This window comes from Procambarus clarkii, chromosome 2 (genome assembly GCF_040958095.1).
Source record: "Procambarus clarkii isolate CNS0578487 chromosome 2, FALCON_Pclarkii_2.0, whole genome shotgun sequence".
NCBI lineage: Eukaryota > Metazoa > Arthropoda > Malacostraca > Decapoda > Cambaridae > Procambarus > Procambarus clarkii.
Window position 1 is genome coordinate 57,277,486 of NC_091151.1, and position 72,089 is coordinate 57,349,574.

Consider the following 72,089-nt stretch of genomic DNA (forward strand, 5'->3'; position numbering starts at 1 on the left):
TTCTTTCACCCTGAATGCCCCTGTTACCTAGCAGTAAATAGGTACCTGGGAGTTAGTCAGCTGTCACGGGCTGCTTCCTGGGGTGTGTGTGTGTGGTGTGGAGAAAAAAGAAAAAAGAAAAAAAAAAGAAAAAAAGAAAAAAGTAGTTAGTAAACAGTTGATTGACAGTTGAGAGGCGGGCCGAAAGAGCAAAGCTCAACCCCCGTAAAAACACAACTAGTAAACACACACACACACACACACACAATCAGGAAGGGGTGGAGGCGGAGAGGCTCTATTGATGAGAAAAGAATGGAGTTTCAAGGAGATGGTTATTTCTGGGTGCGATGGGTTCAGAGACTTCATAACAGTCACCATGACAATAAGAGGACCAAAAGTGGTAGTAGCAGTGATATATAACCCTCCACCAAATGACAGAAGACCCAGGCAAGAGTACAACACGTTCTCGCAAATTTAATAAGTCAATATTGACTTATTAGTTGCGTGCATAGGTGACATACTAAACATAATAGTTTCCCTTGAAAAGCTTCATAGAAAACACCGACCTTACCTAACCTACTTAGTATGTTAAAATAAGCATCTTATAGCTTCGTAATTACAATTGTTACTTAACCTATTATAGGTATAGGTTAGGTAATAATTGTAATTACAAAGCAATAAGATGCCTATCTTAACTTACTAAGTAGGTTAGGTAAGGTCGGTGTTTTCTATGAAGCTTTTCAAGGGAAACTGTTATGTTAAGTATGTCACCTATGCACATATTTAATAAGTCAATATTGACTTATTAAATTTGCGAGAACGGGTTGAAGAGTATGACAGAAACAACTTGGCAGTTAACATTATCATTGAGAGAGCAGCCGCTGCTGCCTGTAGAAATCGATCCCATCTGCTAATCATGGGAAACAGAGCTCAGAGGAAAGACGGTTCAAGACATGATGGACTCCATCATACAAAAGTGTAAGGAGGCAGCAGACAACTTCTTCCCAGTTCAAAATGAAAAAAATGAAATGGAGATGAGAACCCCATGGTTTAATCAGAGTTGCAAGCTAGCAAAGCAGCTAAGTAAAAGGGCATGGAGAAACTATAGAAACAACAGAACACTAGAGAGCAGAGAAAGATACCAGAGCACCAGGAATGAATATGTCAGGGTGAGAAGAGAGGTAGAGAGACAATATGAAAATGACATAGCGAGCAAAGCAAAGACTCAACCCAAACTGCTGCATTGCTACATCAGGAGGAAAACAACAGTGAAGGAACAGGTAATGAAACTGAGGGTAGGGGCAGAAAGATTCACTACAAACGACAAGGAAGTGTGCGAGGAACTCAATAAGAAATTCCAGGAAGTCTTCACACCAGAGCAAGGAGAAGTCCCAGAGATAAGGGAGGGAACATCAAACCAGACACACTAGAGGAGTTTGTGATTACCAGTGGGGAGGTGAGGAAGCATCTGCTAGATTTGGAAGTGACAAAGGCTATAGACCCGGATGAAATATCACCATGGATTCTAAAGGAAGGAGCAGAAGCTCTGTGCCTGCCACTCTTCATGGTGTACAATAAGTCACTGGTAACATTGGAACTGCCAAAAATTTGGAAGACGGCCAATGTAGTCCCAGTATACAAGACGGGTGATAGGCAGGAGGCACTGAACTACAGGCCAGTGTCCCTAACATGCATTCCATGCAAGATGATGGGAAATATTGTGCGAAGAAAGTTAGTGGAACATCTGGAGCAAAGGAACTTTGTGACACAACATCAGCATGGGTTCTGTGACGGTAAAGCGTTGGTGTTCGGCTGTTTTCAAAAGCTGGGGGCAGGGCCTCGTCACATAAAAAAAAAAAAAGAGAAGTTTGTCCTTTCGTCTGTGGTAAGGTAATGGGAAGACACTCAAAACACAAAGTATATAAACAATGAAATCTTTAATTACTCTAGAAAACAAGACATGAATAAAGACAATCTCATAAAATTCAACACAGGTCAACAAACAAAACAACATGAATAATTACTGGTAATGAAAAGTTACTCTAAGACAAGAATGCAAGTTAAAATAAATCAAATAAGTGAGGTGCTGGAATACTGGCTTCAAGCTGCCACCTCCCTTAGTACGCGACAGCCAAGGCTTAGTCTACTAGCGAGAGATGTCAACTCCAAGGAGCACAGAGATATTCTGAGGAGTACGGCGTGCTGCTGGCCCAGACGTCGACTCTTGGTGGTGGCGTGAGTGCAGGTGCGGCGAGACACCAGCCAATCAGCAACAGGCAGGCGGAGAATGAGCAGTTTGCTGGTTTACGGCGGGCTGTAGCCGGTGTGTCGGGGTGTGCATGGTATGATTTGCTTCCTGGGCAAAACGTTTGGCGATACTGGTGGACGTATCTTCAATATAGTATCTTGTGCTTGAACGACGTAAATATGTAGGGAAGAGCAGGCTCAATCTCTCTTGAAAGAGATTATCGTCACAGTTCAGAGATGGCAAATCATGCCTAACAAGATTAATTGAGTTCAATGACCAGGCAACAAAAATCAGGCAAGAGAGAAACCAGGCAATCTAACATCAATGCATTAGGCAGTGATATGGTGGAGGCTGACTCCATACACAGTTTCAAATGTAGATATGACAGAGCCAGTAGGCTCAGGAATCTGTACATCAGTTGATTGATGGTTGAGAGGCGGGACCAAAGAGCCAGAGCTCAACCCCCCGCAAGCACAGTTAGGTGAGTACAATTAGGTGAGTACACACTGTCCAGTGTTGACAACACTAGATGGAACTAAAGCGGTTGGACCAGACAAAGTATCACCATGGATACTAAAAGAGGCAGCGCAAGCCCTCAGCATTCCTCTGGCAAGGATCTTTAATGAATCACTTATGTCGGGAGAAATGCCCAATTGCTGGAAGAGGGCAAATGTCGTACCGATTTTCAAGAAAAGGGATAAGGAGGAGGCACTTAACTATAGACCTGTATCACTGACAAGCATCCCCTGTAAGATATTTGAAAGAATAATTAGGCTAAGAGTGCTTGCACACCTGGAGAACATTAGGTTTGTAAACAAACATCAACATGAGTTCTGGAAAAGGAAATCTTGCCTAACAAACCTTATGGTATTCTATGATAAAATAACGAAGATAAGGAAGAACAGAGAAGGTTGGGCAGACTGCATATTTCTGGACTGTCAAAAGGCCTTTGATACACTACCGCACATGAGACTGCTATTCAGACTTGAGAGGCAGGCGGGAGTAAGCGGAAAGGCGCTAGCATGTGTAAGGAACTACCTAACAGGAAGAAGCCTAAGAGTTACGTTAAGGGGCAAAAAGTCGGACTGGCGAACAGTAACGAGTGGAGTACCTCAAGGATCAGTGCTGGGACCAATTCTATTTCTGATATAAGTTAATGACGTGTTTACAGGAGTAGAGTCCTACATGTCCATGTTCGCGGATGATCCGAAGTTGATGAGAAGAGTTGTGACAGATGAGGATTGCAGGATCCTCCAAGAGGACCTGAACAGGTTAAAGAGATGGTCAGAGAAATGGCTATTGGAGTTCAACACGAGCAAATGTAAAGTTATGGAAATGGGATTAAGTGACAGGAGACCAAAGGGACAGTACGTAATGAAAGGGAACTGTCTACCTGTGACGACTCAAGAAAGAGACCTGGGCGTTGACGTAACATGTAATCTAACTCCTGTGGCACATATAAATAGGATATCGATAGTACTCCACACTGGCAAAATTTAGAACATCATTCTAAAACCTAAGTAAGGAGGCATTTAGGATGCTTTACACTGCCTACGTGAGGCCAGTCTTGGAGTATGCCGCTCAATCATGGAGTCTCCATCTGAAGAAACACATGAAAAAAACTGGAAAGGTGCAGAAGTTTGCAACAAGACTCGTCCCTAGGTTACGAGGGATGGGCTATGAAGAGCGCCTGAAGGAGCTGAGCCTTACGGTACTAGAAAAAAGAAGGGAGAGGGGGATATATCATTAACATATAAAATACTTAGGGGTGATTGACAGAGCGGAAATAAACGAAATGTTCACACGGAATAGTAACAGAACGAGGGGATATGGGAGGAAGCTTGAAATTCAGATGAGTCACAGAGATGTTAGGAAGTTTTCCTTAATTGGGAGAGTAGTGGAAAAATGGAATGCAGTTAAGGAGCAGGTTGTAGAAACAAACTTTATTCATATTTTTAAAACTAGGTATGATAAGAAAATGGGACAGGAGTCATTGCCGTAAATAACCGATGGTTCGAAAGGTGGGATCCAAGAATCAATGCTCGATCCTGCAAGCACAAATAGGTGAGTACACACACACACACACACACACACACACACACACACACACACACACACACACACACACACACACACACACACACACACACACACACACACACACACACACACACACACACAAATGGTTGACAAATGGAATGCATTAGAATGTGATGCGGTGGAGGCTGACTCCATACACAGTTTCAAGTGTAGATATGATAGAGCCCAATAGGCTCAGGAACCTGTACACCTGTTGATTGACGGTTGAGAGGCTGGACCAAAGAGACAGAACTCAACCCCCCAAGCACATTAGGTAAGTACAATTAGGTGAGTACACACATCACTTTGAATGATTCAGAAATAAGGAAAGACAAATTTGAAGCCCCCATAGGAATGAGTGACCACAGAGTATTGACATTTGAGTATCTGGTAGAGGTAGGGATAACCTATCCAATGATGAGATTGGAAGGGAAAATACTAAATTACCGAAGAGGAAATTATGACGAGATGAGGAACTTCCTAATGGGAATACCATGGGAAACAGAACTCAGAGAAAAAACTGTACATGATATGATGGCTTATGTCATCCAGAAGTGCCAGGAAGTTGCAGGCCGGTTTATCCCAGCCCAAAAAGAGAAAAGTGAAAAGCAACAGAAGAATCCGTGGTTCAGCCAGTAATGTGTGGAAGCAAAGCAATTGAGTAAAAGAACATGGAGAAACTACAGGAACAACAGAACACCAGAGAGCAGGGAGAGATACCAGAGGGCCAGAATGAGTACCTCAGAGTGAGGAGAGAAGCAGAGAGACAGTATGAAAATGACATCGCGAGTAAAGCTAAGACCCAACCAAAACTGCTCCATAGCCACATCAAGAGGAAAAACAGCAGCGAAGGAACAAGTGATGAAATTGTGAAAAGGGGAGAACGGATACACAGAGATATCAGGAGGTGTTTGTAGAACTCAACAAAAGACAACAGGAGGTCTTCGCAAAAAAACAAGGAGAGGTCCCTGCTCTAAATGAGGAGGAAAACCAAGCTGCCTTGGAGGAATTTTACCTCACCAAAGATGAGGTCACAGGGACTCTGTTGGAGCTGAATGTGACAAAAGCTATTGGGCCTGATAGAATCTCACCATGGATACTAAAAGAAGGTGCAGAGGCACTATGTGTGCCACTCTATGGTGAACAGGTCACTGGAAACAGGTGACCTACCGGAAAGCTGGAAGACAGCTAATGTAGTCCCAAAATACTTAAAGGGTGACTGGCAAGAGGCACTGAACTACAGGCCAGTTTCCCTAACTTGTATACCATGCAAGGTAATGGAGAAGATCGTGAGGAAAATGCTCATAAACCTTTTCTGGAAGGAAATAGCTTTGTAACACACCACCAGCATGGGTTCAGAGATGGTAAATCGTGCCTCGTGATTTACGGCGACTGAGCGGACAGAACACTGGACGCGTGATCCTGTGGTCCCGGGTTCGATCCCGGGCGCCGGCGAGAAACAATTGGCAGAGTTTCTTTCACCCTGATGCCCCTGTTACCTAGCAGTAAATAGGTTCCTGGGAGTTAGCCAGCTGTCACAGGCTGATTCTTGGGGGTGGAGGCCTGGTCGAGGACAGGGCCGCGGGGACACTAAAGCCCCGAAATTATCTCAAGATAACCTCAAGATAACCTCACAGGTTTAATAGAATTCTATGACCAAGCAACACAATTTAGGCAAGAAAGAGAAGGGTGGGCAGACAGCATTTTCTTGGACTGTCAAAAATCCTTTGACACAGTACCTCACAAAAAGCTGTTACAAAAGTTGGAGCAATAGGCAGGAGTAAAAGGTAAGGTGCACTAGTGGATAAGGGAGTATCTAAGCAACAGGAAACAGCGAGTAACTGTGAGGGGAAGGCATCAGAGTGGCGAGATGTCACCAGCGGAGTCCCACAGGGCTCTGCCCTTGGACCCATCCTGTTTCTAATATATGTAAACGACCTTCCAGAGGGTATAGACTCAATTCCTCTCAATGTTTGCTGATGATGCAAAAAATTAGGAGAATAACCTAGATAGTTGAAGATAGACAGAGACTCCAGGACGACCTGGACAAACTGGTGGAATGGTCTAGAAAATGGCTACTAAAGTTGAACTCAAGAAAGTGTAAAGTAATGAAATTAGGTGAAGGGAACAGAAGGCTGAACACAATGTACCATCTGGGAGGGGATATCCTGCAAGAGTCAAATAGAGAGAAAGATCTGGAGGTTGATATCACACCGAACCTGTGCCCAGAAGCCCACATCAAAAGGATATCATTAGCGGCATATGCTAGACTGGCCAATATAAGGTCTTTAGAAACTTGTGTAAGGAATCATTCAGGACCCTGTATACCACTTATGTCAGACCAATCCTGGAGAATGCAGCTCCAGCCTGGAGTCCATACCTAGTTAAACACAAGACAAAGTTAGAGAAGATTTAGAGGTATACCACCAGACTAGTCCCGGAACTGAGAGATATGTGCTACGAGGAAAGGCTAAGGGAGCTAAACCTCACGTCCCTGGAAAATAAAAGAGTAAGGGGAGACATGATAACCACCTACAAAGTTCTCTGGAAATTGAGAAGGTGGACAAAGACAAACTCTTTAGCATGGGTGGGACACGAACAAGGGGACACAAGTGGAAACTTAGTACCCAGATGAGCCACAGAGACATTAGAATCTTTTTTTTCAGTGTCAGAGTAGTTAACAAATGGAATGTATTATGCAGTGATGTGGTGGAGGTTGACTCCATACACAGATTCAAATAAAGATATGATAGAGCCCTGTAGGCTCAGGAATCTGTACACCAGTTGAATACCAGTTGTGAGGCGGGATCAAAGAGCCAGAGCTCAACCCCCGCGAGCACAACTAGGTAAGTACAACTAGGTGAGTACACACAGACACACAACAACGCTCTATGGCCGCTGAAGCGTCCATGGCTCTCCCAGTTAATCAGCTTCTAATTAATGTTCCATTCATAATGTTCCATGGTATTGACCTTCTAACTAACGACAAAATAACAGGCATGATTTACCTATGATATAAGATGACACATTTCTCCTCCAGCATCTCTTAACCTTCACGGCTATGATGAACCTACCCGAAGACGGGAGGCTGAGTTAATGAGGAGACTCACACACACTGGGCCACGCACGGTGCCCCGGGAGTGGTACTCACGGTACCCGGGAGTGGTACTCACAGTACCCGCTCGAGTAATATATACATACCCACGGTATATATATTACTACCAACTTTCTGTCGCAGGAGGTGGTCGTGTGCTGTGTCCGCTCCTTCTATCCCAAGTGGAAGTCTGGGAAATTGCCTGCCAATTCCCACTGTCCCAAGAGGCCGACTTGTATCGTCTCTCTCAGCTTCCCCTGTCTAAAAAGTTCGTCTGAAACAGTGTCTGTCATTGTATAAGTCCACAAAGACCGACATATACAGTGACTTTCAGCACCGACTGTCTCAAGAACCCCACTGACTGTATAGTGTCTGTCAGCGCCCACTGTCCCAAGAACCTCACTGACGGCACAGTATCTGTCAGCGCCCACTGTCCCAAGAACCCCACTGACGGCACAGTGTCTGTCAGCGCCCACTGTCCCAAGAACCGCACTGACGGCACAGTGTCTGTCAGCGCCCACTGTCCCAAGAACCGCACTGACGGCACAGTATCTGTCAGCGCCCACTGTCCCAAGAACCGCACTGACGGCACAGTATCTGTCAGCGCCCACTGTCCCAAGAACCGCACTGACGGCACAGTATCTGTCAGCGCCCACTGTCCCAAGAACCCCACTGACGGCACAGTATCTGTCAGCGCCCACTGTCCCAAAAGGCCGACACATCTCGCCGCTATTCCCCCAAGATAAACACCAACTTTGTCTCCAGCACAAGTCAGCAGTTCCTCTGGACGTGCACTGCCTCTCGCCTCTCCCTCTACAGACGCTCGTTATTGTACATAACTGCTTAAAACAAGTAAAACAATTGGTCGAAAACACAGAACTTTTCAGTCCAGATATTATCATTTTGTAATCTTCTGAGTGCGAGATTATTTATTCTGTTTCCTTATTGTACACTCGGGCACAACAGTTTTCGAATATCCAACATGGATATCTGGCTGTTGCTCCATTAGCTAATTGCTACTGTGAATGAGCCTTAGTTTTCATGTAGGGTTGGTAAATATTCTTTGGTTGCCAGTATTCCTTAGATCTTGTTTGATAAAGATTTAAAATGCTTTTGTCACACCTACTGTGTCACAACGTAAGTCACACCTACTGTGTCACAACGTAAGTCACACCTACTGTGTCACAACGTAAGTCACACCTACTGTGTCACAACGTAAGTCACACGTACTGTGTCACAACGTAAGTCACACGTACTGTGTCACAACGTAAGTCACACCTACTGTGTCACAACGTAAGTCACACGTACTGTGTCACAACGTAAGTCACACGTACTGTGTCACAACGTAAGTCACACCTACTGTGTCACAACGTAAGTCACACCTACTGTGTCACAACGTAAGTCACACCTACTGTGTCACAACGTAAGTCACGCCTACTGTGTCACAACGTAAGTCACACCTACTGTGTCACAACGTAAGTCACACCTACTGTGTCACAACGTAAGTCACACCTACTGTGTCACAACGTAAGTCACACCTACTGTGTCGCAACGTAAGTCACACCTACTGTGTCGCAACGTAAGTCACACCTACTGTGTCGCAACGTAAGTCACACCTACTGTGTCGCAACGTAAGTCACACCTACTGTGTCACAACTTTAGTCACACTCTTGGTGATTTTCTGTTATTCAGTGCATGTAACAGTTCTCGTTACTTTAAGTTTCTTTTACAACCACGACCACAGCTCTTGTTACTCCAACTGCCACAGCTTGTGTGACACTTATAGGCACGGCCTCTGTCACACACACTGTCACATCCACTGTCAGCTACTGTCACATCCACTGTCAGCTACTGTCACATCCACTGTCAGCTACTGTCACATCCTCTGTCAGATACTGCCACATCCACTGTCAGCTACTGTCACATCCACTGTCAGCTACTGTCACACCCACTGTCACATCCACTGTCAGCTACTGTCACATCCTCTGTCAGATACTGCCACATCCACTGTCAGCTACTGTCACATCCACTGTCAGCTGCTGTCACATCCACTGTCAGCTACTGTCACATCCACTGTCAGCTACTGTCACATCCACTGTCAGCTACTGTCACATCCACTGTCAGCTACTGTCACATCCTCTGTCAGATACTGCCACATCCACTGTCAACTACTGTCACATCCACTGTCAGCTACTATCACACCCACTGTCAGCTACTGTCACATCCACTGTCAGCTACTGTCACACCCACTGTCAGCTGCTGTCACACCCACTGTCAGCTACTGCCACATCCACTGTCAGCTACTGTCACATCCACTGTCAGCTACTGTCACATCCACTGTTAGCTACTGTCACATCCACTGTCAGCTACTGTCACATCCACTGTCAGCTACTGTCACATCCTCTGTCAGATACTGCCACATCCACTGTCAGCTACTGTCACATCCTCTGTCAGATACTGCCACATCCACTGTCAGCTACTGTCACATCCACTGTCAGCTACTGTCACATCCTCTGTCAGATACTGCCACATCCACTGTCAGCTACTGTCACATCCTCTGTCAGATACTGCCACATCCACTGTCAGCTACTGTCACATCCACTGTCAGCTACTGTCACATCATCTGTCAGATACTGCCACATCCACTGTCAGCTACTGTCACATCCACTGTCAGCTACTGTCACATCCTCTGTCAGCTGCTGTCACATCCACTGTCAGCTACTGTCACACCCACTGTCAGCTACTGTCACATCCTCTGTCAGATACTGCCACATCCACTGTCAGCTACTGTCACACCCACTGTCAGCTACTGTCACATCCACTGTCAGCTATAATAATAATAATATAATAATAATAATAGTAATAATAATAATAATTTTTATTTAGGTAAGGTACATACATAAAGAGATTTTACAAAGTTTGTTGGCTTTATAGATAGAGCTAGTACATACAATGCCTAAAGCCACTATTACGCAAAGCGTTTCGGGCAGCTACTGTCACATCCACTGTCAGCTACTGTCATATCCACTGTTAGCTACTGTCACATCCACTGTCAGCTACTGTCATATCCACTGTTAGCTACTGTCATATCCACTGTCAGCTTCTGTCACATCCACTGTCAGTTACTGTCAAATCCACTGTCAGCTGCTGTCACATCCACTGTCAGCTTCTGTCACATCCACTGTCAGCTTCTGTCACATCCACTGTCAGCTTCTGTCACATCCACTGTCAGCTTCTGTCACATCCACTGTCAGCTTCTGTCACATCCACTGTCAGCTACTGTCACATCCACTGCCAGCTTCTGTCACATTCAATGTCAGCTTCTGTCAAATCCACTGTCAGCTGCTGTCACATCCACTGTCAGCTTCTGTCACATCCACTGTCAGCTTCTGTCACATCCACTGTCAGCTGCTGTCACATTCAATGTCAGCTTCTGTCACATCCACTGTCAGCTTCTGTCACATCCACTGTCAGCTTCTGTCACATCCACTGTCAGCTACTGTCACATCCACTGTCAGCTTCTGTCACATTCAATGTCAGCTTCTGTCACATCCACTGTCAGCTACTGTCACATCCACTGTCAGCTGCTGTCACATCCACTGTCAGCTACTGCCACATCCACTGTCAGCTGCTGTCACATCCACTGTCAGCTGCTGTCACATAGACTGTCACTGCTTTCATTTCACTAGTTTGGTCATCTCTTGTTCAACTAACTTGTTCCTAACCTAACTTTTTCGGCTACCTAACCTAACCTAACCTAAAAAGATAGGTTAGGTTAGGTTAGGTAGGGTTGGTTAGGTTCGGTCATATATCTACGTTAATTTTAACTCCAATAAAAAAAATTGACCTCATGCATAATGAAATGGGTAGCTTTATCATTTCATAAGAAAAAAATTTGAGAAAATATATTAATTCAGGAAAACTTGGCTTATTAGGCAAATCGGGCCTTGCATAGTAGGCCGAGTACGACGTTCTGGCTACTAGTACAACACATATATATATATATATATAATTATATATATATATATATATATATATATATATATATATATATATATATATATATATATATATATATATATATATATATAACATGACAGTTTATGCCCAGATTTAGGAGAGTGACTTGGTCCTCAGTGAGGTTTATTCCTGCAAGGTTCAGGAAGCCATCTCTTGGTCGTGGAATTGCCATAGGTCCTCCATATAATGTTGTTAGTTTCTTGATAATCCTTGTTTCAGTGCTGAGAAACTAACAACATTATATGGAGGACCTATGGCAATTCCACGACCAAGAGATGGCTTCCTGAACCTTGCAGGAATAAACCTCACTGAGGACCAAGTCACTCTCCTAAATCTGGGCATAAACTGTCATGTTATTTCCAGACCGAGTGAGATGGCCCGGAAAGTAGAGTTGGAAATTCTGTTGGACGACATATTCGACCTCGAGACACAAAAGAAGGTCACCACCAAAGACACCTTACAAGCAGAACTTATTGCGGAAGGAGGAAAGAATCGAGGCAACTACAGAAGCACCATACTGTCCCCCGAGCTCAAAGCGGCAGCCAAAAGCCTTCGTGAGAATAAGGAGATAGTTGTCAGGAGAGGTGACAAGTCGCCAATATATGTCATTCTTAAAAAAGACGAATATCTGGCGAAATGAACATCATACTCTCTGACCAAATTAAGTTCCAAAGGGTAACGAGGGACACTACAGCCGAATTAAAAGCAAAGGTCAACAAACTGATCAAAACTGTGAACGCCAAGAAATCCGGACTCCACCTGTCAAAGATCATTGGGGAATATAAACCTGGATATGCGTATGGAAATGTCAAGACACACAAGCCTGGAAACCCACTTCGGCCAATCATTAGCCAGATACCCACACCCACGTACAGACTGGCGAAGCGACTCAACGGCCTGCTGACTCCTTATGTTCCCTGTGCCTTCAGCCTGAAGTCTCCAAAGGAATTTGTTGACTTACTGCGGGGCACACGGGCCACAGGGATAAGAGCCTCGTTGGACGTAGAATCGCTGTTTACCAACGTACCTGTGGACGAGACAATCGGGATGATAGCCGACAGAGTGTATCGTGATCCAGCTTGTACTCCTCTTGACATACCAGAAAATATTCTGAGGAAACTACTCCAAGCTTGTACTAAAGAGGCACCCTTCTTGAGCCCGGATGGGCACATGTATAAGCAAGTAGATTGGGTCGCCATGGGTTCTCCCCTAGGTGTCCTGTTTGCAAACTTCTACATGGGTACCATCGAGCAAAAAGTCTTAGTCGACATGAACTTGAAACCGGCCATATACTGCAGGTATGTTGACGACATTTTTACACAGGTACCTGATGTCAGACATCTGCAGGAGCTGAAGGAGGCATTTGAGCAGAGTTCCGTGCTGCGTTTCACTTACGAGATGGAAAAGGATGGGAAGCTGCCCTTTCTAGATGTAACAGTCATGGAAAAGAGCGAGGTTTCCACACTGCAGTCTACACTAAGGAAACGAGCATAGGAATGTGCCTAAATGCCAACAGCGACTGCCCAGACAGGTACAAGAGGAGTGTTGTTAACGCATATGTCGACCGTGCTCTCAGCCACAGCTCAGAATGGAAGCAAGTCGACGAAGAACTCTGTAGGGTAAGGCAGGTCCTAGTCAACAACGGCTTCTCCAATGGTTTCGTCGAAGACATCATAAGAAGGAAAGTGAAACGCCATGCAACCTCTGAAGAGACAACTAACACAACACCTATACCCCCTATTAGACTATTTTACAGGAACTTCTTTTCCACAGCTCATAAAACGGAGGAAAGGGTCCTGAAAGATATTGTTAATAGAAACGTTATCCCTACAGACAAAAATCAGAGAATACAACTGACGATTTACTATAAAACCAGAAAAACGGCCAGCCTACTCATGAGAAACTCTTCCGACACAAAACAGAGTGCTTTAAAAAGAGACTAACGTCGTCTATGCCTTCAAATGCCCTCTTGGGGACTGTAAGCTCCAAAATACCCAGTATATAGGCAAGACAACAACATCTCTTTCTAGGCGTTTAACGATGCATAAGCAACAGGGCTCCATTAAGGAACATATAATCTCTTCCCACAACCAAACCATCGCCAGAGAAATCCTAGTAAACAACAAAGAAATCATCCATAGATACAGCGATAGCAGGCGGCTTGACGTTTGCGAGGCACTACACATCAAGAAGTCAACACCAGCAATCAACAGCCAATTAATGCACAACTATATTTTACCCACCTCAAGACTCCGCTCCAATATAGAAGCATCAAGAAATATGGACCAATAGGCTTTCTACATACACTTCTATTCAATACCCATTGTTTCGTGTTCTGTCTTGTGTTGATGAAATTAATACCCTATTAATGCCACCTCTTGTTCTGTCTTGTGTTGATGAAATTAATACCCTATTAATGCCACCTCACTTCATCCACCTCACTAAAATGTAGATATAAAATCGGAGATGCGTAAGTTCTATTCTGTTGTGTATTTGTAAACTAAAGTCTTTGAAAATGTAATAAGTTTTACGAAACACGCTCGTGTCGCGTCAGACTAGAAATAAAAATGAATTTTGGAGAATTGATTTTTTATTTACCTCCAAGAGTGAAAAGAAATGTACGAAAGATTGAGAAAATTTGTGTTAGAATTATTAATCTTACTTTTTCGGTCATATTTAATAATATATGTCTACAGGAAAGACTGCTACCAAAATATACTAATATATATATATATATATATATATATATATATTAAATATGACCGAAAAAGTAAGATTAATAATATATGTCTACAGGAAAGACTGCTACCAAAATATACTAATATATATATATATATTATATATATATATATATATATATTATTAAATATGACCGAAAAAGTAAGATTAATAATTCTAATATGAATTTTCTCAATCTTTCGTACATTACGCTTCACTGTTGGAGTGAAGCGTAATGTGCAACAGGGCTCCATTAAGGAACATATAATCTCTTCCCATAACCAAACCATCGCCAGAGAAATCCTAGTAAACAACACAGAAATCATCGATAGATACAGCGATAGCAGGCGGCTTGACGTTTGCGAGGCACTACACATCAAGAAGTCAACACCAGCAATCAACAGCCAATTATTGCACAACTATATTCTACCCACCTCAAGACTCCGCTCCAATATAGAAGCATCAAGAAATATGGACCAATAGGCTTTCTACAAACACTTCTATTCAATACCCATTGTTTCTGTTCTGGTCTTGTGTTGATACTTTTAATACCCTATTAATATCCCCTCATGTTCTGTCTTGTGTTAATGCCACGTCACTATATGCCACATAATCCCTCCCACCTCACTCAAATGTAGATATAATAGCAGAGATACGTAAGTTCTAATCAGTTGTGTATTTGTGAAGTCTTTGAAAATGTAATAAGTTTTACGAAACGCGCCCGTGTCGCGTCAGACTAGAAATAAAAATGAATTTTGGAGAAGTGATTTTTGATTTACCTCCAAACAGTGAAGCGTAATGTACGAAAGATTGAGAAAATTCGTGTTAGAATTATTTATCTTACTTTTTCGGTCATATTTAATAATATATGTCTACAGGAAAGACTGCTACCAAAATATACTAATATATATATATATATATATATATATATATATATATATATATATATATATATATATATATATATATATGTCATACCTAGTAGCCAGAACGCACTTCTGAGCCTACTATTCAAGGCCGATTTGCCTAATAAGCCAAGTTTTCATGAATTAATTGTTTTTCGGCTACCTAACCTACCTAACCTAACCTAACCTAACTTTTTCGGCTACCTAACCTAACCTAACCTATAAAGATAGATTAGGTTAGGTTAGGTAGGGTTGGTTAGGTTCGGTCATATATCTTCGTTAATTTTAACTCTAATAAAAAAAAATTGACCTCATACATAATGAAAGGGTAGCTTTATCATTTCATAAGAAAGAAATTGAGAAAATATATGAATTCAGGAAAACTTGGCTTATTAGGCAAATCGGGCCTTGCATAGTAGGCTGAGAAGTGCGTTCTGGCTATTAGGTACGACATATATATATATATATATATATATATATAATATATATATATATATATATATATATATATATATATATATATATATATATATATATATATATGTCGTACCTAGTAGCCAGAACGCACTTCTCAGCCTACTATACAAGCCCCCGATTTGCCTAATAAGCCAAGTTTTCATGAATTATTTATTTCTCGACTACCTAAACTACCTTACCTAACCTAACCTACTTTTTCGGCTACCTAACTTAACCTAACCTAAAAAGATAGGTTAGGTTAGGTAAGGTTGGTTAGGTTCGGTCATATATCTACGTTAATTTTAACTCCAATAAAATAAAATTGACCTATACATAATGAAATGGGTAGCTTTATCATTTCATAAGAAAAAAATTAGAGAAACTATATTAATTTTGAAAAACTTGGCTTATTAGGCAAATCGGGCCTTGCATAGTTGGCCGAGAAGTGCATTCTGGCTACTAGGTACGACATATATATATATATATATATATATATATATATATATATATATATATATATATATATATATATATATAATATATATATATATATATATATATATATATATATATATATATATATATATATATATATATATATATATATATATATATGCAATTGACGATCACTAAACACTGATCATTTTTATGCGGAAAAACCACAAAGAAATGTGAAAAAGAGATGAACGTTTCGGCCTGTTTAAGCCGTTGTCAACATCAGACTGACTAGAGGAAGAGAGAGTGGATACAGGCCAGCACCAAGGAACCTGACCAACCCATCTCTAAGGAAAGGATTACCAGAAACAGGAGAGGTCAAAGAGGATTAAGCGGTCAGAGAATAAGGAATAAGATTAAAGAAAAGCCTCATGAACACACAATAAATGAATATAAAATTGTAATGAGACATTGTAAGCCTCCCTTTCAGAGTTTTTTGTTCAGCTGTTGTGCAATATTGTAACTTGACCCTGTTTTAAGTTTCAATATTGCACAACAGTTTAAGAAAAAGCTCTGAAAGGGAGGCTTACAATGTCTCATTACAATTTTATATTCATTTATTGTGTGTTCATGAGGCTTTTCTTTAATCTTATTCCTTATTCTCTGACCGCTTAATCCTCTTTGACCTCTCCTGTTTCTGGTAATCCTTTCCTTAGAGATGGGTTGGTCAGGTTCCTTGGTGCTGGCCTGCATCCACTCTCTCTTCCTCTAGTCAGTCTGATGTTGACAACGGCTTTAACAGGCCGAAACGTTCATCTCTTTTTCACATTTCTTTGTGGTTTTTCCGCATGTATATATTTATATATATTGGTAGCAGTCTTTCTAGTAAACATATGTTGTTGAATATGACCGAAAGGGTAAGATAATTCTAACACCAATGTTCTCAGTGTTTCTTACGTTCTTCACTATCGAGGGTAATTGATAAATTAACTCTCCAAAATTCATTCTTTATTTTTGGTCTGACGCCTGAACTCGTTTCGTAATGCTTCTTACATTTTCAAAGACTAGTTTACACATATTGTTGTTGTTATAGATTCAGCTACTGAGAAAAAAAAAGTTCCAAGTAGCACGGGCTATGGTGAGCCCGTACTGCACTTACCTGGCACAGGAGCGGGCGTGTAACTGTGACTTATTTTACACATAACATACATCATACTTATACTCGTTTTGGATGAGGTGATATGGCACAAAAGTTTTGGGTGAGGTGACAGAACTATGCAAGAACACGAATCAAAGGGTATGAAAACATAAGAATGGAAGTAACTGCACAAGGCCTATTGGTTCATATTTCCTCTTAATGCTTCTCTGTTGGTTCGGGATCTTGAAGTGTGTAGAATATAGTTGTGCATTAAGTGGCTGTTGATTGCTGGTGTTGAATTTGTGATGTGTTGTGCCTCGCTGATGTCGAGTGGCTGTTGATTGCTGGTGTTGAATTTGTGATGTGTTGTGCCTCGCTGATGTCGAGCCTCCTGCTATCGCTGTATTTATCGATGATTTCTGTGTTGCTTGTTAAGATTTCTCTGGTGATAGTCTGGTTGTGAGAAGAGATTATATGTTCCTTGATGGAGCCATGTCGTTTGTGCATTGTTAATTGCCTAGAAAGAGGCGTTGTTGCCTTGCCTATATACTGAGTTCTTTGGGGCTTACAGTCCCTAAGAGGGCATGTGAAGGCATAAACAACGTTGGTTTCCTTCAAAGCGTTCTGTTTGGTGTCTGGGGTGTCAATTGTATTTACTGATTTTTGTCGGTAGGGATAAAGTTCCTATTAGTAATATCTTTCAGGACCCTTTCCTCCATTTTATGAGCCGTCGAAAAGAAGTTCCTGTAAATCAGTCTAATAGGGGCAACAGGTGTTGTGTTAGTTGACTCTTCAGAGGTTGCATTTCGTTTCACTTCTTTTTATGACGTCTTCAACATAACCGTTTGAGAAGCCATTGTTGACTAAGACCTGCCTTACCCTATAGAGTTCTTCAGCGACTTGCTTCCATCCTGAGCTGTGACTGAGAGCCCAGTTGACGTAAGCATTGAAAACATTCCTTTTGTACCTGTCTGGGCAGTCACTATTGCTATTGAGGCACATTCCTCTGTTTGTTTCCTTAGTGTAGACTCGACCATCAGTGACCATACAAAAGATGACGGTAGCCGAGGCATATACGCCTGGGGACCATTCAGGCTTGTTCGCATTTGTGTTGCTCATGTGGCCCCACAAAATGAGGTGATTTGATAAAATAACTATGTCCAAGATTACCAACAAAGTGCCGTCGGGATGATGGGCAAATACCTTCGGCGGCCATCATTTTTTGTATGGTCACTGATGGTCGAGTGGTTAAGGCCTCCAGTACATCAGTTGCATAGTGCTCTTGGCAGTATGGGTTCGAGTCACTTCTGGGATGAAGAGTTTTCACTTGCATATATGCCTGGGGACCTTACAGACTTGTTTGCAAATATATATATAAATATATATATATATGACAGTGTCAGATCAAGAAACATTGAAACAAAATTGAAACAGGATTTTCCTTCAGTACTTTCGTATATTAATACATCTTCAGAAGGAGTCACGTGAAATAAACACGTGTTTATTTTCGTGATACACACACACACACACACACACACACACACACACACACACATATATATATATATATATATATATTGGTGTATACTGGCAGCAGGTTTTCTTTCAAACATGTTTCATTGAATATGACCGCATATTCTGTATTTATTATTTTCTGGTTTAGGGCTTCTATCCCTCTAACTATTTTCTTAGCATCAGGGCTTAATTGGAATAGGAGTTCTCCAAAACTCATTTTCGTAATTTTAAGGTGAAGAAAAGAAGTGATTTACTATAGAGTGTATTACACTTATGTGTATAATTTGCACGACGTTTCGAACCTCCATGGTTCATTCTCAAGTGAACAGATCTTACAATACTAGTTGATTTTATACCCGCATTAGGTCAGGTGATAATACAATGAAGGTGAAAAACATGGGGGGATACATAAGGGATAAACATAGGGGCTGCAGAAGGCTTATTGGCCCATACGAGGCATCTCCTATCTAAACACAAAGATTAATCCAGTGTAATTGGCCTGTTTTGTTGGACATTGTCTTCTGTGTTGGCATCGATATGTTCTTGTCTTGTCCTTACTCTCATGGTGGGTAGAGTACTCTATTATTAAATATATATTATTAGTACATATATTATTAAATATGACATATATATATATATATATATATATATATATATATATATATATATATATATATATATATATATATATATGTATATATATATATAATATATATATATATATATATATATATAAATATATATATATATATATATATATATAAATATATATATATATATTTATATATATATATATATATATATATATATATATATATATATATATATATATATATATATAATATATATATATATATATATATATATATATATATATATATATATATATATATATATATATATATATAACTGAAAACTCACACCCCAGAAGTGACTCGAACCCATACTCCCAGAAGCAACGCAACTGGTATGTACAAGACGCCTTAATCCACTTGACCATCACGACCGGACAAAATGAGGTGATAGCCGAGGCTATATGAACCACCCCACCGCCGGCACTCGGATAGTTATCTTGGGCATAGCATTTTACCAAATCACCTCATTCTTTGGGGCACACGTGAGGAACACAAATGCGAACAAGCCTGAATGGTCCCCAGGACATATGCAACTGAAAACTCACACCCCAGAAGTGACTCGAACCCATACTCCCAGAAGCAACGCAACTGGTATGTACAAGACGCCTTAATCCACTTGACCATCACGACCGGACAAAATGAGGTGATAGCCGAGGCTATATGAACCACCCCACCGCCGGCACTCGGATAGTTATCTTGGCATAGCATTTTACCAAATCACCTCATTCTTTGGGGCACACGTGAGGAACACAAATGCGAGCACAAATGAGTTTTCAGTTGCATATGTCGACGTTGGTCAGGCTTGTTCGCATTTGTGTTCCTCACGTGTGCCCAAAGAATGAGGTGATTTGGTAAAATGCTATGCCCAAGATAACTATCCGAGTGCCGGCGGTGGGGTGGTTCATACAGCCTCGGCTATCACCTCATTTTGTCCGGTCGTGATGGTCAAGTGGATTAAGGCGTCTTGTACATACCAGTTGCGTTGCTTCTGGGAGTATGGGTTCGAGTCACTTCTGGGGTGTGAGTTTTCAGTTGCATATGTCCTGGGGACCATTCAGGCTTGTTCGCATTTGTGTTCCTCACGTGTGCCCCAAAGAATGAGGTGATTTGGTAAAATGCTATGCCCAAGATAACTATCCGAGTGCCGGCGGTGGGGTGGTTCATATAGCCTCGGCTATCACCTCATTTTGTCCGGTCGTGATGGTCAAGTGGATTAAGGCGTCTTGTACATACCAGTTGCGTTGCTTCTGGGAGTATGGGTTCGAGTCACTTCTGGGGTGTGAGTTTTCAGTTGCATATGTCCTGGGGACCATTCAGGCTTGTTCGCATATATATATATATATACATATATTATTAAATATGACCGAAAAAGTTAGATTAATAATTCTAACACGAATTTTCTCGATCTTTCTTATGTTTCTTTTCACTGTTGATGGTAATTGAAAAATCAATTCTCCCAAATTCATTTTTATTTCTAGTCTGAAGCGACACTTGAACGCGTTTCATAATAACTTATTACATTTTCAAAGACTTTTAGTTTACACACACACAACTATTACCTGCAAACACTAAACAGAGTTCTTACTTATGCTACGATTTAAACAGCTTTCATTTTTCATTTTATACCCGCATTTAGGGTGAGGTGATATGTTACAACAGTTTTGGATGAGGTGAACAAAACTTTCAACACAGGACAGAACACGAAACAGTGGGTATTGAAGGTAAGAATGGAAGTAATTGCAGACGGCCTATTGGCCCATATTTCTTGATGTTTCTATATTGGAGCGGAGTCTTGAAGTGGGTAGAATATAGTTGTGCATTAATTGGCTGTTGATTGCTGGTGTTGACTTCTTGATGTGTAGTGCCTCGCAGATGTCAAGCCGCCTGCTATCGCTGAATCTATCGATGATTTCTGTGTTGTTTGCTAAGATTTATCTGGTGATGGTTTGGTTGTGGGAAGAGATTATATGTTCCTTAATGGAGCCCTGTTGCTTATGCATCGTTGATCGCCTGGAAAGAGATGTTGTTGTCTTGCCTATATACTGAGTTTTTTGAGGCTTACAGTCCCCAAGAAGGCATTGGAAGGCATAGACGACGTTGGCCTCTTTTTAAAGCGTTCTGCTCTGTGTCTGGAGAGTTTCAAATAAGTAGGCTGGCCGTTTTTTTGGTTTTATAGTAAATCGTCAGTTGTATCTTCTGATTTTTGTCTGTAGGGATAATGTTTTTATTAACAATATCGTTCAGGACCCTTTCCTCCGTTTTATGAGATGTGGAAAAGAAGTTCCTGTAAAATAGTCTAATATGGGCGTATAGGTGTTGTGTTAGTTGTCTCTTCAGTGGTTGCATTGCGTTTCACTTTCCTTCTTATGATGTCTTCAACGAAACCATTGGAGAAGCCGTTGTTGACTAGGACCTGCCTTACCCTACAGAGTTCTTCGTCGACTTGCTTCCATCCTGAGCTGTGGCTGAGAGCACGGTCGACATAAGCATTAACAACACTCCTCTTGTACCTGTCTGGGCAGTCACTGTTGGCATTTAGGCACATTCCTATGTTTGTTTCCTTAGTGTAGACTGCAGTGTGGAAACCTCCGCTCCTTTCCATGACTGTTACATCTAGAAAGGGCAGCTTCCCATCCTTCTCCATCTCGTAAGTGAAACGCAACACAGAATTCTGCTCAAATGCCTCTTTCAGCTCCTGCAGATGTCTGACATCAGGTACCTGTGTAAAAATGTCGTCAACATACCTGCAGTATATGGCCGGTTTCAAGTTCATGTCGACTAAGACTTTTTGCTCGATGGTACACATGTAGAAGTTCGCAGAACATGATTCGTGAGAAAGTTCGCAGACCATGATTCGTGAGAACAAGGAAATAGTTGTCAGGAGAGGTAACAAGTCGCCAATATATGTCATTCTTAAAAAAGACGGATGTCTGGCGAAAATGAACCTCATACTCTCTGACCAAACTAAATTCCAAAGGGTAACGAAGGACACTACAGCCGAATTGAAAGCAAAGGTCAACACATTGATCGAAACTGTGAACGCCAAGAAATCCGGACTCCACCTGCCAAAGATTATTGGGGAATATAAACCTGGATACGCGTATGGAAATGTCAAGACACATTAACCTGGAAACCCACTTCGGCCAATCATCAGCCAGATACCCACACCCACGTACAGACTGGCGAAAAGACTCAACAGCTTGCTGACTCCTTACGTCCCTTGCGCCTTCAGCCTGAAGTCTCCAAAGGAATTTTTTGACATACTGCGGGGAACACGGGCCACAGGGATAAGAGCCTCGTTGGACGTAGAATCACTGTTTATCAACGTACCTGTGGATGAAACAATCGGGATGATAGCGGACAGAGTGTATCGTGATACGGTCTGTACTCCTCTTGACATACCAGAAAACAGTCTAAGGAAACTACTCCAAGCTTGTACTAAAGAGGCACCCTTCTTGAGCCCGGATGGACACATGTATAAGCAAGTAGATGGGGTCGCCATGGGTTCTCCCCTAGGTGTCCTGTTTGCAAACTTCTACATGGGTACCATCGAGCAAAAAGTCTTAGTCGACATGAACTTGAAACCGGCTATATACTGCAGGTATATTGACGACATTTTTACACAGGTTCCTGATGTCAGACATCTGCAGGAGCTGAAAGAGGCATTTGAGCAGAATTCTGTGTTGCGTTTCACTTACGAGATGGAGAAGGATGGGAAGCTGCCCTTTCTAGATGTAACAGTCATGGAAAAGAGCGGAGGTTTCCACACTGCAGTCTACACTATGGAAACAAACATAGGAATGTGCCTAAATGCCAACAGTGACTGCCCAGACAGGTACAAGAGGAGTGTTGTTAATGCTTATGTCGGCCGTGCTCTCAGCCACAGCTCAGGATGGAAGCAAGTCGACAAAGAACTCTGTAGGGTAAGGCAGGTCCTAGTCAACAACGGCTTCTCCAATGGTTTCGTTGAAGACATCATAAGAAGGAAAGTGAAACGACATGCAACCTCTGAAGAGACAACTAACACAACACCTATACCCCCTATTAGACTATTTTACAAGGACTTCTTTTCCACAGCTCATAAAATGAAGGAAAGGGTCCTGAATGATATTGTTAATAGAAACGTTATCCCTACAGACAAAAATCAGAAGATACAACTGACGATTGTATAAAACCAAAAAAACGGCCAGCCTACTCATGAGAAACTCTCCAGACACATAGCAGAACGCTTTAAAAGAGACTAACGTCGTCTATGCCTTCAAATGCCCTCTTGGGGACTGTAAGCCTCAAAAAACTCAGTATATAGGCAAGACAACAACATCTCTTTCCAGGCGATTAATGATGCATAAGCAACAGGGCTCCATTAAGGAACATATAATCTCTTCCCACAACCAAACCATCACCAGAGAAATCTTAGCAAACAACACAGAAATCATCGATAGATACAGCGATAGCAGGCGGCTTGACATCTGCGAGGCACTACACATCAAGAAGTCAACACTAGCAATCAACAGCCAATTAATGCACAACTATATTTTACCCACTTCAAGACTCCGCTCCAATATAGAAACATCAAGAAATATGGGCCAATAGGCCCTCTGCAATTACTTCCATTCTTACCTTCAATATCCATTGTTTCGTGTTCTGTCCTGTGTTGAAAGTTTTGTTCACCTCATCCAAAACTGTTGTAACATATCACCTCACCCAAAATGCGGGTATAAAATGAAAAATGGAAGCTGTTTAAATCATAGCATAAGTAAGAACTCTGTTTAATGTTTACAGGTAATAGTTGTGTGTGTGTAAACTAAAAGTCTTTGAAAATGTAATAAGTTATTACGAAACGCGTTTAAGTGTCGCGTCAGACTACAATAAAAATGAATTTTGGAGAATTAATTTTTCAATTACCATCAACAGTGAAAAGAAACATAAGAAATATCGAGAAAATTCGTGTTAGAATTATTAATCTTACTTTTTCGGTCATATTTAATAATATATGTCTACAGGAAAGACTGCTACCAAAATATACTAATATATATATAATATATATATATATATTAGGGTTCAGTGAGAAACCACAAGGTCTCCTCTGAATACTTTTTATTTTCTTCTCCGAGGCTATGGGTCCCCACATTGGCACCAGAGGTGGTACCCTCACAAACTTTTATATATATATATATATATATATATATATATATATATATATATATATATATATATATATATATATATATATATATATATATATATATATGTTTATATTTATATATATATACAGTGAGTTTCCTTATATATTATGAACAATGGAAGGGAGTACCACCTCTGGCTGGAAGAAGGGAACCTTTAGCCTCGGAGGAAAGCACACATAACGCATACGAGAGATTGTTTAGGTCCCATCCGAAACAGTCTCTGTGTGCTTTTCTCTAACCACCCCCTTCCTTTTGTGTTTTGTTGTGCTTTATTAGCTATTTAAAGGTTACAAGATGTTCTTTGGTTATTATGATGAGTATTTAAAGGTTATGGATCTCATGGAGTTCCTCCGCTTCCGGATAGAAACGAGGACGCAGCAAGCGTTATTCTCTGGAGTGCCACATTGAGGCGGTGAAACAAGACGTTGAACTTTCTGATCAGTTTTCATCTCAACTACACAAGTGGATCAGTTTGAGAAATTCACTGCGAACATAAGAAGTAAGCGAGGCATTTGGCTAATGTTTTGCTGCTGGGCTGTCATGAAACAATTTGTCCTCTCGAATAATACATTGAATTTTGATGTTAAAATCCTCAACGGACAAAATATGATGTATTGCAAAACATATCTGCATTCAAAAGTTAACGTTTTCTGTGCGTGAGCCTTCGGTCAGGTTAGGCTCGAGCAATTTAGTAAATTTGTGTAACGTCAGTCTACGTTCATTCCACCCAGCGGTCGACCCAAAAGACGCATTCATCAATGTTAACATGCAGTTAATTCAAAATGGTAATTTTCTCAAATATAAATTAATATTAAATGTTAGCAAATTGTGCATATTTACGCATTGATTAAGTTAGGTTAGGTGATTAAGTTCTGTTGGCGATTATTTATAATTGTAGTACGTGGGTGAGGATTTTCAGCGTTGTAGTTCAAACAAAAGTCGTCAGCGAAGCATTGTTCAGGAAATATTCAAACGTCATCAGTTGAGAGTCGTGTGTAAACCGATTTTCATGCACAAACAGGGGGGTTGGCGGGTGCATGGAATCACTTATGGCTTTAGTTTATGAGGATGAGCTAGGTTATGAGGACAGGCTGAATTTTTGAGTCGTGGGAACTGGAGACGACGGGCTGTGAGGAAAGACAATGAGGCTTCGAGCGGGTTGGTGGTTGGGTTGGCTCGAGGCTCGAGGCTCGTGAAGCAGACCTTCTGAACCCTCTACTCGCGCGGGTCACTTCATTAGGTCGTTTGTTATACATAGTGACGGACGTGCGCCGGGACACATGTACACCAAGCAGTGTATACCATTTCTAGGGGTCTACACAGTGAGTTTCCTTTAGTCTTATGTTCAGTGCTGAGGTGTACTTGCTGGCTGGTCAGTAAACAGTTCTGGTGGCCTTAATAACTCCTCCAGAGCTGGATAGGCCATAAGCCCACCGCTAACCTAGTGAAGTGAGTGTTGTGTGTGACGGAATATTGTAAGTGTTATTGAAGAACAAAATAAACACGTGTTCGGGCAGAGGGAGTTAATAGGGACGGGATGATGACGTGTTATTCCTGAACAATTCTTGTGTTACAAGTGGCGCGTGAACTTTGATCCCTCATTCCTTGTCTTGCGTGATAATAAAGTGCTCAATGTGGTTATGACTGAACAAGACATTATATAAATATAATTGAATTACTTGTTTCTTGTCTTCCAAGATCCTGAAAGTTACATTTGTATTCTAAGTGAAAAGTTAAGACATCAAGGAAGACTTTCATTACTATTTGATGTTGATGACATGAAAGTGTTCAGTGTTGGGTACAAAATACCTGTCGTAAACTGGCCAATTTTCTCGTGGCAAAGTCACGCAGCTCCAGTTCGTCGTCCAGTGTTTAGTGTTTAAGACGTCGTGAAAGATTCGTGACTGTTACCTAAGATATCCTGAGTGAAACTATCAAGTTTGTGTATGTGCGAGTGTCGCGGGCAGTGTCTTGTCGACCACACCTGTCTGTCATCCCTATATCCCAGGGCCCATGACGTCACTAGACCCCAGGGCCCTCGTCTTACAGTCACTAGACCCCAGGGCCCTCGTCTGACGTCACTAGACCCCAGGTTCCATGACGTCACTAGACTCCAGGGCCCTCGACTGACGTCACTAGACCCCAGGGACCCTCGTCTGACGTCACTAGACCCCAGGGCCTTCGTCTGACGTCACTAGACCCCAGGGCCTTCGTCTGACGTCACTAGACCCCAGGGCCTTCGTCTGACGTCACTAGACCCCAGGGCCTTCGTCTGACGTCACTTGACCCCAGGGCCTTCGTCTGACGTCACTAGACCCCAGGGCCTTCGTCTGACGTCACTAGACCCCAGTGCCTTCGTCTGACGTCACTAGACCCCAGTGCCTTCGTCTGACGTCACTAGACCCCAGGGCCCTCGTCTGACGTCACTAGACCCCAGGGCCCTCGTCTGACGTCACTAGACCCCAGGGCCCTCGTCTGACGTCACTAGACCCCAGGGCCCTCGTCTGACGTCACTAGACCCCAGGGCCCTCGTCTGACGTCACTAGACCCCAGGGCCCTCGTCTGACGTCACTAGACCCCAGGGCCCTCGTCTGACGTCACTAGACCCCAGGGCCCTCGTCTGACGTCACTAGACCCCAGGGCCCTCGTCTGACGTCACTAGTCCCCAGGGCCCTCGTCTGACGTCACTAGACCCCAGGGCCTTCGCCTGACGTCACTAGACCCCAGGGCCCTCGTCTGACGTCACTAGACCCCAGGGCCCTCGTCTGACGTCACTAGACCCCAGGGCCCTCGTCTGACGTCACTAGACCCCAGGGCCCATGACGTCACTAGACCCCAGGGCCCATGACGTCACTAGACCCCAGGGCCCATGACGTCACTAGACCCCAGGGCCCATGACGTCACTAGACCCCAGGGCCCATGACGTCACTAGACCCCAGGACCCTCGTCCTTCAAGCAAGGTAGGCACAACCTCAAGCCTCAAGCGTCATCTTTACTTCAGCTGTTAATGTACATATGGATCAAAATGTGATCATTCATATTGGTGTTCAATTATAATTGTGAGTTAATGTTACGGAAGCTTTAAAACTGTGTTTACAACTAATTAACTTCCTTGTCATTACAGGTAAGTACACCCGAACAGCTCCTCGAGGGACAAAATTCTTCTGATTCTAAGGTACGTTCCCATTTCCTTGTTCCACAAATCTGTTTAAATTAAGACTAAATCCACAATAACACAATTTTGGTTAGGTTCCAAATTCCTTTATTGATTTACAGGTTCTAAAGTCCCCTACCTGGGTCTTGGAGGCCCTAGAATCCCATATCTAGGCTTTGGAGGCACAAGAGCATCCTAAGGCAGTCCTTGGAGGTACCCTACACCCCCTACTCAGACTTTGGAGGAACCCTTCTCCCTCTAATTCAGTCCCTAGACGCACTCGACACCCCCCTAACGCTGGCACTCGAGACCCCCTATTTCGGGCTTTGGAGGCATTCGAAACCCCTAATCCGGGCTTTGGAGGCATTCGAAACCCCTAATCCGGGCTTTGGAGGCATTCGAAACCCCTAATCCGGGCTTTGGAGGCATTCGAAACCCCTAATCCGGGCATTGGAGGTACTCGAGACCCCTAGCCAGTCCTTGGAGGCACTCGAGACCCCTAGCCAGTCCTTGGAGGCACTCGAGACCCCTAGCCAGTCCTTGGAGGCACTCGAGACCCCTAGCCAGTCCTTGGAGGCACTCGAGACCCCTAGCCAGTCCTTGGAGGCACTCGAGACCCCTAGCCAGTCCTTGGAGGCACTCAAGACCCCTAACCAGTTCTTGGAGGCATTCGAGACCCCTAGCCTGACATCGGGACCATTCGAGACCCCTAGCCTGACATTGGGGGGTATTCAAGACCCTTAGCCTGACATCGGGGGCATTCGTGACCCTAGCCAGTTATTTGGGGCATTCGAGACCTCCTAGCCTGTCATTGGAGACATTCGAGACCTCCTAGCCTGTCATTGGAGGCATTCGAGACCTCCTAGCCTGTCATTGAAGGCATTCGAGACCCCTAGCCTGTCAATGGAGGTATTCGAGACCCCTAGCCTGACATTTGAGGCATTCGAGACACCTAGCCTGTCATTGGAGACATTCGAGACCTCCTAGCCTGTCATTGGAGGCATTCGAGACCTCCTAGCCTGTCATTGAAGGCATTCGAGACCCCTAGCCTGTCATTGGAGGTATTCGAGACCCCTAGCCTGTCAATGGAGGTATTCGAGACCCCTAGCCTGACATTGGAGGTATTCGAGACTCCTATCCCTACCCTTGGAGTCATTAGAACTTTGTTCTAATTAGTTATACTCTGGAGAAAGAATAATTTTGTACTTGGAATGTAAAAATGTGTTAATTTGCATATCTCTGACCTAGGTATTATCATTTATATCTTTGCATTTGTACCTACTTTTATAAGCGGTTGTATGTATTTGTACGTTGTGAATAATATTAACTGTTTGTGGATTTGGTGCCTTCTTTTGATAATTACTTACTGTGTGCGGGAGGAATTATAGATGACTTAACAGAACGTGAAGTTGTATGTCGATGTTTTGTGATGTTTGGATCACAAAACCCCTTGTATTAACGGGGTGAGGAAGTAGGTTGAGCTATATCGTCCCTTTGTGTGTGTTTGCATCTCAGTAAATCTACTTCAGTGTCGCTGAGCCCAGTTCCAACATGAGGTTGAAGCAATATAATACCACGTATATATTCTTGGTTTACTTTCAACATTGCAGACGAAAATAGTACTTTTACTGATAAATGAAGATATTTGTTTATCTAAGAGCTCTTTCATCCACACCAACTAACATGACCTGTAATTCAATCAGTTGAAGAAATGATTACTATATTTAGTTACAGTGACGTCGTTTTCCTCATCCCAGCACCCCATAGAACAGCGTTTTTCAAACTTGCTTTGTGTAGCAGTAAAGTAACAATTGCACTCTCCATTGCGACCCAGAATGTCTATGTAAAATACATCAAACACAAACTCTGTGAATTCTATTACTTGTTTACTATTGACACTTGATCAACGCTTATATGTGGATGGAACCTATTAAATTAAGTTACATATGTATATATTTCTGGGGAAGAATAAAGAGAAATATAAATAAATATTTTGCATAAAATTCTGCCCCCCCTCCCCCTCCCCCCAAAAAAAAGTATTCAATTAGGGAGAAGGAAGTGCTTGTTTGTTTGTTAGTAGCTGATGACCAATTTGGAACACAGGAAGACAATGCTACACACACACCAGATGGTGAAGAGCTGGTTACTTTACAAGGAGATTAACTCATTAACTCAACTTTTTAACCGAGTAATGGGGGAAAATGTAAGTTCACATAAGTAGTAGTAAAAAATATCAAGATAATCTTTTTCCTTAAAAGTGGAAATTCTCCTTTAACTTATGTAAAAAATTATGGCAAATTCATTAACTCAATCACGGCCCAACCACTTGGCCTGGACGGTAGAGCGACGGTCTGGTATCATGTTGGTCGGCGTTCAATCTCCGACGGTCCAAGTGGTTGGGCACCATTCCTTTCCCCTTTCCCTTCCCCCCCCCCCCCCCCCCCCCGCGTCCCATCTCAAATCCTTATCCTGACTTCTTTCTAAGTGCTATATAGCCGTAATGGCTTGGCGCTTTCCCCTGATAGTTCCCTTCTTCAGTGTAAATAAACTTCAAGATCAAAGTTGAACTCGTTTATTGCTTCTGGGTGTTGCAATTTTAATTGACTTTTTATCCAAAGGCATTTGTTTACTATTTCAAATTTCTGTACAGAAAAATTGTTATTAAAGCTTTGGGAGAGAAAAGTGACATTATTAAGAGTTTTTAATTCTCTTAAAATATATTCAGCAAAAATGTTCTTGACAAAATGTTGCAACAATGTTTGAAACACACAATAGGTGGTTTGATCACGTTTAATTCTTGTTAGCAATAGTCTTACCATCTTCTAAAAGCATTCAGCATATTAAATGTTATAATATATTAACGCTTTATTCCATAAAGGTTTACATTTATATTATTATAAGTGCTAAAAATATTAGTTAACGCAAGTTGGTAACCCATATCATATAAAAACTGTTAAGGTATTGTTTCTTTGAACCACAATTATGACTAACAGTTCTTAGCTCTCTCACCCTGGTGAGTATCTCGCCTCACCACAACCAGCAAACTTGAGTGATAAAGTAAATGGCGATATTTAGCTCTAATCTTAAATTAGAACATTTCAAATATTCTGTTGTTTAATGAGCTTCCTTTGATAAAATTGCACCGATGATTATTGACTGAGAATGTCGCTCACACTTGCTTATTTGTTGTGGATTTTTGGTATTGTTTGCCGCGACCCATTATATTTATATCGCGACCCACTAATGGGTCGAGACCCACGCTTTGAAAATCCCTGCCTTAGACCCCACGACTTCCACAGTTTAGATACCCCCCCACCACCACCACTGGTCCCCCCCACCACCACTGGTCCCCCCCACCACCACTGGTCCCCCCCACCACCACTGGTCCCCCCCACCACCACTGGTCCCCCCCACCACCACTGATCCCCCCACCACCACTGATCCCCCCACCACCACAGGTCCCCCACCACCACCACTGATCCCCCCCCAACCACCACCACTAATCCCCCCCAAAACCACCACTGATCCCCCCCACCACCACCACTGATCCCCCCCACCACCACTGGTCCCTCCCACCACCACTGGTCCCCCCCCACCACCACTGGTCCCCCCCCACCACCACTGGTCCCTCCCACCACCACTGGTCCCTCCCACCACCACTGGTCCCTCCCACCACCACTGGTCCCTCCCACCACCACTGGTCCCTCCCACCACCACTGGTCCCTCCCACCACCACTGGTCCCCCCCACCACCACTGGTCCCCCCCACCACCACTGGTCCCCCCCCACCACCACTGATCCCCCCCACCACCACTGATCCCCCCCACCACCACTGATCCCCCCCACCACCACTGATCCCCCCCACCACCACTGATCCCCCCCACCACCACTGATCCCCCCCACCACCACTGATCCCCCCCACCACCACTGATCCCCCCCACCACCACTGATCCCCCCCACCACCACTGATCCCCCCCACCACCACTGATCCCCCCCACCACCACTGATCCCCCCCACCACCACTGATCCCCCCCACCACCACTGATCCCCCCCACCACCACTGATCCCCCCCACCACCACTGATCCCCTCCACCACCACTGATCCCCCCACCACCACAGGTCCCCCACCACCACTGGTCCCCCACCACCACCACTGATCCCCCCCACCACCACTGATCCCCCCCACCACCTCTGGTCCCTTCCACCACCACTGATCCCCCCCACCACCACTGATCCCCCCACCACCACTGATCCCCCCACCACCACTGATCCCACCCACCACCACCACTGATCCCCCCCCACCACCACCACTGATCCCCCCCCACCACCACTGATCCCCCCCACCACCACCACTGATCCCCCACCACCACCACTGGTTGATACCTGGTTGATACCTGGTTGATGGGGTCCTGGGAGTTCGTCTACTCCCCAAGCCCGGCCCGAGGCCAGGCTCGACTTGTGAGAGTTTGGTCCACCAGGCTGTTGCTTGGAGCGGCCCGCAGGCCCACATACCCACCACAGCCCGGTTGGTCCGGCACTCCTTGGAGGAATAAATCTAGTTTCCTCTTGAAAATGTCCACGGTTGTTCCGGCAATATTTCTTATGCTTGCTGGGAAGACGTTGAACAACCGCGGACCTCTGATGTTTATACAGTGTTCTCTGATTGTGCCTATGGCACCTCTGCTCTTCATTGGTTCTATTCTACATTTTCTTCCATGTCGTTCACTCCAGTACGTTGTTATTTTACTGTGTAGATTTGGTACTTGGCCCTCCAGTATCTTCCAGGTGTATATTATTTGATATCTCTCTCGTCTTCTTTCTAGTGAGTACATTTGGAGGGCTTTGAGACGATCCCAATAATTTAGGTGCTTTATTGCGTCTATGCGTGCCGTATATGTTCTCTGTATTCCCTCTATTTCAGCAATCTCTCCTGCTTTGAAGGGGGAAGTGAGTACTGAGCAGTACTCAAGACGGGACAACACAAGTGCCTTGAAGAGTACAACCATTGTGATGGGATCCCTGGATTTGAAAGTTCTCGTAATCCATCCTATCATTTTTCTGGCTGTCGCAATATTTGCTTGGTTATGCTCCTTAAACGTTAGGTCGTCAGACATTATTATTCCCAAATCCTTTACATGCTGTTTTCCTACTATGGGTACATTTGATTGTGTTTTGTACTCTGTATTATGTTTAAGGTCCTCATTTTTACCGTACCTGAGTACCTGGAATTTATCACTGTTAAACATCATGTTATTTTCTGATGCCCAGTCGAAAACTTTATTAATATCAGCTTGAAGTTTTTCAATGTCCTCAGCCGAGGTAATTTTCATACTGATTTTTGTGTCATCTGCAAAGGATGATACGAAGCTGTGACTTGTATTTTTGTCTATATCTGATATGAGAATAAGGAAAAGCAGTGGTGCAAGGACTGTACCCTGAGGTACAGAGCTTTTCACTGCACTTGGACTAGATTTTATATGGTTGACAGTTACTCGCTGAGTCCTGTTTGACAGAAAACTGAGTATCCAGCGTCCTACTTTACCGGTTATTCCCATTGACTTCATTTTGTGTGCTAACACGCCATGATCACATTTATCGAAGGCCTTTGCGAAGTCCGTGTATATCACATCAGCATTCTGTTTCTCTTCTAATGCCTCAGTGACTTTGTCGTAGTGCTCAAGTAGCTGTGAGAGGCACGATCTTCCCGCTCGAAATCCATGTTGGCCTGGGTTATGAAGGTCATTGGTCTCCATGAAATTGGTGACCTGACTCCTAATCACTCTCTCAAATACTTTTATGATGTGCGATGTTAGTGCAACTGGTCTATAATTTTTACTGATCTACTGATTTACTCTACTGATCCCCCAACCACCACCACTGATCCCCCCCACCACCACTGATCCCCCAACCACCACCACTGATCCCCCCGCCACCACCACTGATCCCCCCGCCACCACCACTGATCCCCCCGCCACCACCACTGATCCCCCCGCCACCACCACTGATCCCCCCGCCACCACCACTGATCCCCCCGCCACCACCACTGATCCCCCCGCCACCACCACTGATCCCCCCGCCACCACCACTGATCCCCCCGCCACCACCACTGATCCCCCCGCCACCACCACTGATCCCCCCGCCACCACCACTGATCCCCCCGCCACCACCACTGATCCCCCCGCCACCACCACTGATCCCCCCGCCACCACCACTGATCCCCCCGCCACCACCACTGATCCCCCCGCCACCACCACTGATCCCCCCGCCACCACCACTGATCCCCCCGCCACCACCACTGATCCCCCCGCCACCACCACTGATCCCCCCGCCACCACCACTGATCCCCCCGCCACCACCACTGATCCCCCCGCCACCACCACTGATCCCCCCGCCACCACCACTGATCCCCCCGCCACCACCACTGATCCCCCCGCCACCACCACTGATCCCCCCGCCACCACCACTGATCCCCCCGCCACCACCACTGATCCCCCCGCCACCACCACTGATCCCCCCGCCACCACCACTGATCCCCCCGCCACCACCACTGATCCCCCCGCCACCACCACTGATCCCCCCGCCACCACCACTGATCCCCCCGCCACCACCACTGATCCCCCCGCCACCACCACTGATCCCCCCGCCACCACCACTGATCCCCCCGCCACCACCACTGATCCCCCCACCACCACCACAGGTCCCCCACCACCACCACAGGTCCCCCACCACCACCACAGGTCCCCCACCACCACCACTGATCCCCCCCACCTCGTAGGGGGCCTCGTAGCCTGGTGGATAGCGCGCAGGATTCGTAATTCTGTGGCGCGGGTTCGATTCCCGCACGAGGCAGAAACAAATGGGCAAAGTTTCTTTCACCCTAAGTGCCCCTGTTACCTAGCAGTAAATAGGTACCTGGGAGTTAGTCAGCTGTCACGGGCTGCTTCCTGGGGGGTGTGTGTGTGTGTGGCGTGGAAAAAAAAATAGTAAACAGTTGATTGACAGTTGAGAGGCGGGCCGAAAGAGCAAAGCTCAACCCCCGCAAAAACACAACTAGTTCAAACAGGTCCCCCACCACCACCACAGGTCCCCCACCACCACCACAGGTCCACCACCACCACCACAGGTCCCCCCTACCACCACAGGTCCCCCCACCACCACAGGTCCCTCACCTCCACAGGTCCCCCCACTACCACAGGTCCCTCACCTCCACAGGTCCCCCCACTACCACAGGTCCCTCACCTCCACAGGTCCCTCACCTCCACAGGTCCCCCCACAACCACAGGTCCCTCACCTCCACAGGTCCCCCCACAACCACAGGTCCCTCACCTCCACAGGTCCCCCCACAACCACAGGTCCCTCACCTTCACAGGTCCCCCCACAACCACAGGTCCCCCACCACCACCACAGGTCCCCCACCACCACCACAGGTCCCCCCTACCACCACCACAGGTCCCCCCTACCACCACCACAGGTCCCCCCTACCACCACCACAGGTCCCCCCTACCACCACCACAGGTCCCCCCTACCACCACCACAGGTCCCCCCTACCACCACCACAGGTCCCCCCTACCACCACCACAGGTCCCCCCTACCACCACCACAGGTCCCCCCTACCACCACCACAGGTCCCCCCTACCACCACCACAGGTCCCCCCTACCACCACCACAGGTCCCCCCTACCACCACCACAGGTCTCCCCTACCACCACCACAGGTCTCCCCTACCACCACCACAGGTCCCCCCTACCACCACCACAGGTCCCCCTACCACCACAGGTCCCCCCTACCACCACAGGTCCCCCCTACCACCACAGGTCCCCCCTACCACCACAGGTCCCCCAACCACCACAGGTCCCTCACCTCCACAGGTCCCGCCCCATACCACCACAGGTCCCGCCCCATACCACCACAGGTCCCGCCCCATACCACCACAGGTCCCGCCCCATACCACCACAGGTCCCGCCCCATACCACCACAGGTCCCGCCCCATACCACCACAGGTCCCGCCCCATACCACCACAGGTCCCGCCCCATACCACCACAGGTCCCGCCCCATACCACCACAGGTCCCGCCCCATACCACCACAGGTCCCGCCCCATACCACCACAGGTCCCGCCCCATACCACCACAGGTCCCGCCCCATACCACCACAGGTCCCGCCCCATACCACCACAGGTCCCGCCCCATACCACCACAGGTCCCGCCCCATACCACCACAGGTCCCGCCCCATACCACCACAGGTCCCGCCCCATACCACCACAGGTCCCGCCCCATACCACCACAGGTCCCGCCCCATACCACCACAGGTCCCGCCCCTTACCACCACAGGTCCCGCCCCTTACCACCACAGGTCCCGCCCCTTACCACCACAGGTCCCACCCCCATACCACCACAGGTCCCACCCCATACCACCACAGGTCCCGCCCCATACCACCACAGGTCCCGCCCCATACCACCACAGGTCCCGCCCCATACCACCACAGGTCCCGCCCCATACCACCACAGGTCCCGCCCCATACCACCACAGGTCCCGCCCCATACCACCACAGGTCCCGCCCCCACCACCACAGGTCCCGCCCCCACCACCACAGGTCCCGCCCCCACCACCACAGGTCCCGCCCCCACCACCACAGGTCCCGCCCCCACCACCACAGGTCCCCCACCACCTCAGGATCCACCCAAAAGTTGGGTGTAATGATTAAGACAGTCATAAGTGCTTATTGACCAACCAACAAGTATACATCAGTTGTAGATATAATCCGGAGATGAAGTAAACTCTGTGTATATTCATGGAAAATTGGGGTACACCTCTCGGTGATTACGTCTATGGTAAACACTTAGCTAGCACATCAGGAGTGTAATTTAACACTGTATTGTAAACCCGTATTTATCTTGATAAATAAGTATTAATTGATGGATGCCTACTACTACCACCACTACTTCCAATACTGCCACCACCACCACTACCACTACTATTATTATATTATTTAGCGTGTCAAACTTGTTGGTTTCGTCCCGAGTCGGGTCTAAAACCTCAGCAAATTTTCTCCCCTAGACGTCATCGCTACTCCTTAATTAAACCTTTCTCAGTCCAAACTAACTCAACCTATTATATCCTGACCCAATCAAAGCTTACCTACCCAATATAAGAGATAAACTGTGTTTTACATATACGGTGGATACAAAGTATGTGACGTCAATGACTTCATAATACTATTCAGGCTCAGGGTAAAGATTCTCGTGGTCGTCGCTGTAAATGTTTACCAACAAGTGGGTGGAGGCGGCACTAATATAAACCTTGTGGTTAGTTTACCATGAAGTCCCGCGAGAGCAGAGCGGCTGTTGGTGTGTGGTGGGACGCCTCGCTGCCAACGGTAGCCCGAGATCACCGCTAACTCCTAGTATGAACCTACACGATACACACCCAGATGACCTGTAGGCTAGTGATCTAAGCAGTCGGCTCACAACAGAATGGTCCCGGGCTTGATTCCCGGGCATGATAATCTGTTTGTGAATGTTTCCTGTCAACGGCCGAAGAGAAGCGTAATAATTGAAATGCAGGCCTATAGTAAAGTTGTTCATATTAGATACTGCCATAAGGAAGTTTCCAATAAATAACACATTTGAAAAATATTGACCAAAAAGAGCTAAGCCAGTATAGTGTTATAGGACTACCTATGGTGTAGATTTTCGAAGATCACTAACTGTCGGATTTTACTTACCAATTTTCTTCCCAGAGTCTCTTCTTGATGCAGAATATAAATAAAATTTACACCAAGAAATTTCTAACTGAACGTAAATAAATTAAAAACAATTGCAGAATTACTCTATAATTTAAACAACAAACTACTCTCATTATTCTGGAAATTAACAACAACCACCACCACAGAGAACACAGCAGAGTTTGCTAATGTAGACTCCCTTATATAGTCTGAAGTTAGGAAGGAAGTCAATGTTGCAAATATCTCGTCGCTACCTTGGGATATGTGCCAAAAATTTATACAATAATATTTATAAAGAGATAATAAATTTTACTGCAGTGGAACACTAGTTCGTCAGAGTGCACGTTGCTCAAACCACAACAATAATGTTTATAACTTGGCCTATTAGTCCCGAATATTTCGTATATTGAATGCTGTTTATTGAGAACAATTTCTAAGCAATTACAATCGAATTTAAAATCACAACAATTAATGTGAAAGATCAATAACTTACTTGCTTCGGGGAAAAACACCCACAGTTTAATGGTGAACCCAGGGAAAAATAGTTAATGACAAATGTAAATGAATTGACGTCAATTTCAACAATACCGAACTGTCGCAACGATACTTGGTTAAAGGTTCCCGGGTGCTCCGGTCGACGTCCTTAGCCGGCCCTATATTCGTTGGTGAAGAGTGAGCGCAGTATTTTGTGGTTGCTGGGCTGGCCACACGTGGTGGTGGTCACCCAGGGCAATATACGGCACTGGTAATATTTATAGCTTGTAGTGGCACTTGTTAATGTTTGTTCTAGTCTCTAGAACATCACTGGTTAGTTCTGAAAGAACTAAAGCTAATAGTTCCTTGAAAATTATAAAACACTTGAGGAGAGGCGAGGCGCAGCAGCCAGCATGTTGTGTCGTGTTGATCAGCACTAATATGGTGACTCCCATGAGCCCTGGCCAGGGTGTGGGAGAAATTTAATTTGTTAATTTAACCAGTGATTATTTACCAAATATGTTTTTTGTTGTAATAAATGCCTTAGCATTATACTAAGGCATCTTTAGTAAACTGCAACTAACTCTCTTAAATCTGGATCAATAAAAAGCCTTTCGTCTCCAGCTTTAATAGATCGCAGGCTGGGACTCGTTACAGGAGTGTCGTGAGGCTGTGGACAATGTCCACACCTACTGTCGATATCATCCAGCGAGATTACCCATGAGTACCTAATTATCAACCCCGTCTTCTCTAGCGTTTCCAAAGTCACTGAACTGATGCAATGAATTGGTCGAACCTAACCTAACCTAACCGAGGACTCCACAAATAGAGAACCAAACATAGATATATTAAGCGCCATGTATTCCTTCCTACGTCGCTGTTACCAAGGTTCTTAAGTATTCAGTAAGAAGACCCTTCCGAAAGATTCAGAAAGATATTCGTATGCAATTATTAGGCATTTTGATGTTGTTAACTTGATTCTCAACAGATGTTACAAATTCTTTTCGTTAGGCCAATCAGAGCCAAGGTAACATTGTTCATCTTACAGGTTTAGCCAGTTCCAATGTTGGCTCATTGGCCGCCACCTGCCACCTAATTATGCAAACAAAGTTTTTTTCGAAGTAAATTAATGTTTTCTCAACTTCTACAGTCAGCGCCAACATTGTAGTAAACAGATATGTTAATTTTTTGTCTCTACCTAAACAATTCTAAGAGCTATTGCGAGGCTTTCGTTGACTCCGTGTAAATGAACGGACGCCAAGAAAGTCTCATTAAAACATATGTATCTTCGCACTCTGGTAAGTTATATTACCCATGAAGGGGTTCATAACTGTTATAACTCTGTCATCCAGGTGGCACATAAAAATGTAATCATTAGTATCAGATCTCGGTTCATTACTGAATTTATCAGTGTAGAGTTGGTGCTCCGAGGGCCGAGACACGGGCCGAGACGACAATTACTTTATATATTTACCTGAATTTACCGGAGGGCCACAAACACACTAGTGGCCTCGATTAAGGACCGGAAGCCGGCGGCTTGTTAAAAGTCCCCTCCTTCCCATTTGTTCTGATGATCTTCTTCTAGCTGAATTTTAAAGTTCTACAGAGTTTTGGCCCTAACAGTTTCAGCGGGTAGACGACGTTGTTATAGATTCAACTACTCGGAGCAAGTTCCAAGTAGCACGGGCTATGGTGAGTCCGTAACTTACCTGGCACAGGAGCAGGGCAAGTAGAACGGACTATGGTGAGCCCGTAGTGAACTTACCTGGCACAGGAGCGGTGCTGTGTGTGTGATCAGCGGGTAGGCGGTTCCCTGAGTTTATAACCCTGTGACCAATGGTCAGGTACATATTTTTGCATAAATTTGAGATATATTAGTAATAAAGGTTTTTATTGTAGCTTCTATTTATGCCCCTCTTGAGACATAAAAGATTTATATTTTTAACGTATCTTGGACATAAAATTAAATTACATATATTATAAATTTAATTATTATAGGTAAAGCCACGCTTTACGGCTTCTTTCATTTATTTATTTATTATTTATATATATTGGGATGAGAGTACATTACATTGATCTTTAAGCATTACATTCTTGCAAAGCCTCTAACATGCATAGTATTTCTGGCAGGTCCATAAGCTAACTGATAAAGTTAAAAGTAATTCTGGGTGTAACATTGTAGTAGAACATGAGTTAAACATAATAACAACGATATAAACTGACTGATTTAATTATACTGGTGAAGTTGCAGGTGTTAAGTATTAAAATTGGGTGAACTGGTAGCACAAGATACAATGTGAGTTTGGAGCACAAGGTATGAAACTGAGAAAATGAAATTGAGTACTTTTTGGTTTTACTTCTGAATAAACAATAAGTTGGACAATTTAATTCATAGAGAGTGACTTCATGGACTGGGTCCTTTTATTTGTATAGTGTTTGCACAGTTTTAGTCTCACTTTAAGAATATCAGATATTTAATTCTGATGTGGTGCTCATAGATTCTATTACATCTATCCAGGAAAGTTTCTCATTAGGATTAGCATTTAGGAATAAAGTTTGTACATGTAAATAGCACAAGAGAATGTCTGAAGAGAGAGTGTTTAGCATGTTTAGGGATATAAACAAAGAGGCTCTGTGGTGTTTGAAGACAGAGTTTGTTACAGTTCTGATAGAAAATTTTTGCTCGGTGATGGCCTTGAGGTAACTTGCAGTGGTTGAACTGCAATTATATATTTTTTTTTATATCATTATGCACGTCATAGTGGTTACATACTAATACGATTTTATACTTTGAATGTTCTTATTTGTATTTAACAAAAAGCTGTTTAATTGGCTAATAGAAGTGCACATGGTATCTGAATTTTTGCTGGTTATACAGAGGGGGAGTGAGCATGTGAGACAGACCAGTCTCACATAGTAGTAGACGCAGTTGTATGATTTGATATATTATATCAAATCACATCGATGGCCGTGGACGACCCTCACGTCTATCTTTTCTCAAGAGTCCTAGCGTGGACAGCACTTGCGTTCAAAACAAAAATATTTGTATAAAATTCATTTTTATGCGATCGACTTCGGAATAGTTTCAAAATAAGTGCCCTTAGAGTGCGCAAAATTTGATACCAAATTGAAAGATGTAACACGAAACCTGATGTCAGAACACTTGAAAGATTATAAATACGTTTTTGGTCAAAATTTTAAAATATTTGTTAAAATTCTATTTATTGTGCTATTATTTAGGGACTAGTTTTAAAATGCGCGCCATTACATTGCGAACAATTTGATACCAAAAATGAAAGACGCAACGCGAAAATTGATGTTATCAAACTGAACTAGTATACACATTAGGTTGCAGTGTGCCAATTGGTGCTCGTTTACGGGTAACTTTAGGCTTTCCTGCGGGGAATCACGCCGGGCTTTTGTACATTATATTCATATACACCTGCTGGGAATTTAATTGCGAACACAATGATACTAAAACAAACGACGTAGCACGAGAATTAAGGTGAGAAACCAGAAACCTATATAAGTAGCCCTATATGTTAGGGACAATTTGAAATGTAGTCTCAAAGAGGGAATCAAAACTGAGCCACACACAGAAACTATTTGGTTAGAATTAAACGAAAAAGCAAATAATATTATAATAGGAGTTAATAGGCCACCAAATTTAGACAGAATGGAAGCAAAGCATCTATGGGATGAAATATCTAGAGCATCTAGATCTAACAGTATTTATGTCATGGGTGACTTTAACTTTAGTGGAATAAACTGGTTGAACAAAACAGGGAATAATGAAGCAGAAGATTTTCTAGAATTAATTGACGATTGCTTTCTTACACAACACATTAAGGAACCAACGCGGGGAAATATTTTAGATTTAGTGTTAACTAACAGGGAAATACAAATTAAGGAGATGGAAATAGGGAGTGAGGAAGGGAACAGTGATCATAAAGAAATCAGATTTAGCATAGAATGGAATACATCTGTAGGAGAGAATTCTGTTAAAGTGCCTGATTTTCGAAAAGCTGATTTCAATATCCTAAGAAATTTTTTGGGTCAAATAGATTGGAATGTTTTGGGGTATGGGGTGTGGGCTAGACGTGAATCCAGCGACAGGTGACGTAAAAGGGGATTTCGATGTGGATTCAAAATATAACCTATTTAAAAAATATTCTAAGCAAAGCCAAGGAACGTAGTATACCATATAAATATAATAGATCGAATACTAATGATCCTAAGTGGATAACAAAGGATCTAAAGAACCTTATAGGTAATAAGGGAGCGTGGTACAAAAGGATTAAGAATGGGGAAGCTAGTTCAGAACAGGAATTCGTACAACTGGTTAGAAATGTGAAAAAAGAGATAAGGAAAGCAAAAAGAAACTACGAAGTTTGCATAGCAGGGCAAGCAAAGACAAATCCCAAAGGATTTTTTCAATTATATCGAACTAAGACTAGGGAAAGGATAGGACCATTAAAAACTGAGACAGGTCAAATAACGGATAATGACGAGGAGATGAGTAGTATTTTTAATAACTATTTTATATCTGTATTTACTAAAGAGGAACTTAAAAATATGCCTTCAGCCGAACAAATATAGGTGGGTGGGGACGAGGACAGGTTGACTAGTTCAGCAGTTACCAGGGAGGATGTAATTAAACAAATAGTAAAACTAAAACCAAACAAATACCCAGGACTGGATGAAGTGTTTGCCAGGGTGCTTAAAGAATGCAAAGAGGAGCTTTCCGAGTCACTGTATACCATATTTATTAAATCAATAGAGTCAGGCAGAGTGCCAGAGTTATGGGAAGTTGCTAATGTGATACCAGTTTTTAAGAAAGGAGATAGATCACTTGCATCTAACTATCGACCAATTGGCCTAACGTCTATTGTGGGAAAGTTACTCGAATCTATAAATGCAAATAGAATTCGTCTTCATCTTGAAAAACATAAATTAATAATTGAGGAGTCGCAACATGTTTTTATAAATAGCCGTTCATGTTTAACAAATTTGTTATCTTTTTATTCTAGCATAGTTGAGGCAGTTGATAGTGGTAAGGATTGTGATGTTGTGTACCTTGACTTTAGCAAAGGTTTTGATACAGTGCCACATGAAAGATTGATTAAAAAGATAGAGGGGTCATGGTATTGGGGGTGCTATATTAAGCTGGATTAGGGCATGGCTATACCAAAGGAAACAGAGTTAGTGTATATAGAGTCAAGTCAGAGTGGGAAAATGTTGTAAGTGGACTGCCTCAAGGCTCTGTCCTGGGACCTCTGTTGTTTATAATATATATAAATGATTTAGATTCAGGTTTGAGTAGCAACATTTGCAAATTTGCCGATGATACGAAAATCGGTAGGGAAATTAATTCGGAGGAGGACTCACTGTCACTTCAAGTTGATCTAGATAGGGTTTTGAAATGGTCAAAGGATTGGCAGATGCAGTTTAATGCTGATAAATGTAAAGTTCTGAGGCTAGGTAATGATGATAGAGTTACAAGATACGAGCTAGATGGTGTTGAGATTGCGAAGTCGGATTGCGAAAGGGATCTGGGAGTTATGATTAGTAAGAATTTAAAACAAAAGGATCAATGTATGAATGTTCGTAATAAGGCAACATAAGAACATAAGAACATAAGAACAAAGGCAACTGCAGAAGGCCTATTGGCCCATACGAGGCAGCTCCTATTTATAACCACCCAATCCCACTCGTATACTTGTCCAACCCGCGCTTGAAACAATCGAGGGTCCCAACCTCCAGCACGCTACGCGGTAATTGGTTCCACAAAACAACAACCCTGTTACCAAACCAGTATTTACCCAAGTCTTTCCTAAATCTAAACTTATCCAATTTATACCCATTGTTTCGTGTTCTGTCTTGTGTTGATACTTTTAATACCCTATTAATATCCCCTTAAGAACATAAGAACATAAGAACAAAGGTAACTGCAGAAGGCCTATTGGCCCATACGAGGCAGCTCCTATTCTATAACCACCCAATCCCACTCATATACTTGTCCAACCCGTGCTTGAAACAATCGAGGGACCCCACCTCCACAATGTTACGCGGCAATTGGTTCCACAAATCAACAACCCTGTTACTGAACCAGTATTTACCCAAGTCTTTCCTAAATCTAAACTTATCCAATTTATATCCATTGTTTCGTGTTCTGTCCTGTGTTGATACTTTTAATACCCTATTAATATCCCCCCAGTTATGTCCATTCATCCACTTGTAAACCTCTATCATGTCACCCCTAACTCTTCGCCTTTCCAGTGAATGCAACTTAAGCTTTGTTAATCTTTCTTCATATGAAAGATTTCTAATTTGGGGAATTAACTTAGTCATCCTACGCTGGACACGTTCAAGTGAATTTATATCCATTCTATAATATGGCGACCAAAACTGAACTGCATAATCTAAATGGGGCCTAACTAGAGCAAGATATAGCTTGAGAACCACACCAGGTGTCTTGTTACTAACGCTGCGATTAATAAATCCAAGTGTCCGATTTGCCTTATTACGAACATTTATGCATTGATCCTTTTGTTTTAAATTCTTACTAATCATAACTCCCAGATCCCTTTCGCAATCCGACTTCGCAATCACAACACCATCTAGCTCGTATCTTGTAACTCTATCATCATTACCTAACCTCAGAACTTTACATTTATCAGCATTAAACTGCATCTGCCAATCCTTTGACCATTTCAAAACCCTATCTAGATCAACTTGAAGTGATAGTGAGTCCTCCTCCGAATTAATTTCCCTACCGATTTTCGTATCATCGGCAAATTTGCAAATGTTGCTACTCAAACCTGAATCTAAATCATTTATATATATTATAAACAACAGAGGTCCCAGGACAGAGCCTTGAGGCACTCCACTTACAACATTTTCCCACTCTGACTTGATTCCATTTATACTAACTCTCTGTTTCCTTTGGTATAGCCATGCCCTAATCCAGCTTAATATAGCGCCCCCAATACCATGAGACTCTATTTTTTTAATCAGTCTTTCATGTGGCACTGTATCAAAAGCTTTGCTAAAGTCAAGGTATACAACATCGCAATCCTTACCACTATCAACTGCCTCAACAATGCTAGAATAAAAAGATAACAAATTTGTTAAACATGAACGGCCATTTATAAAACCATGTTGCGACTCAATTATTAATTTATGTTTTTCAAGATGAAGACGAAATCGGACACTCGGATTTATTAATCGCAGCGTTAGTAACAAGACACCTGGTGTGGTTCTTCAGCTATATCTTGCTCTGGTTAGGTCCCATTTAGATTATGCAGTTCAGTTTTGGTCGCCGTATTATAGAATGGATATAAATTCACTTGAACGTATCCAGCGTAGGATGACTAAGTTAATTCCCCAAATTAGAAATCATTCATATGAAGAAAGATTAACAAAGCTTAAGTTGCATTTACTGGAAACGCGAAGAGTTAATGGTGACATGATAGAGGTTTACAAGTGGATGAATGGACATAACAAAGGGGATATTATTAAGGTATTAAAAGTATCAACAAAAGACAGAACACGAAACAATGGGTATAAATTGGATAAGTTTAGATTTAGGAAAGACTTGGGTAAATACTGGTTCAGTAACAGGGTTGTTGATTTGTGGAACCAATTGACGCGTAATATGGTGGAGGTGGGGTCCCTCGATTGTTTCAAGCATGGGTTGGACATGTATATGAGTGGGATTGGGTAGTTATAAATAGGAGCTGCCTCGTATGGGCCAATAGGCCTTCCGCAGTTACCTTTGTTCTTTTGTTCTTAAAGGAGTATACACATTTCAGAGTCGCCGCGCACACTCCTGTGCGCCGGGGGGCGTGACCTCTTGGCGGCACGCATGGGATAGTGATAATTATTAAAGGAAAAACAATTGTTTCAGAATGTGTGATACGCTTATTATAGATGCATGTTTTTCATTTATTATAGGAAAAATTACAATTTCCTTGCTTAAATTTATTTTCTAAACTAAATTTCAGGTAATTACTAAAGTTTAATTATCTAAGTATAGTTATGGGATGATAGTCACGCTCGTGGTGTCCCGTCGTCCCAGTACTCTTTGTCGTATAACACTTTGAAACTACCGATGGTTTAGGCCTCCACCACTTTTACACTTTGCTTGTTCCAACCGTCTATCACTGTGGAAGTGATAGACGGTTTTCTTATATTTCTTGAATAGTTTTGTTTAGTTATTTTTAAAACCGTTTATTCTTGAAGTTCCGGGTCTCTGGAATTTTTCCTTAACAATTTTGTCGATTCCCGTTACTATTTTGTACGTAGTAAATATCGCCTCTTTTTCTTGTCTATATTTGTGGCATATTTGGCAGACCCGATCATCTCTCAGTGGTAACATGTGTCTCGTTAACCCACGAGGAGAGCCAGCACGGCTGCACACGCGCCGCTCCTCCAGAAGTAATGAGTCTCCCCCCCTCCCCGGAGCCCGCGTTCGTATGGGGATAAAACTTTAATAAATTCCCGGAAGGAGTGGTTATTAATTTTATATTATTTGACATAAATTTGGTTGGTATTTATTACCTTAATTTATGAATAAAGCAGTTGTCAGACTGTAAACATTGTTAAAACAGGCGTAAATACGTTCTGTTATTTAATAATGTTTGCTGACGTGACAATCACATTTGCTTTCATAATTTATGGAAGAATTAATTACAATTCTTCCTGTTTAAGGTCAATTTGGCCAATTTATTATTGCCAATTTTACACAGCAGAAATATCTTTTACTGGTCTATATTTAATTAAATACAAATTAAATAAATTTAAATGAACTAAGTATGGGTACTTAACTACAAAATAGAGGAACACACACGCCCTGTGTTAAGCACCTTCACCTCCGCCTTCCTCTTGCTAATTACCCGACGACATGACCCGTCACACTTGAGTGCCAACTTACCTTCCGCCAGGGTGAGCATCTGCTTCACCAACACCCTATCACCCTCATTGATCACCTTCACTTGCACCCTGTCTCGCGCATTACAATATGCCTCTGCTGACTTTCTTAGATGTTCTTTCAACAAGTCGAATGCCTTGGTTGCCCGCCTACAAACAACACTTCTGAAGTCCAGTTCATAGCCTGGAGGTTGTTTGCTTGTGAATAAAGTGAACCGGAGTCGGGGATACAACCCAAGCAACACAAAATGTGGGTCTCTCCCACCGACCTATTAAACGTCGTGTTGAGTGCCGACTTCACCATCGACAAACTCTGATATCATGAATGCACATATCGGCCACAGCCAAAGACCGCAGAATGTTGATCACCTCTGCATTGAGTCTTTCTACCAAATTATTTGTCGATGGCCAATATGCCAACAATGGAGTATGATGAATTCGGCTTCCTCCATAAACTAGAGGTGTGTGTACCACGTCCCACTCAGTGTTTTAAATGTAAAGGATTTAACCACACCTCGAAAGGCTGCACCAAAGACCTTAAATGTGGGAAATGCTCTGGTTTCCACTACACACAAAACTGTGCATAAGATACTCACCTGCTCAAACTGTGGTAGCGATCATAACAATAGAAGTAATCTTCCCTGTGTGCCTAAACGTGCAAGTTTGCCAAGAGGCAAGTATGAAGTATGTTATCAAAAGCTCCTTTGAGGTCTAGGTAGAGAACAATACAAAATTTACTGCTTCTGAGAGAGGTGCGGATTTAATGTTCAAGGCAGAATATTTGATCAAGTGTGGAACATTGCGGTCGAAATCCAGCTTGGAGTGACTGTGTGATGTTATTATACTCAAGGTACCATTGGATGCGAGTATATACTAGCCTTTCCATGACTTTACTGAAGCATGATAGGAAGGAGATAGGTCTGTATGGCGCAGGTTGGGACAATGGAATGTGTTTGAATTGATTCAGTGCAGTCATCAGGAGGACAAACCCTTCAGGCAAACTGCACCTACTATCAAGAAGAAGAAGAAGAATTTATTCACACTTGAGATGCCTTGGAAAACTTTCTTAATAAATTAGGATTCTTTGTCTGAAACAATCTGTCGATGAGCCCCAAACCTGGTTACCACACTTTCCACTATGGCCTGGGTCACCTCTGCTGACTAAGAACGGAGTGCACTCACCACAGTGAACCGAGTGAGTGCATCCACTGCCACATTTATGTATCTAGCTCCTGAATGAGCTTGTGGTAGCGGCCCAATAAGATCTTTATGTACTCTTGCGAAGGGAAGGGAGGCAACTATCAGGGGAAGCGCCAAGTCTTTATGACAGCACTTGGAAGGGATCACGATAAGGATTTAGGATGGGACGGGAGGAAGGAATGATGCCCAACCATTTGGACGGTTGGGGATTGAACGCCGACCTGCATGAAACGAAACCGTCGCTTTACCGTCCACCCCAAGTGGTTGCACTTTCTCCAAGGGAGTACTCACGTCCGACTACATATGCAAGGGTTCCGCCCCCATCCTATATGCCTTGTACCTCAGACAACTGTCTCAATAGGCTACATAGACCTTTATATCTTTCCCCGTGGATGGCCAGTAGAACCTTGACGTGCCCTCTACAACGTCTTGGCCTCCCTCCCGAGGCCTGCTGCTGGGATGTTATGACACCTATACATTGCAGTCCTCTGGAACTCCGGTGACAGGACTGGCTGGTATACTGGTTCAGGCCGTATACCTGCGACCCTACCAAGATGATACAACACCTCATCTTCAATCATAAACTCGTCCATTAATGCTGGAAGTGACTTCCTCAATTCTGTACGCTGACGCGTCAAAAATTTCCATACCTCCCCTCACGGGGGTGACCTTTCAGATTCCGTATCAACTCCCTCACATTCCACGACACATCTTCCTCCCCACTTTCACTCCCAACTGCTACATTATGACACCTTGACAACCCGTCAGCGACCACATTGCTTTTCCCTGATACATGTTCAAAGTTGGTAATGTTAAACTCTGAGAGCGAGGTGACCCACCATGATAACCGCTGACAAGGCTCCTTGGACTTGAACTCATACCCAAGTTTTTTTCTTTTTATTTGTAAAACAAAGTAAATACAGCATAACAGATGCCGAAGAACCAAAAACAAAAAAAGAACTCAGAGTATACACAGTAACATCACAGTAACATCCCATAGAATAACACAATGACAATAATACAGATAACAAGGCATACAGAGCAATAGAACATAAAAGTGAAACAAAGAACAATAAAAATACATAGGAACATACAAAAAACAAACAAACAAAAGCTGCACTACCTAGACGGGGCGTGCCAAAGGTGTCAGTAACGACAAAAATGTACATAGAAATACAATGAAACCAAATGTAGAAACAAAACAAAACTACATATATACAACGTAAAATAAAACCAAAACACATGCACCACGTGTCACACCATTCAACAACAGACACCATACCACATAACCATAACACAGAACACACAGATGACACACAGCACAGTCGAAAAAAACATGTCACATGAAACACAGAAACTCTGCGTACAAACCAAGACAGCACCAATGAAAAAAAAAATTTGAACACAAAACCGAATCACAGGAAATAGAACATGGTAAATATAACACTGGAAATACATCATAGTAAGTAGAACACAGAAAATATAACAAAGGAATACAATAAGCACCATGCAACACAGTACATGTAAACTAGGAAACAGAACGTAGTAAACATAACATAGTAAAGACAACATAGTAACGTGTTTTAGTACAAAACAACAAAGCAAAGTATATAACATAGTAAATAGAACATTGACATAAAAATTTTGAAAAAGAGCATAATACACACAAACCACCCCACAACCACGCCAAGCGCAAGCAACACTACAACAAGTAATCAGATATCATATTTCTCAGGGAACAGTCTCGATGGATACTTCCGCTTATAAGTCTCCCATATCAAATACTCCTTCTCGGTAGGGGAAACGCCTTCACGACGCCGCGGGTACGGCATATACTCAGGGACCAACAAATCTGGCGGAAGCGAACGCCCTAACCAGAGGACACGGAAAACGAAGAACGAGGTAGGAACACCTTTACCGTGGAAGCAGGAGATACCGGAACAGCAGACAGAGGATGCCGAGGTGGCAACACCCCCTCCGACAAAGCAGGTGACACAGCTGAAACGGCCGTAGACTCGAGAGGTGGGAAAAAGCATCGCCGACGAAATATGGGATGGGGGAGGGGGCACGGAACTTTCAGAGTGAGCAGCTTTCTTCAGCACCACCACCAGGTCGCCACACTCACCCTCAACCTTGCAAGGGGGAACCACCCCCCACGATAACCGGAACCATCCGACGTGGGCGACGCACCCGAAGCAAGAGCCACAGGCACCACACCGACCCCCACCCCTACAGCAGGAGCCACACCATCCACCGGAAAACACCAGCACCAGACGCACCAACCTCTCACTCCACAGACGAGTATTCCTCAGCTCACGTACGAGGAGGCGAAGCACCCGTATCCGTACATGAACATTGGGGGTGGGGACGGGCCGTTGATCATCGGAGTTGTCACCCCCTGCAGGAGGCACCCGAGAAGAGTGAGGGGCAGGCTGCCCCACAACCGGGGGAGCACGACCCCGCTGAATTTCAGCCTCAACGACATGAGGACGAGACCGCCACCCACAGAGGAGACAGGAGAAAAAACAGGTGCGGCCGGCGGAGGAGGAGGGAACACCACAGGTGAGGGAATCTGCAGGGACGTCGTAGGCGACAGAGGAGCAGAGGCTGGAACAGATGCAGAAGCTGTTGGAAGTGAAGAGACAGACTGTGGGGGCGGAGCTGCACACACCACCACCTCGTCATGGACACCACCATCCACACACGCCGGGCCAGCAACCGAGGAACTCAGAACCACCACCGGGTCAGCAGGTGGCAGGGGAAACTCCCCACCTACTCCATCACGAGGCGACAGGTCCTGCGCCACCAACGGGGGAAAGTCCTCTTCTCGGAACAGATTAACAGGTGCAGCTACGACCCCAGTGCAAGCGGCTGCCAGGTGCCCCTCAAGGCCACAACGAAAACAGGAGCGTGGTTGCCCTGCATAGAACTACTGCAGAGTGAACTCCATCAAGGTAACTGGAGGGAACCGGGAACTTGAGACTCAAGGCGAGAGTCCGAGTACCACAGGAGACCCCACGCCACCTGCTGGAAGAGACGGAGTTCACGCGGAGGGAAATCACCGTTCCAAACTGGCAAAAATACCTCCGTAGCAGGGCCTCGGAGAATTCAAAAGGCATACAATGCAGCGCCACATAAGTTACAGCACAACAGCGGTCTGAAATAGTGACGGTACCACCGTTCCCAGGGAGCATCAATGTCCGCCCATCATAGCTTGCCACGGAGACCCGATAAACTGCCGCAGAGCTAAACTTCACAAGTGCTTGGTGGGTCGTTAACAACTGGAGTCCGTACACGTCTGCCACACGAACTTGTGGCATATCCAGCAACACAATCTCAAGTGTAGGGCATGACGCTCGGCCAGAAAATTAAAGCCCACTCGTTTCAGTCCGGCGAACAAGGGGTAGTGGGGTCCCCATGTCGCCGACACAAGAAACAACGCCCTCCCTCACACAGCCAGCACCAGGCAACGACTGACTGCAACAATCGGAGAGGTCAGGTGAACCGTCCTCACCCCACAATAGCAAAAGCGCAACTCCCTAGCAGCAAATAGGTACCCAGGAGTTAGTCAGCACTGTCATAATAGGTTTGTGATCGCTTCTGAGTCAAATTTCAGGTCCTAGCAAGATGTACCGGTTCCGTTATAATGTGAATGCGATCGCTAGCACTTTCCTCTGAATTGTACCCCTCTGCAGTACATAGTTCTCATGAACAAAAAGCAATGGGACACTCCCGTCCTCGCTCATCGGTGTGGATGAGCTACCGCTCATCCACACTGCCTATCGCCGTTGCAGCGATATCTGCATACACGAGAAACGGTTTGGTAAACTCTGGATGTTCCAAACACTTAGAGAGCTTACAGCAGCCCTCAGTACCTAAAACGCCAGCTGTTATTCCTTCCCCCACACCAACTCTGCAAGTCTACTGATCTGATGTGATGGTCTCGCAATTTGTGTAAAATCTTGAATAAACCAGCGATAATCACTGACCCCACCCCACCCCTGGAATGAGTGTCAGTCATTTTTTGTTCCGGGGTGCTGGAAACGCCTGAATATTCCTGGTCTTATCTGGGAATGGACTGATACCCGTCCTGCCCACTGTATGATCTAGGAATGTTACCGATTCTCCCCCAAAAAACTGCACTTTTCAAAATTCACTTTGAGGTTGTGAGACCAAAGCCCTAGCAAGAGTTAACTCAAATTGTGCATGTGCTCCTCTAATGATTTTCATAACACAGTTACGTCATCGAGGTACAGCAGTGTACTTCCTCTACATACGATAAGTACCTGCACATAAGGGTTAAGCATATAAATTTAAATATATAAATATACTCTAATAGTTGAAATGCTGAGGACAGTGTATTAAATACTAAAATTCTACGAACACCAAATAGGAAACTGGCACCTCCACGCTGGTGGTGACAGTGACGCAGGGAACAGCCAGGGAGTGTAGCCACCCGCCAAACTCCAGGTTACCATCTACAGTATACCCTGGAACATGCAGCTAGGTAGGCTTTGAGATAAAGGGAACAGACAAATTAGTCTTGTATATTAAATGTTGTAATACACACTTGCAATATTAGACAAGAAGAGGAGCTTGGCATTCGTGCAAATATAGAGCACTGGCAACCCCATTCCTTGCACACAGAAAACAACAGTAAAACAGGGCAAAATGGCAGTAAACAAGCTAATTTGTGGTCACTGTAATAAAACCTTGAAATCTAAGGCAACAGAAATTGAATGTTATATCTGTAAGAATAGATTTCATTCAGCTTGTACAGGAGTGAGTAACACCACGGGACTGAGAGCTGGCCATTTGCTCTGGGTTTGTAAAAATGACCTGCCAGCTTGGAATATCCTAAAAAAAAACTTCTAGATACTATGACGCATGACTGGAAACCTTCATTCATTGAAAGCCTACCAACCATCTAGAAAGATTGGGAAACGAACAGTAATAATTCGAGTAGACCAGGGGTGGAGACAAGTCACGGAGGAAGCTGAAGCAGAAACTCAGGAATTTGTAAACTCTGATCAGTATGCTTGGATGCAGACGACAGTAGACTATAGAGTGTAACAGGCAACACTGACAGCTCGATAGGTACAGACACTACAACGATCCCCGATAGTGAGTCAGAACAGAAAGATAAACATATGCTAATTCTATGTAAAAGGCATATGCAGACATAGATATGCTGGAAATAATAAAGAATTAGAATGCAGTTACCACCACTACAAAAAAGGTTTAATATGCTTAGGAAAGGACAGTGTCGATTTGGACCAACGTGTAGGTTTTTCCAACCTGACATGTCTAAGACGTCACTTGAGGACAAAATGCTATGACCTCAGCTGCCCATACTTTCATGTGAAATGTTAAGAAACGTTACATTCAGAGTAGCACGCAAGATAAGGGATTTATAGGAAACTCAAATAATTTTGTATACCAACCCAAAAGATATTTCAAAAGGGAAACATAGAGATTGTATGGAACTGGATAAGACCCACTTGCATGCCAGACTCACAGATACAATTTCACACCAAAAAGGAACTACAAATACGACAGGCAACTGCCCTATAACAATCAGCAATGGCCAGAACAAACTCAATATGTTCACGCATAATGGACCTGCAAAAAAAAAAAAAAAACTCCGTCAAACTACCCTAAATAGAGTAGCCTCATTCATCTTTACCAACATACAAGGACTAAAAACAAGAACAAAAAGCAAAGTATCTACAATAAACGGCCTCCTCACTGAGTCAAATGCAGTATTTGGAGCTTTCACAGAAACCAATGCAGGGGAATTCTTGGACAGTGAGATCTGGATACCAGGATATAATCTATACAGGTGTGATAAAGTAAATAGGTCACATGGAAGAGTGGGTCTGTATATTAGGGAAGACCTTGTATGCTCGGAGCTCCTTAACTCGACAAATGAGGTGGTAGAGGTACTGGGATTAAAAATAGATAAAACAAACTTAGTTATTATTCTAATATACAAACCGCCAGATGCAACAGTTGAGGAATTCCCAGAACAGATAAACAAAATATAATAATAATATTAGCAAATATAATAATACAAAATATATACAAATATACAATATATACAAATATATACAAATATATACTATACAAATATATACAAATATACAAAATATGATAATATTATTATTATAATAATATTACAATAATTATGTTGGCCTTAATAATTTGGCCAACCCAATACCCGATATTATTATCCTAGGTGACTTCAACTTGCCTAATCTAAAATGAAGAATAGCAAATAATAATAATATACCAGGAAATCTATCGGGACATAACCAAAAACTGATTAGAGAAGTGTTTAGATTCTGTGACAAATTTTCACTCAACCAGCAGATATCAGAGCCAACTAGAAACGAAACTATTCTAGATATGGTCTTCACAAACAATGAAGACATAATCAGGGACATCACGATCTCAGATACCACTTACTCAGATCACAAGCTCATTGATGTGCAAATTATTATCAGTTCTCAGAATAGACCTAAAACAATGATCAAGTGAGAGAGGTTATTCAGTAAATTAAATCTATATAAATAAAAATGGAAATGTTCGTTTGTTTAAAATCGCTAATCTACGAAAGTTCATCACGGATTGCTTTGAAATTTTCCCACAACGTTCCATTCACATCCGAGCGGGTTTTTATATACTTACTATATCAATATCACGTCTGTGATGGGAAAAGTTTTTTTTTTTAACTGTGTTTTTCATGTGAGGGAAATCTTTGAAACCTGTTTACCGATTACTTTGAAATTGACACAACGTTGCATTGGAATAGGCGAGTGTTTTTATATACCCACTATATACATGCCTCACCTGTGACAGGAAAAAACATGCTTTTTTTGAAAAACAATGCCATCTGTAAGACATAGTAGCAATACACGCTGTAATCTCCGAATGTTCTTCACCGATTGCTTTGAAATTTTGACTCAACGTTCCATTCGAATACGTGCGTGTTTTTATATACCTACTATTTAGATGCCACACCTGTGACAGGTAAAAACATACATTTTTAAACAGCGCCATCTGTTGCACGTAAAATCAACACAAGCACTACAAGATATGTTACGATTCCGTTTCAATGTTTCCGATTACATTGATAAATTGAATTTTCATAGATTTTTATTTTCATTTTGATTTAATTGTTTTGTGTGACATTGCGTTGGAATTGAGCTGTTGTTTTTCATACCGTTCATTTTGTGGGTATAGTTTTCTTTTTTCATTGTTTTTCATTTCGTTTTTTTAACTGTTCTTATTATTTTTCAGTGCAATTGGTGGTGAAATTGAGCTGTCAATTGATCTGCGTTTGAATTGAAATATTTTCTTAGTATTTATTTTTGTTTTGAAACATGAAAATGGACAACACATTTATTTCACAGCTGCAAATGTGCAACAAACAGCTATGAATCCACCAGCTACAGCATTAACTGTTTTCTTCACGGTTTGTTAAAATTACGTGTTTGCAAAAACAATGCTATATTCGGAAGTGCCTACGTATTACACATGGAATGCCAGTAAAAAATAATTTTAACGATGCAAACGAGGAGAGCGAGTAAACGGACAACTTGGCATATTTAAATAAACTACGATAGGCAGACTGTTCACTGTGCATCCTAATCAGGATGAATGCTTCTTTCTTCGCATGCTGTTGGTAAATGTGCCCGGTCCAACGTCTTTCCAGCAATTGAAATTTGTCAACGGCGAAACACATGCCACTTCCCGTAGTACATGTCAAGCTCTGAATTCATTGGAGAATGACCGGCACTGAGATGTATGCATTAAAGACGCGTCCAACACGTCACATCCAAATCAAATTCGTGCATTGTTAGCAATCATATTGACCACCGGGTCTCTGTCATCTCCAACATAGTTATGGGAGAAATATAAATCGCACATGGCTGAAGATATTATCCGTCGAATATGCAAGGAGAATTGAAATATGAACATGGATTTTACAGCAAAAATCTACAAAGAAGCGTTGATAATGATTTAAGACTTGTGCTTAGAAATTGCGAACAAAGTTCTCAATTAATTGGAAATGCCATCATCGAATCGATCTACTGCTGCTTCGTTCTATGTAGAATTTCGTCGTGAACAAAATTACAACACGGGTGATCTGTTGTCGTATGTTTAATCAAATATTCCTAGGCTAACGTTTGAGCGAAAAAGCATTAACAATCAAATAATTCAAACTGTCAATAACAGCCTTTGAGAAATCTTCTTAGATGCCCCAGGGGAAACTGGTAAAACCTTCCTAATTAGATTGATTTTGGCAGCATTTCTATCCCAAAATGGCATAACCTTAGCTCTTGCATCGTCCGGAATTGCTGCGATATTGCTACCGGGTGGAAGAACTGCTACTTCGGCTTTGAAATCGCCTCTGAACATGCAATTCAGTGAAACTCCCACGTGCAACATTTCCAAAGCATCCGGCATGGGAAAAGTTTTACAAAAATGCAAACTTATTATTTGGAATGAAGGCACAATGCTCCACAGAAAATCGCTCTAGCCTCTTGATCAATCATTGCAAGATTTGCATGGAAACATCTGACCATTGGCAAACATTACTTGTAATTCCTTGATCGACACCAGCGGACGAAATAAATGCTTGCCTGAAATACTCTACTTTGTGGCGCCACGTAAAGATATATAAATTAACTACAAATATGCGTGTAGTTATGTAGCTACTGCAAAATGATCCATCAGCTGAGATATTCTCACATCAATTTCTGGAAATTGGGAACGTAAACATGCCGGTTGATCTGACCTCAGGACGAATTTCATTACCTCATAACTCCTGCAATTTAGTGACGTCAAAAGAAGAATTGGTTGAAAAAGTATTTCCCAATATTCAAACAAATTATGAGAATCACGATTGGCTGAGTGAATGAGCTGTTCTTGTGGCCAAGAACAAAACGTCTACAACCTTAACAATATTATTCAGTCTAACATTCAAAGCGAGGCAGTCACATACAAGTCCGTCGACACTGTTGTGGAAGCAGATGAAGTATTAATTATCCATCAGAATTTTTTAATTCACTCGACCTGCCAGGGCTACTATCACACATACAACAATTGACAATAGGCTTGCCAATTATCATTTTGCGAAATATCAACCAGCCAAAACTTTGCAATGCCACGCGCCTTGCAGTAAAAAAAATTAATCATCGACGTCGTAGAAGCAACAATCTTGACAGGACCTTTAAAAGTGAAAGATGTCCTCATTCCTCACATTACTATGATTCCAACAGATATGCCATTTCAATTTAAGAGATTGTAATTTCCAATTCGATTGGCATTTGCAATCACCATCAACAAAGCTCAGCAATGGTCAATCAATCTTTATTGATTGACCAATCAATCTTTAGAATTGTGCAGTTTATGTCTAGACACGGATTGCATCTCACATGGACAATTATATGTTGCGTGTTCAAGATTCGGCAAACCAGACAATCTCTGCATCTCCTCAGACAACGGAACAACAAAAAATATTGTATACCCACAAGCATTGTGAAATTAAACATATTAGAAACGTGCGCTTTCTCTTTTCTTTCTTTGCCATTTAACTAGACTGAGCCACAGCAACGCGTGGCGGGTAATGCTAGTTTTAATAATAAAAAGGATAGACTGGAAGACAATAAACAGGGAACCTACAAACATTCCATGGGAAACTGTTCCAAGAAATACAAGTCCTTCAGAATAGAAAAACTGACTTCGGAAGCGTATCAAGTCTGAAACATGTTCCTTTGAGGAAAGCCAGAAAGAGGTCCAACATAGTAAGAGAACGCAGATGACTCTGTTGGATATTTCCAACATCGAATACAGCATTGTTGTATTATCATTACTTATTACTAACCATATTAATATTGTAGTAAGTAAAATTAACAACTCGTAGAATTCTCCTGTACTAATAATTCATCTGTGCATTAGGCTAGAATTCTCACGTCATCTGACGCCAGTATTGCGTCAGATTTCTTTACAGTAAAACACATTATATACAATTTGTGTGAGAATTAAACACGATTCTCCATAATTAAAGCATTCTGTATGGCAACTGATTGCAGACGAATGGTTCTTTAACTAAAAGCCGAATAGAGCTTTAGAATCCAAACGTTTACCTCGCGATAGAGGTAGCGTCATCAATGAATGTTATGGGGAGACATTAATTCCTCTCCCTTGTATCTTTACTATTCTTAAATAGTTAAATAATAATATTCCGTTCCTCTAAATAATAAACCCGTCCAGTCTTTAGAGTTTCAAGCGCGAATGCGAGAAATATTAATGTTCATGCCAATAATATGTGTAATGAACGTCGACTCGGCGTGGGGGGAGGGACGCGACGCCATCCTCAGTACACGTCGGTGAAGGAGTCGGTACACGTACACGTGGGGAACCGAAGAGAGGCAGACCTGCGCTTACCGTACTCACAAAAGACGCCATTGTCCAGCAAATAGGACACGTGTGTCTATCCACAGATGAAAGCCGCCACTGTGAGGCGTGAACGACCTTGCAGATAATATCTTCAACTAGTGCTGGTGTTAAATAAGGGACCCCTAGACTTGGTTCCTGACGACACGTGATCAGCCAACTTGAAACGTACAAATCCAGGATAAGCTCACCTGAATTTAGGATACGTAATTACGGCAATCTTAATACTTACACAGTGCCCACAGTTAAGTACTTTTATTTGATGCATCATTTATAAGTGTATTAATGGCAGGGTGATTGCACGTCACGCGGCAAGACAACACCTAATAACAGGTGATTAGAATTCTATCTGTAGATATCAATAATCTTGAATATGTATTGAGTAGTTAAATCAATTGCTACTGGTAGTCATTTATCTTGCAGCTCGAGAGACGAATTCCTCATGCTGTCTTCTCCATGCTAACCGTGTCATTCGTCGGTGTACTAGACTTGGAGATTAAGAGGACTGCCAGGGTTATCTAAAGGAATCTATTACCAGCTAAGGCTTGTTTCTTTTTATTCATAACTTTGCAATTTGATACATTCAGAATGTACAACATAATGTGTGATTTACTGTAACTCATTATTATGCTAACTCATTATTATGCTAACTCATTATTATGCTAACTCATTATTATGAGTTACTGTAACTCATTATTCATGTTCTTCTTTGTATGAATAATATTATATTCAACATTAATTATAGGATTAGATTATTATTAATAGAATTAGTGAACGAACCACACTGATTCCTGGACGTACTGACCTCCAGTAATAACCCCCCAATGTAGGTGTTTGAGGTTTGGTTTTAATAATACAGCCCATTAATTATTCTTATGATCATACTTTCTAGTCATATCCATAGTCACTGGTTTTCTCTAGAATTTTATTTAATGATCTGAAATTCTCAGTTTCCCTCTTTACTTTAAAAGCGGGTGGTCCTTCGTAATTTAATTTACTACTTTAATTATTAATTAATCAGAATCAAACCCAAATAACCCACAGACTCTATAAAAAGAGGAAAATAATGGAAATGCTTAAGAATACACGATTTTCCCTACAAAGAAGGAATACTTTAAACAGGGCGATTGAAGAAATCGAGAAGAAAATGAAACACTCATATCAGATTGAAGACAGGAAACTAGAACAGAAATCATTCAAGAAACAAAGAAAAACCCAAAATATTTCTTCACATATGCAAAATCAAAAGCAAAAACCACTGCCAGTATTGGACCTATTCGTATGAGAGAAGGTTCATATACCGAGGATGACAAAAAAATTAGTGAAATCCTAAAAATGCAGTATGAGAACATGTTTAGCACTCCAATAAACAACATGAAAGTGGAAGATCCGGACAACTTCTTTATGCATGATATCCAAACCCCCCTGTAAATATTACTGATATCAATATGAGCGTGGCAGATTTTGAAAAAGAAATTGAAAACATTCCCATGCACTCATCTCCGGCTCCAGATTCATGGAAGTCAATATTTATAAAGAAATGCAAGGTGCCAGTAGCACAGGCACTCAGTATAGTGTGGAGGAAGAGCTTGGACACGGGGGAGATACCAGATGCACTTAAATCAGCAGACCCTGTACACACGGGAGGGAGCAAAGAATTGGCAAAGAATTATAGACCAGTTGCACTAACGTCCCACATAATAAAAATATTTGAGAGAGTGACCAGGAGTCAGATAACCAGTTTCATGGGGGCCAATGACCTTCACAACCCACGCTAACATGGATTTAGAGCGGGAAGATCATGCCTCTCACAGCTACTTGACCACTACAACAAAGTCACTGAGGCATTAGAAGAAAAACAGAATGCAGATTTGGTATACACGGACTTCGCAAAGGCATTCGATAAATGTGACCATCGAGTGATAACACACAAAATGAGGTCAGTGGGATAACCGGTAAAGTATGACGCTAGATACTCAGTTTTCTGTTGAACAGATTACAGAGTAACAATCAATTAGAAGGTGAAGGGACGACGACGTTTCGGTCAATCCTGGACCATTCTCAAGTCGATTCAGAATCAAGTCATTCTCAGAATCGACTTGAGAATGGTCCAGGACGGACCGAAACGTCGTCGTCCCTTTACCTTCTAGGGTGTGTGGTCTGGTCAACATTCTTCAGCCACGTTATTGTGACTCATCGCCTGCAACAGTCAAACATATAAAATAGTCCAAATGCAGTTATAAGTTCTGTACCTCAGGATACAGTCCTTGCTCCACTGCTTTTCATTATTCTCATACCAGATATAGGCAAAAATACAAGTCACAGCTCCGTATCATCCGCTGCAAATGATATAAAAATCAGCATGTAAATTACCTCTGCTGGAGACATTGAAAAACTTGAAGCAGACATTGATAAAGTTTTTGACTTGTCAACAGAAAATAACAGATATTTAACAGTGATAAATTGCAGGTACTCAGGTACGGTAAAAATGAGGACCTTAAACAAAATACATGGTACAAAACTGTTATGATCTCAGCCTGCAGGAGAAACGAGTCTCCCTCCTTGAGAGTTATTCATCAAGCCTGACCTGATTAGAAGGTCTAGCAAATATTGAGGTGATAACGCATATGTAAAATAGTTGCTTGGATATGATAAACAATTTAAGATTATGGGCAGTGTAGAAGAAAACAGATAAATGACTGGTTAGGAGATGTGGACATTTTGCTGGAGGCGTGAGGCTCGCTTCAGAGGGCTTTGACCTCACTTGAGTGCCAGACATCGCAGGGGAAAGCCGCGCTCCGTTGAGCTCCCGTCAGAAAGGAACCCCTAGTGATATATCTCCAAGAGAAGAGAAGTGTGCAGATGTGCCAGCTGTGGAATTGAGCTGAGAACGTTGTGGTCTCAAGTCTTGGACGGCGAGGAGAGTTTAATAAGCTGCTCAGAGGCATTTTCGTGGGCTGTGTGGAGCGCCCTGTCCAGACGCCGTCAGAGGGAGAGCGCCCTCGACCAGATAATCTGTGGTAAGCACGATATACGCCAGTTCATAGTGATTGCTTGTAGTTGGTCGTGTGCCCAGCAACAGTAGCAATGTTTATTGATAAGTTAGGCATGGTTTAATAAGGCAGAAGGCCTGAAATAAGAGTGGAGAGGGAGGAACACGGAGCGACGTCCGTCCCCTCTGAGCGCTGGCAGGCAAATGAGGGAGCCCGGCTCCTGACGGCGAAGGACCCTCCCAGCGTGAGTGAGGACCGCTGCCGGGCGAGGTGGAGCATGGACCCGCCCAAAACGGGGGAGTCCACTCTCACTGTATGTAGAGGACAGATAGAGGTTTGAGGCAAACATATTGTGTGATTATTTTTGTTTATGTGTTAAAGGGGAAACAATTTTATTGGAGTGTCGATGGGTTGCAGGTTTGTCTTTGGGGATGAAGTTGCTGAGAACTTCGAAGCCAGCACAGAGGGAGTAGTTGATGAGACTCCAAGGTAGTGGAGCAGAGGACCTCGAGCTGTGAGGAGAAGCAGTGAAGAGGAGTGTCACGTGCTTCTGTGGACGTGGTGAAGCACCATAGTTGCTCGAGGGAACTTCATGGTGTAGCAGCCAAGAGAGCTGTGGAGGACCCTAGCAGAAGGGTGAAGCACCGTAGTTGCTCAAGGAAACTTCATGATAGCAGCCTGGAGAAGCTGCAGAGGATCCTGGTAGTGAAGCCTGGAAGAACCTGAAGATATCAGGGTAGTGAACTTCCAGAGGTGGAAGGGAAGTTCTGGTGGATTAATTGTAGGGAGTTGATAGTGTTTGGTTGTCATTAGCGTGCAAGACGCAGTGAGAGGTGAGTGACTGTTTGCATTCTTATGTCAAGGAGTGTTTTATACTGAAGTTTAGAGTTACAGTCGTAGGCTGGATTACCTACAGACGTATGTGTTCTAGGACTGATAGAGTGATCGATTGATTAGTGTTGTGTATCAATGAACATTTATACTGATATATGTTATTGCATTCAAATGTTGATTTTCTTTGTACACATTTATAGATACATATATATATATTATCTTGCTGATGGTGCAACAGTGTATGTAGACTTGATCAACTTGAGGAGGTTGATAGTATCAGGTGGTGAATCAGAAGATAGGATACCACTTGGTAAACTGATAATAGAGTTCTGATGGTGTTGGAGAGCATCCTGATTGTAATATTATAGAGTATAGGATTCATTATTATTATAAGTGTGTGTATGTATCGTGTATGTGCTTTGTCCAGTAAATGTATCCCAATTTGCCGGTGTTTGCCCTTGTCCTAGTGAGGCTTCCCAGGAGGTAGTAAAGGAGGAGAGAGAGAGAGAAAGAACCAAGAACCACTGCTGTGGACAGGGTAGAAGGTAATACTAGTAAGTCATAGGGGATTGAGGAGATCATATCTCATAAGGAGAGAGTGGGGAGTCACAGCGGCTCGAGTGGGTGTGTGCACGTGACAACGAGGCTAAGTGTTGGAGCCGCATCCCCTAAACGTGTGACGCTGAGCCCCTCTCCAAGAGCCAGAAGCGCCAAGGGTGATCTCCTAGTATAAGCACTCTACCGAGTTGTGGGTTGGGTTGTCCATAGAGAAGGATCAACGATGACAACATCAACCAACCCAGAGACTATAATAAAAACACAATGAAATCTGCCCATAGTAGGAAAGCAGCATGTAAAGGATTTGGGAATAAGGATGTCTGACAGCTTAACGTTTAGGGAGCATAACCAAGCAAATATTGCGTCAGCCAGAAAAATGATAGGATGGATTACGAGAACTTTCAAATCCAGGGATCCCATCACAATGGTTGTACTATATAAATCACTTGTGCTGTCCCGTCTTGAGTGCTGCTCAGCACTCGCTTCTCCCTTCAAAACAGGAGAGATTGCTGAAATGGAGGGAATACAGAGAACATATATGGCATACATAGATGCGATAAAGCACCTAAATTATTGGGATCGTCTCGAAGCTCTCCAAATGTACTCACTAGAAAGGAGACGAGAGAGATATCAAATAATATACACGTGGAAAATACTGGAGGACTAGGTCCCAAATCTACACGGTAAAATAACAACATATTGGAGTGAACGATATGGAAGACGATGTAGAATAGAACCAGTGAAGAACAAGGGTGCCATAAGCTCAATCAGAGAACATTGTATAAACATCAGAGGTCCACGGTTGTTCAACATCCTCCCAGCGAGTATAAGAAATATTGCTGGAATAACCGTGGACATCAAGAGAAAACTAGATAATTTTCTTCAAGAAGTGCCGGACCAACTAGGCTGTGGTGGATATCTGGGCCTGTGGGCCGCTCCAAGCAACAGCCTAGGTGGACCACGCTCTCACAAGTCAAGCCTGGTCTCGGGGCGGGCTTGGGGAGTAGAACAACTCCCAGAATCCCATCAAGCAAGTATAATGCTGCGGGACCTGTCAACCCTGATAACTCATTAACTTGCCGACTTCAACCCCAGAGATAAAGCCGTTTATACTGCCATAGTTCGTTGCACGCACTAAAAGTTGTGATTTCCCTACTCTCTCCCTCCAGTGGTATCTGGTGATACGCACTGAGCAAGTCTAATGAAGTAAAGAACTGTGTGCCTTTCAAATGTGTCAATGTGTCCTTGTATGTTTGGTAACGAGTATGCTTCATCCTTCGTCAGTTTGTTTATTCTGTAGAAATCTACACATAACCTCACTCCTCCCTTCTTTTTCCTGACTACCACGAGAGGGCTGTGCCACAGTGAACTTGATGGTCCAATGATATCATGATTCCTCAGCCTGGTTATCTCCTCCTTCACCTCCCTCTGATGCACCACTGGTACACTACACGCTCTTGTATATACCGGATGTGTATATACATCAATCATCAATCCTATTTGCTCCTTGAGTAATGAAACCTGGTGGTTTCCCCATCAACATACAAACATCTGGAACTCCCAGACCAAGCCCCTTAAGGCTTCCTTAGCATATCTTTATATGGACATCGTATGCACTATCCCCATTAACGTGTCCATTCTGTCCTCATCTCCATCTTCCTGACTCACTGACATGGTTGCAATAATTTCCTCTACAGGGGTGAACCTATGCTACCTGTGCTTGCCTAGTCAAGCACAGGTAGCATGACCTCGTATGTGGTCCAAGAGCACGGGAAGGGGTTGATAATGATCACCCCTGGACATGGGCGGTCTTACCCTTGTGCCCCGGATACCCAGAAGCGACTAGGGTGAGAGGACTCCAGCTAGGGTACCGGGCGTCATGTTGGGGCACCGGACGTCATGTTGGGGTACCACTTCCCCAGTGGCTGATTTTGGAGATGGCGGGTGGCTTGACCGAACCCGTGAGAGGATAAGCTACGGCTGGAAGGACACATGCGTGCATGTTCCTTGCCTCTCTGGGGACTTGCTCCGCTCAAGCCAGGCATGTCCTCCCCGCGATTTATATTTTTTCCATGCACGCATTAAAGGTGATCGTCTCCTGTTGGAGAGTATACAACTCCTGTCGTTGTATACAACGCTCCTGAAATAGCTTCTACCAATAATCCACGAAACTTGAGCCAACCTCAGGCTTCGAGATGAAAGACAAAAACACACACTACGGATGTTACGGGCTCCACAGACAAGGAAATCTTAGTAGGAGCTACACTGTCGCACCACAAATATGACACCTACTCGGTTCAAGACCACCTCATGGAGGCCATCTCACCAAACTCCATCGACAGCATGGCTCAGCCAAAGTCTGAACAAAAGAAAAAACGGAAGACCTAAAGGTCTACACTAACCAACCAGCTCCATAACTGGTACAGCCAGCCCTCTGAGGCTGAAATCCACCATGAAGACCCCCATCCATCCATCCCTTCCCAGATCTCTAGTGTCACCTATTGATTTAGGTAATAGCTCCAAAGAGCCTCCACTTACGCGTTCACCATAGCCCATGCTACTTGGAACTTTTTGTTCTAATTCCAACAACCGTAATTACATTTTTTATGAGATGGCCCAACTCCACGGTTCATAACCACTGTCCGCCATCCCCCTAACGGACACACTTAGTAATTAAGTGGTACAAACAACTTACACTGCCAGGCCAAGTGACCACCGTCATCACACAGCTGCTTCTTGATGGTATATGTAGTCTGCATGTAGGGTTTATCCTCCGATGACTGCGCGAGTACAGATGTTGGGAGACCCGTTAATTTAATGTTGAGAATGATGAGGTTTCAAGTGTTTTGATTTCTTGTGCTGGAGATAGAGTAGCGGCGACTGAACAGAAAAGCGTGCTAGAGGGAAGAGAAGGGAATTGTCAGGGGAAAGCGCCAAGCCATTTTGACTATATAGTACTTGGAAGGGGTCAGGATAATGAGACTTGCCGCACTGTTGGGCGGGATGTTGTGTTTATGGCATCAGCTGATCTTTGGTGTTGCAGCGAGGCAGTTGTTTTTTGTGTTTGGCTGCTGGTGGCGCCAGATATAAATGTTCTCGTACGTGTTCTATGAGTGTTGTGTATTGTGAAGGTGTGTAAATGAACAATTTTTTTTTAGTGGAGCCCTGAAAATAGGTTTTGGTAGTACTAACTTGGAGGGCCCCATTGTTGTGTCCCAGCAATGAGATGGTCAAGTGCTGTTTGCATTGTTGAGACTGTATTAGGTAGGTCTGAATAATGCAATGTTAAATCGCCAGTGTACGCCGAGAGGTGAACAGGATCGCTGTTTGGTAAATCTGCTAAGAATGCAGCAAAAAGAGTTTGGCTTAGAATGAAGCATTGTGGGACACCCGTTCGAATTGGAATCTTATCTGAAAAAGCCGTCTTGTGTATATATAAACTTTGGGGGTCCTGTTCGTAAGAGAGGACGGTAGCCATAGAAGTAATCTTCTTCGTACGCTTAAACGTACAATTTTTGCCAAGAGGTAAGTATGAGGCATGCTATCAAAAACTCCTTTAAGGTCTAGGTATAGAACAAGATAAAATTTACTGTATCTGAGAGGTGCGGATTTCATGTTAAAGGCAGAATATTTTATCAAGTGTGTAGCATTGCGGTCGAAATCCAGCTTGAAATGACGGTAAAATATTATTATGCTCAAGTTACCATTGGAAGAGATTATATACAAGTCTTACCATGTCTTTACTGAGACATGAGAGCAAGGCGATAGTTCTATATGACTCAGGTTGGGAGGAGTCTTTTCTTGGTTTGAGGAGTGGAAGAATAATATTGGTCTGATATTGTGAGGGGAATATTACCGTGAGTCTAGCTTAGGGTGTAGTAGTTTAGAAGAGTGCTATTTGCAGTCAATGGAAGATATTTGATAAGTTCATATGGAATTCCATCCTCTCCAGGTGATTTCCAAGAGTTAAGTGGGTTAAAGATAATTGTAGCTCGCTTAAGCTACAAATGTTGCTACTCAAAATTATAGTGGTAAGGATTGTGAGAAGCTGTGGGACAGCTTCCCACAGTCACAGTGAGTCACAGTGAGAGGTTGTGTTAGCTGGAGCTCAGATTGCAGTAATATTATTATAGCAATAATGGAAGAGTAGTGAAGGAACTGATGAATCTAGTTAGAACTCTTAGAGCAGAGATGGATTCCCTACGGGAGAAGGTACGACAGCTGAAACATCGAAAAGAAACGGAGGAGGAGACCAGTATTAAAAGACCTCGTCGTGGAAAGTCGTAAAGGACAAGGGTCTTAAGAAGACCTTGACAAGGCCGCCTACAGACGCCCTAAGGACTTCAAATTCATTTGCCGGGTTAGAAGACAAGTGCTGTGGTGAGCCTGCAGTTCACTCGAAAGGGAAATCAACGAAGACCAACGAATCAAAGGCCCCTCAAAGTGCTCAAAAAGTTAAGGAGGTACCTAAGCGAATTTTGGTTGTGGGAGATTCCCAGGTGAGGTATTTAGACAGGACGTTTTGTGCCCGAGATAGGGGAAACAGGTTAAGGGTTTGCTATCCGGGAGCTGGAATTGAAAATATTGTTGACATGAAAGATATTGTGACGGGAAATGGGAACAAAACCATTATTTGTATTAATGCAGGGGGTAATGATGTTGGACGAGTTAGGAGTGAGGAACTGATACAGAAATTTAACAAAGCCATAGAATTAGTTAGGAGCAAGGGAGGAATTTTGATCATATGTGGCATTCTTCCAAGAAAGACCATTGGGAATGAATGGTTGTCGAGGGCACTTGGTGTCCATTGCCGGCTGGAAAGATATTGCAAATCAAATGCAATATCTTTCATTGACAACTGCGAAGAAATGAAATGTATGCTCGTGATGAGGTGCATCTATCGAGGGGTGGGGTTGTTGCTGTTGCGAACTCGTTGGAAGAAGTGGTTAGAGGTGTTTGTTTGGGTTTAAACTGTTAGTAGATAGTGGTATGGGAATTGATAGGGAGGAAGGAGGTAATAAAAGTATGTGTTTGTTGGAGAATCAAAATTGCAAAATGATCAGGGAAAGAGAAGGGCCTCAAAATAACAATTCATTTAGGGTATATTACACTAACAGTAGAAGTCTAAGGAACAAAATAAACGAGTTAAATGCTCTTGTCTGCACAGAAAAAAATATATATTATTGAACTTACTGAAACGTGGATGAATGTAGAAAATAGAGAACTATTAGCTGAATATCAAATATATGGATTTAAACTATTTCACACAGATAGATATATTAGAAGAGGAGGGGGAGTTGCCATATATGGAAGGGAAAATTTGAAATGTAATCTCAAAGAAGGAATCAAAACTGAGCCACACACACAAACTATTTGGATAGAATTAAACGAAAGAGCAAATAATCTTATAATAGGAGTTATATACAGGCCACCAAACTTAAACAGGGGGGGAAGCAAAGCACTTATGGGATGAAATATGTAGAGCATCTAGGTCTAGCAGTATTTGTGTCATGGGTGACTTTAATTTTAGTGGAATAAATTGGTCTAACAGAACTGGGAATAATGAAGCAGAAGATTTTCTAGAATTAATTGACGATTGCTTTCTTACGCAACACATTATGGAACCAACGCGGGAAAATAATACTTTAGTGTTAACTAACAGGGACACACACATTAATGACATCGAAATAGCGAGTGAGCTAGGAAACATTGTTCACAAAGAAATCAGATTTAGCATAGAATAAACCTGTAGGAGAAAATTATATTAAAGTCTCAGATTTACGAAAAGCTGATTTCAATAGCCTAAGAAATTTTGGGGGGCAAATAGATTGGAAAGTCTTGGGCATGGAGGGTGGGCCGGTCTTGGTGTGAAACATGAACCCAGCGATAGGTGACGTAAAAAGGGGATTTCGATGTGGATTCAAAATATAACTTATTGAAAAATATTCTAAGCAAAGCCCAGGAACGTAGTATACCATACAAATTGAATAGATCGAATACTAATAACTCAAAGAGGATAACAAAGGATTTGAAGAAACTTACAGGTAAAAAGAGAGCGTGGAACAAAAGGATTAAGAATGGGGAAGCCGGTTTATAACAGGAATTCGTACAACTGGTTAGAAATGTTAAAAAAGAGATAAGGAAAGCAAAAAGAAACTATGAAGTTCGAATAGCAGGGCAAGCGAAGACAAAGGTTAAAGGTTTAAAACCTTAAAGATTTTTTCAGTTACATCGAACTAAGACTAGGGAAAGGATAGGTCCATTAAAAACTGAGACAGGTCAAACAACAGATAATGACGAGGAGATGAGTAGTATTTTTAATAAATACTTTATATCTGTATTTACTAAAGAGGAACTTAACAATATGCCTTCAGCCGAACAAGTCTATGTGGGTGGCGACAAGGACAGGTTGTCTAGTTTAGCAGTTACCAGGGAAGATGTAATTAAACAAATAGTAAAACTAAAACCAAACAAATCCCCAGGGCCGGATGAAGTGTTTGCCAGGGTACTTAAAGAATGCAAAGAGGAGCTTTCCGAGCCACTGTCTACCATATTTAATAAGTCAGAGTGCCAGAGTTATGGAAGGTAGCTAATGTGGTATCAATTTTAAAGAAAGGAGATAGATCACTTGCGTAAAAGTATTGGCCAATTAGCCTAACGTCTATTGTGGGAAAGTTACTTGAATCGATAATTGCAAATACAAATTCGTCTTCATCTTGAAAAACATAAATTAATAAATGAGTCGCAACATGGTTTTACAAATGGCCGTTCATGTTTAAGAACCAGTTTTCATTTAATGCATTTTTTGGGAAATCTGGAGGTCATGCCCCCTTAACAAATTTGCTATCTTTTTATTCCAGCATAGTTAAGGCAGTTGATAGTGGTAAGGATTGTGATGTTGTGTACCTTGACTTTAGCTAAGCTTTTGATACAGTGCCACATGAAAGACTGATTAAAAAAAATAGAGGCTCATGGTATTGGGGGTGCTATATTAAGTTGGATTAGGGCATGGCTATTCCAAAGGAAAGAGAGTTAGTATAAATGGGGTTAAGAGTGGGATAATGTTGTTAGTGGAGTGCCTCAAGGCTCTGTCCTGGGACCTCTGTTGTTTATAATATATATATATATATATATATATATATATATATATATATATATATATATATATATATATATATATATATATATATATATATATATGATTTAGATTCAGGTTTGAGTAGCAACATCAGCAAATTTGCCGATGATACGAAAATCGGTAGGGAAATAAACACGGAAGAAGACTCGCTATCACTTCAAGTTAATCAAAATAGGGTTTTCAAATGGTCAAAAGATTGGCAGATTCAGTTTGATGCTGATAAATGTAAAGTTCTGAGGTTAGGTAATGATGATAGGGTTACAAGATACAAGCTAGATGGTGTTGAGATTGCGAAGTCGGATTGCGAAAGGGATCTGGGAGTTATGATTAGTAAGAACTTAAAACAAAAGAATCAATGCATGAATGTTTGTAATAAGCCAAATAGGACACTGGGATTTATTAATCGAAGCGTTAGTAACAAGACTCCTGGTGTGGTTCTTCAGCTATATCTTGCTCTGGTTAGGCCCCATTTAGATTATGCAGTTCAGTTATTGTTGCTGTACCATAGAATTGATATAAATTCACTTGAACGTGTCCAGCGTAGGATGAAGTTAATTCCCCAAATTAGAAATCTTTCATATGAAGAAAGATTAACAAAGCTTAAATTGCATTCACTGGAGAGGCGAAGAGTTAGGGGTGACATAATAAAGGTTTACAAGTGGATGAATGGACATAACAAAGGGGATATTAATAGGGCATTAAAAGTATCAACACAAGACAGAACACGAAACAATGAGTATAAATTGGATAAGTTTAGATTTAGGGAAGACTTGGGTTAATACTCGTTCGGTAACAGGGTTGTTGATTTGTGGAACCAATTATTACGTAACGTGGTGGAGGTGGGGTCCCTCGATTGTTTCAAGCGTGGGTTGGACATGTATATGAGTGGGATTGGGTGGTTATAGATAGGAGCTGCCTCGTATGGGTCAATAGGCCATCTGCCGTTACCTCTGTTTTTATGTTCTAATGTTCTTAAGGTATAAATTTTGTCGACGCCGAGCATGGGCAGCGGTATGGCACGGTCAATTTCTTATCTGAGGGAGAGTTCTTGGGAATGAAAGAAAAGGGTTGAGAGGGGTCAGTTTAAGACACTCAGCAAGAACATTTGCAGAAGCCGCTTGGCTTTTGCCAAGGGGGAGCCGGTCGGCCGAGCCGACAGCACGCTGCACGAACCCAGGATCCTGTGGTCCTGGGTTCGATCCTAGGCGCCGGCGAGAAACAATGGGCAGAGTTTCTTTCACCCTATGAACCTGTTAACTAGCAGTAAAATAGGTACCTGGGTGTTCGTCAGTTGTCACGGGCTGCTTCCTAGGGGTGGAGGCCTGGTCGAGGACCGGGCCGCGGGGACACTAAAGCCCCGAAATCATCTCAAGATAACCTGAGGTGTTTGACAGAATGAGCTGTTGATCATCAGGGAAAACGAAGATAATGTTAGTCGACCTTTAATGTTGTTATATATAGCCCAGACTTTTGAATGTGGTGTAGCGGGTGTGGGACTAACACAAGATTTTGCACATGATGCTCGCCTTCCTGACAGTATGTTTTGTTTTGTTTTTTGGCTGCGGAAAAGCGGCACTTTGCCTGAAGAAATGTGCACAAATACTGGTAACTAACTGGCTGCATTCCAAGTTCAAACTATAAACAACTCTTTGTGTAGACTAATATTACGAGTTAATATAAAATCAGGGTTGGTATTTTTTCCTGATGCTTACGGTGTTCCGATTTGTATTCCTATAAAGAAGCTTTATTCTTAATATATTTATTCAAATCTGTACAGCTATAGCCTGAATGCACAGATTTGCAGCCGTAAAAAAATTGTTCACAATAGCAATGATGCAAATAATATAATGCTAAAATATATATATATATAAATTTTTGAAATGTAGTTTTACACAAAATTTTATGCAATTTGCTCCTCTTCCTGACGTGTGTTTGGCCAGGACGCGAGCTGGGACCGTCTTGCGGCTGCTGTTGCGGCTGCTGTTGCGGCTGCTGTTACGGCTGCTGTTGCTGCTGCGGTGGCTGCTGCTGCTGCGGTGGCGGCTGCTGCTGCTGCGGTGGCGGCTGTTGCTGCTGCGGTGGCGGCTGCTGCTGCTGCGGTGGCAGCTGTTGCTGCTGCGGTGGCGGCTGCTGCTGCTGCTGCTGCCAAGGCTGTTGCTGCTGCGGTGGCAGCTGTTGCTGCTGCGGTGGCAGCTGTTGCTGCTGCGGTGGCA

The 72,089-nt window shown here is 42.9% G+C and overlaps 1 protein-coding gene across 1 annotated transcript; it reads left to right on the forward strand.

The window, feature by feature from the left end:
- Window positions 1-4,774: 4,774 nt before the first annotated feature.
- Window positions 4,775-28,306, forward strand: LOC138366749 (uncharacterized). Its single transcript, XM_069328030.1, has 4 exons — window positions 4,775-4,941; window positions 7,735-8,083; window positions 27,533-27,583; window positions 28,019-28,306. The coding sequence occupies exons 1-4, from the start codon at window positions 4,775-4,777 to the stop codon at window positions 28,304-28,306; spliced, it is 855 nt and encodes a 284-aa protein (XP_069184131.1).
- The last annotated feature ends 43,783 nt before the right edge of the window (window positions 28,307-72,089 follow it).

Coding starts and splice junctions, on each gene's coding strand:
- LOC138366749 (XM_069328030.1), top strand. CDS start 4,775: ATGAGGAACTTCCTAATGGGAATACCATGGGAAACAGAACTCAGAGAA. Junction 8,084..27,532: donor AGAACCCCACTGACGGCACA/GTATCTGTCAGC, acceptor TTGTCATTACAG/GTAAGTACACCCGAACAGCT. Junction 27,584..28,018: donor AAAATTCTTCTGATTCTAAG/GTACGTTCCCAT, acceptor CGGGCATTGGAG/GTACTCGAGACCCCTAGCCA.